This window comes from Eucalyptus grandis, chromosome 7 (assembly GCF_016545825.1).
Source record: "Eucalyptus grandis isolate ANBG69807.140 chromosome 7, ASM1654582v1, whole genome shotgun sequence".
Taxonomy (NCBI): domain Eukaryota; kingdom Viridiplantae; phylum Streptophyta; class Magnoliopsida; order Myrtales; family Myrtaceae; genus Eucalyptus; species Eucalyptus grandis.
The window spans coordinates 54,432,020-54,504,108 of record NC_052618.1 but is presented as its reverse complement, the minus strand read 5'-3'; the positions used below and the strand labels follow the sequence as shown (position 1 = coordinate 54,504,108).

The 72,089-nt window shown below is 39.8% G+C and overlaps 2 protein-coding genes and 1 long non-coding RNA gene across 3 annotated transcripts; 2 read left to right on the top strand and 1 right to left on the bottom strand.

Moving 5' to 3' along the window:
- Nucleotides 1-11,107: 11,107 nt before the first annotated feature.
- Nucleotides 11,108-13,312, top strand: LOC120296226 (mechanosensitive ion channel protein 5-like). Its single transcript, XM_039317942.1, is given in 6 exon segments — nucleotides 11,108-11,933; nucleotides 11,936-12,148; nucleotides 12,151-12,382; nucleotides 12,560-12,686; nucleotides 12,778-13,071; nucleotides 13,181-13,312. Coding segments are annotated over 6 exon segments (1,635 nt in total). The 5' UTR covers nucleotides 11,108-11,296.
- A 30,070-nt stretch (nucleotides 13,313-43,382) lies between these two features.
- LOC120296315 (beta-hexosaminidase 1-like) lies at nucleotides 43,383-50,630 on the bottom strand. The gene is made up of 15 exons (XM_039318145.1): nucleotides 50,086-50,630; nucleotides 49,873-49,956; nucleotides 49,630-49,665; nucleotides 48,940-49,051; nucleotides 48,768-48,838; nucleotides 48,496-48,626; nucleotides 48,351-48,367; nucleotides 48,036-48,084; nucleotides 47,824-47,924; nucleotides 47,242-47,301; nucleotides 46,533-46,566; nucleotides 45,766-45,864; nucleotides 44,953-45,012; nucleotides 44,640-44,890; nucleotides 43,383-43,740 (listed from the first exon to the last, which is right to left on the bottom strand). The coding sequence occupies exons 1-15, from the start codon at nucleotides 50,449-50,451 to the stop codon at nucleotides 43,565-43,567; spliced, it is 1,647 nt and encodes a 548-aa protein (XP_039174079.1). The 5' UTR covers nucleotides 50,452-50,630; the 3' UTR covers nucleotides 43,383-43,564.
- Nucleotides 50,631-56,111: 5,481 nt separating this feature from the next.
- LOC120296316 lies at nucleotides 56,112-64,630 on the top strand. The gene is made up of 3 exons (XR_005553235.1): nucleotides 56,112-56,277; nucleotides 56,835-56,890; nucleotides 64,462-64,630. It is a non-coding gene; the product is annotated as an uncharacterized LOC120296316 (long non-coding RNA).
- Nucleotides 64,631-72,089: the final 7,459 nt, after the last annotated feature.

Here is a 72,089-nt window from a genome sequence, read left to right as displayed (position 1 = left end):
CACCGGATAGCGAAAATGTTCCAAGGACAGGAGCTGGGGAAGGTGGTGTTGGAGTTCGTCGTTTCCATGATCATGGGGCTCCTCATATGCCAGCACCAAGGGTTGACCCACCTACAAGCTAGCGCGATTGTGCTCGCGCTTTTGATCGGGTTCGTCACCTTGTGGAACGGCATGCTACTGCACGATATCCACCCTAGGGTTGCAAACGCATTGGAGTATATCGGAGTGGGGACCATCTTGGTCGCCTACTTCGGGCTGGTGAGATCTTTTCTTCTCACCGGCCTCGTGTGGGCGGGTTGGCTATATTGTGGCTTATCATAACTGCCTTTCCTCCCGCGCCTTGTTCTTGGACGGCGTGGGAAAGCGAGCAGCACAGAATGGCTGCATCCAGGTACCGTTTAGCATGAACATCAACGGTTCAGTTGGATTTCTGGAGCAGGCACTCGATCTAAGGCATGAATGATCTAACCACTTGAGCTTTGTTAATGCATGCAGAGGATACTAGGCTCTCACATCTCGTGACCATTAACAGATTTGAATTCTTAGTCCAGTTTATTTGAAATAGCCACTTTTGGTTGGATCATTTCAATGCTTACTAAATCCGGTGAGAAGTTTACATACAAATAACCGATTATATGGATATTTTATATACACACATATAAGCTTCCTGAAGTTACCCATTATGCATGTAATTACAAACAAGATGAATAGGTTACTCACCACAAAAAAAATTGTTACAATTCTAAATTGAAATTTATTAATTACATGGCTATATTATCAACAGAAATGGTCAGACATGCTATTCTTATTTAGAAAATTGCCATTAATTGATAATTTGCTAATTGTAAATAAATAAAATACACTTCTCTTAATCAAAGTCATTATTATGAACGAAAATAACAAGTTATTGATAATTGTCACGACCTCTCTTTTTCCGTTCGGGGAAAAAGAAGAAAGGTTTAGGGGTATTTGCCTAAAGAGGCAAACCAATGGCCCTAGATTAGGCGCGGGCTCTCCCAAGCCCATACCTCGCGCGACGTTGGATTTGTTTTTTAGTTCTTAACAACTTATGCAATTCTACGAGTCACCACTAGCCTATTGGGGTCGGCTAAAAACCAATCAAGACACATGAATATTGTCTCAATTCCTACGCAACCAGAGATTTCTAGGAACGGGGACTTGTTTACGCCAATGTTTCTATTAACGCCCTTGCGGTACCACTAACTTGGAAGGTTGCTTATCTAAATGGCCACACAATCTTGATTACCAATTATAATCTTTATGAAACCACTAAGTGTCCATGCAAATGTTTTTGTAGTTTTTTTAATGTCTAGACTAATCCTAACATAATTTAGAAGAGAAATTTACACTCAAATTAATGAAACGCAGCGCGTAAGTAAACATCCAAGAAATTGAAATGACTTGAAAATAAACGCGGAAAAGGTAAACCTGATACAAGTTGGGCAAATAATATTACATGGCCTTGTTATCACGCCGCGGGACAAGACCCCCATGAGCAAAATGAGAATTCAAATATGCATGAAATTACTCTATATGCATGAAATTACTTTAAATAAATTTAATCTACGCAAAATGGATTATTTACAAAAATTGTTATAAAATACCAAAATAGCATTAAAGTAGGAAAATGACCTTTTAAAATTAAGAAAATTTCATATATGTAATTTCTATCTTAATTTGATGCTATCTAACATTTTTTGATATTTTTGAAATTTTCATATTTTTTTTAATTATTTATTTTTAAAAAAATTAATAATAATTCCTTAAACCGATCTTACACAGCACATGAATATCACAATAATCAAGCTCAAATCAACCATTTCAAGATTGAAACTTAGTTTAGGCATTTTGTCGAACACTTGGTGTGCATTAAACTAGCCCCAATAGCCTCCTCGGGCCATGTTTGCAGTCTTCAATCTCCACTCATAAGCAATCTCATGTGGAACTAAAATATTAAGGTTATACTACCACATGCAAAGAACAATATTAGATAGAGATCGTAGCTTAAAACACACTAGAACCAAGCTAACATCGTCATCAAATATGCGGGTTTGAGCTGATTTTGCAAATCTGGGTTTGAACCCAAGTCAAACAAATAGGTTGCATGTCCATATTCAAACCTCGACACTCATCACATGCAAGATCTACAAGACACATTACTTGATCCAAGTGAAAGTACGTAGCATGGGCTTTCAAATGCAACAAATATCATAGAGAATGATCAACTAAACATATCAAAACGACCTCTCCAAGAAGCATACATGCAAAACTCTTGAAGAGATTTCTTGTTCCGACAAGTACCCTGCGCGTTGATGGCCACGGAATAATTATCACAAGAGAGATGTAATTGGTAAGTCGGGGGCTTACTATTGGACTTCTTCGAATATTAAATACTCATAAGAAATCATTCAATTCAAATAGTTATTGAATTGAAAAAAAACCTACCCGGATATCACTATTTAAATAAAGTTTTCCTAAAGATTGTATTTATCATATTTTACGTATAGATACTTTTTATACTCTTTCTAGAAATTTTCCTCAGCTATAAAATAAAGGAATATAGTTCCTCTTTTACTAATCTAGGAAAACTTTATTCAAATTTTCCTCAGCTATAAATTTTCCTCGGTTTGTATAGTTCCTCTCGTGATAATTATTGAGTGGCCATCATCGTGCAAGGTACTTGTTCGAACGAGAAATGGCCTCCCACTGGACTTCGGACCCTCGTTCGAGCCTCAAGTCGTTCTTCCCAATCTTGCTTCCCGTATTCCATGGGTTGCATCATCATGCAACGACCAGAACCCAAACCGCACCACAGCTTCCGCTTTGCACAGTGGTGCTAGCCCAACATGCTGCCTAGTGGTGGACGATTCCGACTCCGCCATAGACATTGAGAATGGAGGCATACACGCGTCGAATGCGCATGGAATCGGAAGCACAACGACTGCCGAAAGCTCTCAGACTAGAACTTTCTATTCGTCCCAGTCTGGCCCAATTCGCCAGATAGCGGAAATGTTCTAAGGATAGGAGCTGGGGAAGGTGGTGCTGGAGTTCGCCGTTTCCGTGATCGTGGGGCTCCTCATAAGCCAGCACCAAGGGTTGACCCATCTGCAAGCCAGCACGATTGTGCTCTCGCTTCCATCGGGTTCATCACCTTGTGGAACAGCATGCTGCTGCACGATATCCACCTCGGGGTTGCAAGTGCGTTGGAGTATGTCAGAGTAGGGACCATCTTGGTCGCCTACTTCGGGCTAGTGAGCTCTTTTCTTCCCGCCGGTCTCGTGTGGCCGGGTTGGTTGTATTGTGGCTTACCGTGTCTGCCTTTCCTCCTGCGCCTTGTTCTTCGACGGCGTAGGAAAGCGGGCAGCACGGAAGGGCTGCATCCAGGTATCGTTTAGCATGAACAACAACAGTTCACTTGGATTTCTTGAGCAGGCACTCGATCGAAGGCATGAATGGTTGCAATCTTGCAACCATAGAGGTTAAGACTACTGCGAATGGCTGCCCACCCTCAGATGACCTCAAATCTATGGTCATCTCAGGTTGGCGACCACAGGTTGGCGACCACGGATGGAGAGAGAGAGAGAGAGGGGAGCGGGGGAGGCCTTGGGGTGGAGTGAATAATGGCGTTGCAAAGTGACCATGGGGCTACGGTGAAGCAACTCAATTTTTTCCTTATCTCCAGTTTCATGGAAAAAGCATGTGATTATCAATAACTTGTTATTTTCGTGCATAATAATAACTTTGATTAAGAGGAGTGTATTTTATTTATTTACAATTAGTAAATTATTAATTAATGGCAATTTTCTAAATAAGAATAGCATGTCTGACCATTTCTATTGATAATATAGCCATGTAATTAATAAATTTCAATTTAGAACTGTAACAATTTTTTTTGTGGCGAGTAACCTATTCATCTTGTTTGTAAATTACACACATAATGGGTAACTTTAGGAAGCTTATATGTGTGTATATATAATATCCATATAATCGATCATTTGTATGTAAATAACTTTTCACCGGATTTAGTAAGCATTGAAATGATCCAACCAAAATTGGCTATTTCAAATCAACTGGACTAAGAATTCAAATCTGTTAATGGTCACGAGATGTGAGAGCCTAGTATCCTCTGCATGCATTGACAAAGCTCAAGTGGTTAGATCATTCATGCCCTATACCTAGAGGTACAGATGTTTTGGTTACCTCAAAAGTGCGGCACAGACCATAATTAATATGTGCGCAAGCAAAGCCCGGAAAGGATATACTTTAAAATATCTTTGGAACTTATTTCCCGGTCAAAGTACATGGTAGCAGTTTACTTATCCAGACGAATGGCAGCATTCGAAGAATATTTGGGCATGGTAAGAACCATGACCGTTTGGCTGACTCTGTGCATATTGGTTCATGGCAAGAGCGGCTTGGACACCCTGCCCATTCAGGAGGCATCTGAAGTAATATAGTCATGGTAGTATTGTTTTGTTTACATTTCTAGTGGATAAGGCGTCTCTCCTACTCTGCAGTAGTTCTGCAAAATAGAAACAAGGGAATAAATACAGATCTATGTAAAAGATTACGACTACACTATAATTATCGATTTTCTAATCTGCATAAAGAAGGAATACGCAGCTTTTAGTACATGTGGGCTCATTGCATCGGTTCAATTTTTTCTTAGTGTCAAGCAGTCCGTCTATAACATTGCATTTTGATATTGCTAGTATGAGTACCTAGAGGGGGGTGAATAGGTGCCTAAACAATTTATCGATATACGGAAGCGATTCTTAACATATGATAGAAAGTAAATTCTCTCTTAATTAACAAAATGAAATACGATCGAGGTAGAGAGAGTGAGGAAAGAAAATTGAACACAGGATTTATAGTGGTTCGCTTATTCCAAGCCTACGTCCACTCTTCCGCACTGACAGCCCACCGGCTGGATTTCACTATGATCAAAAGAGAAGTTACAGCACAGCTTTGCCTTGATTCCATAGTGTAGATGTTTTACCACACCTCCTCAAGGTCTCTCACAAATATAGACTCTCTTTTGTATACAAGTATTCGCTCAAAGGATTTATCTAAACAAATAGGAGCTTCAGACTTTGGAATTCTTCTATCGCGCACTCCTCGAACAATTAAAAACGTCTTCCTTATATACTCCTTTATGCCATCATACCCGTTGGCACTTACCAAAGGAATTCCTCCAATCTACCCGTTGGACGGAATCAATTAGGAAGATTGTTCGAGCTATTAAAGGAACGTGTTGATAACCCATCAATCCTGTTCGCCCATACAATCAGGATCTCGGTTTCCATAAGTAGAACCTTCCAATAATATTTAGACAATCATCGAATCTTCAATCATTGAATCAATCTTGATCAATCAAAGGATTTTGTTACGTCTTCTCCAGCCACGAGATCTTCTTCAGATGATAAGGTTAAATCCAGAACAAAACATCAAGTTCTGGATAACATTTCTTCAACGGATTAGAGACTGTCAATGAGGATAGACTTTGAGTCTTGAGTCTCGGCTGTCCAGGAAGTCTTCAGACTTTAACTAACGAGTCTGCAGACCTTCAGACTAGACTGATGGAAACGTTTTGTTAACTTCAAAACACTTCACGAAGATTTCTCCAACACATTTTACATCTGTAACTAGTACTAAGCTCTCTTGGCCACGCGAAGAAGAACCTAATACAAGAAAAAAGTACCTAATCGTCTCTACCATGAGTTTTCAGGAGGATTTGCACATACGTGACTCATCAATGGAAAAGGAGAAGATGAGGCATGAACTGACAAATAGAAGTTTGGGGAGTTGGGGAAACACAATCAAAAGCCATGAGGAGTTCCTTACCCTAGACAGCCATTTCACAAGCCAAAAGTTGTTTTTATGAGCCATCTCCGTTTCGATCACTTATAAGACTGATTTCCAACAATATACATTACGTTCACCGGAAAAGAAAGGACCATGCGCCATTCATTGCCTGAGCACGAAACATAGTATTGAAAAGGCTTTAAGCGTATATGGTAAAACCCCCAGCTACTTTGTATGTCTTCAAAATCCATACAACCCCGATACTCGTACAGAACTGTTGGGTGATATCCAACTTGGCCCTTTTTTGTGAAATAAAATTTCATATAATAGAGAAACTGCACTACAGATTTTAAGACAAATGATAATAGGTAACAGGCCAGGACCCCGAAAAAAGAGATTAACATCGAGACCGGTCATGTGCAAAGGAATGTAGATATAACTTCATCGTCACTTAAAGGGTTCCCTTGCAATTTTTTTTATTTAAAAAAAGAAACTCTAAATGGACAAAGGACAAGAAACGAGAAGAAAAAGACTCAATGCCCAAAGACTGGCTTCCCTGCAGCAGCAGTGGCTCTAGGCTGTATCGTTTGCTCTTCATCACCAATCACAAGTTTTTGTTTGGAAGCATCGCTTATTCCTTCGAGGGCTCTGCAATGTAGACTTGATACCATGGCACATCTAAACGATCTAGACACCAAAAACCTTGATTGCTGAAAATGCATTTGAAGCCCTTTGCGACATCTAACCGACATCCACTAGGTCCCAGCCCCCAGTAACACACACCTTGATTGCTGAAAATGCATTTCGGTGTGTAATAGAATGGGATCGCTCCGTTGCTCCAAATTTATGGCTGAGCGCTCAGATTTATTCATCTTTTTGGGTTTTGATCGTTGTTTCGCGTGAAGGTGAGGATTCAATTGGGTCAGGGATCGGCTGTTCAGGTGACAATGAACATATACTTAAGGAAGAGGGCATTGCTGCTTTTTACAAGGTATCTGGCTCTACTGGTTTTGTTTGAGTGTATATAACTTTCCTTCCTGATTGCCTCCTGCCTAGCGTAGGAATCACTTCATATATTATTATGATTTAAGCATGATTGGTTCGTAAGTTAATAATAGTGAGAGATTCTTACCTTCATATTGTTAATATCGATTCCAATTCCTAAGACCATGTCATTTTACGATTTCAAACTTAATCATTATACAAATGGATCTCATACTAAAATCGGTTGTTGGCTAATAAAATCACTTGCCAAGGTCATAAAATCGGTGTAAGATTCATGGTGAAATTATTAAAGTTTGAGAGTTACTTTCTGCTTTTCAATCGAAAAGGAATAAATAAAAAAGTGTGAAAGGAAGATGTAAAGCGCATAATATTTGGCATAACCCTCCCATCAACCACATCCCAGTTTTAAAGCAAGAGTGATATTGAAAATGACATACGACAATTGATAGCCATTAAAAGTTGCAAAATGTTTGAATATCACAACTTGACTTGGACGATAGAAAAATAAAATGACTAATTTCACCTTCTCGTAAATCAACGTGGATCATTTTTTTTTTCTCTTTTGTAATATTTGTTGAGTTATCCACATCTCATCGTCATTTTCTTTTATGGATAAGCGCTTTATTTTTTTCAGGATTTTTTTTTTTGTAAGTTCAACTAGAACAATATTCAGAGAAATTGATGAGAAATAATTACCTTTTAAGGCTATATTTCTTTACGAGATTTCAAGATCTGATGACAAAGATCTACCATCAATATCACACGAAAGGACGATTTTTGCTTACCTTATCGCGGGATTAGTGCACTCGAATCCCTTTGCCGGAGCAGGAACATGTAAACGCCACGTGTGGAAAAGTAGAGAGAGATAGAAAAGGCAGGGTAATGACTTGTGGGAGACTCTGGAGCAAATGGAGGTGGAAGGCTTCAGTTCTGGGAAATTTCCTTGCGGCTCGTCCGCTTTGTCCTCCTCACAATTTTCTTAAAAGGTCCATTATGAGAAGGAAACTTCCTGGAAACATGCACCATTAATGTCCGGAGACATGATTACGCTAGATTAATGTATCGCCATTTCGGTATCTTTCTATTTTAATTTCAAAAATATTTTACAGGCAATATTGATTAATTTTAACCTAAGCTACTAACATGTAAAGGGTGGTCATGCGGGTGCACGATCAATAAAATAACATACCAATAAAATAACATTCAATAAACCGAAGTGATAGATTGTAATAATTTATGTACTACAACCAGGTCTACTCTCTAAAAAAGATTACAAAAATGCTAATAAAAATGCATGCCCTAAACATGATTTCTAAATGACATGACACCAATTTTTTTCTTTTTTTAAAATATTAATTATATGCAATCTTAATTTAAATTTAATATGCATGATTTTTAATCTAATGACATGTGAGGTACAATTCAAATAACATAACTTGAACCGTCACAAGATATGTGCAGTCTGATTTACGTGATCCTAAATATGCATGTGCTACATGATATGGAATAGATGACATGATAATTCTATATGCATTTTTTTTATGATTTTACTTTTCTGTTTTTTTATAACTTTTCTATTAGAATCATATTTAGTATATTATCATCTAAACTGAGGAATAACTAAATCTATCTTAACCACGAAATTTCCTATGTTCATATATTATGCTTAAAAAAAAAAAGGTTCTAACATGGAATGCAATCTAACCTATTATGTCATGCAATTTTTATAAAAATATTTATAAGAAAATTTACTAAAATTTAACACGAGAAATGTAATTAGCCACATAAAAGATAATTCACCCTAACTCAAGACGAAAAATCACAATAATCAAAAATCTAATCGACGTCTACTCGGGCTTAGTATTTCTTATCATTGTGATCCTCGATCGACAATCTTCTTAATAAGATAATGTCTAACAAAATCACAAATCACAATTAGAAATAAATAATTGTAAACTAAATAACAAAATATCAAAAGGACCAAATTAAATTCGGTTAAAAGGATTACCTAGCTCGGAAAAGTTATCTCCAAGAATGGAACCGGCAAGGAATGATGTAAGGACGAGGACGAGTTCACAGATCCATGGTCAACTCGACACAACTCAGCAATAGCAGCAGGCAACAAACAATATCGATCGTTGCGGGAACTCGGCAATTCCAATTCGATCCTACAAGGCCAGAAATTCCATGCACGCATGCAAGGGTAAGAGGATTGTCGGTGCTTGCTGAGTAGTGTCACCGGGTCAGTGGAGCGTTGGGCGTACTCCTCAAAATAAATCGCTAAGATCGCTTGTAAGGTGGCCGAGGATGATGACGAGATGCACTGATGATGTGATGAAGTGCTGCGTATTTTTTATGGCGTGGCCTCATGTGGGACTCCTTTTTGTGATGACTCCTCGAAAATTTGGACTAGATATAATGGATTATGCTCTCTGCTTGAACGAAACCTCGCCAGCGCTTCGCCGACTTCTCCCTTTTGTTATGCGAACAGGATTCTCTCTCTCTCTGCAATCGGTCTTTGACAAAACCGTGAGCCTTTCTCCGCTCCCTCCGGTATATCTCTCTCTCCAAGATTTTCCAAGATAATTGCATATATTCATTCAACCGCCGACGATCATCTTTCGAAAAGGGGAATATGCTCAACAAGAAAATGGCTCCAAAATCTAAAATCTTTTGTGAAGATTTTCTAAGATAATTTATCCAACTGCTGACAATCATCTTCTAAAACGAGGGGATACACTCAACAAGAAAAATACTCCATTATCCAAAATCTAAAATCTATCAAAATCTCCCTCCACAGCCAAATGTTTTATTTTATAAATTATTTCTTAACCTCTCTCTTTTTTTTTTTTTCTTTATATTTTTTTAGAACAATTTTTTTTAAAGATAAGTTAAATATTATTGTTACTTGAATGTAAATGTTATGAAATGCTTTATATGATGAACAAGTAAATAAAATAGTTAAAATTTAGGTGTCAACGTGTATTGGGAAAATCGGCTGGTTATGGTGAGGGAAGATGCGGATATGTATGAAAACAGCGTATGGTGGGGGTATAAGGTTTTGGTGAGGGATGGGTTAGGGTTTTTAAGGGATTCAGAAACCATCGCTACCCTTTACCCAAGGGTAGAGAGAAACTACCATCCGGTAGAGAATGGAGAGGCTAGGTCCAAGACTATTTGGCTGATGTGCATATTTGTTCGCGACAGGAGCAGCTTGGACCCCCCCTGCCCATTCGGGGGCACTTGAAGTAATGTAGACGTGGTAATGCCGTTTATTTACGGTTCCAGTGGATATGGCATCTCTCCTACTCCATAGTCCCTCTGCAAAATAGAAGCAAATGAATCAATATGGATCTATGTAAAAATCATGACTTCACTATACTTATCGATTTTCTAATCTGCATAAAGGACTACACAGCTTTTAGTACACCTGGGCTCATTGAGTTGGCTCAATTTTGTATTAGCATCGAGCAGCCTGTCTATAATAACATTGCATTTTACATCTGTAACTAGTACTAGGCACTCAAGCTCTCTAGGCCATGCCAAGAGGAGAAAGCTAAGACAAGAAAAAAAACTAGAGTCCCGGGGCTACTGAGTTTTCAGGAGGATTTGCTCATACGTGATACATCAATGGAAGAGGAGAAGATAAGGCATGAACTGGCAAATTGAGGTTTGGGGAGTCAGGGAAACACAATCAAAGGCCATGAGGAGTTCCTTAACCTAGAAAGCCATTTCACAATGCCAAAAGTTATTTATTATGTTACATCTCTCTTTCGATCACTTAAAAGACTGATATCGAACGGTTTGTTTTTAACTTTTGCAATTAATGATATCGAACCGCATGTTGTGTATGGGTAAGTTGTGTTAAAATATTTGATAAACATAATTTAAAATGACGACGCCTATGCATACATATCATTTTTGCACCGAATATTTCAATACCTTATTATTTTGCACACAGAATATATATATTTCCCTTTCGAAACTATCCTCCCATATTTCTTTCTCTTCTTCGATATCGCGTTTTGAACATCAAAACTTTGCAATTGCTACCGAATTTTCGGGAGAGTGGCAGTCGGTAATTTCCATCCTGTACGAAGGGCATTTGGGAAACCCTGGCCATGCAGACAATGGAACACGAAAGTGAATTTCGATTTCCAACGGCTGCTTCCTCTTTCGACCTTCGCTGCCTATTTTGGAACGGAGAACAGAACAGGAAAGCGAATTTCGATTCTCAACGGAATCCCAGAGCGCCCTGCTCTGTTTCCTCTTACGAGCTGCCTATTTCGGAACGTTTCCTGTTTCCTCCCTCCTCTCCCCATTTATATATCCTCTGCTTCGGCGGCCAGCTGCACTCTCTCTCTCACAACTCCATCTTCAAAGTGCAACCGCGTTTTCTCCACTGCACGCGCGCCTCTCACACACCTTCAAAGCTTGTTCTGTTTTTCTCTGTTTACACTGATCCATGGAATTACTGCGAAGATCGGGTCACATTCCGCGGTCTGGAATGTTGGGGAGGGCAGGGGATGAGGACGAGGACGACATCTTCTTGGAAGAAGACCTGCCAGAGGAGTTCAAGAAAACCCAGGTCGGTGCCATGGCTCTGTTACAGTTGGTGAGTTTGGTCTTGATCGTTGGTGCTTTAGTTTATACTCTTGCGATTCCTGCATTGAAGCATAAGGATTTGTGGAAGCTCAAACTGTGGAAGTGGGAGGTCATGGTCCTGGTCTTGATTTGTGGGAGGTTGGTCTCTGGGTGGATGATTCGATTAGTTGTGTTCTTCATCGAGAGGAACTTTCTGCTGCGAAAACGGGTTCTTTATTTCGTCTACGGCCTTCGAAAGGCAGTGCAGAACTGCCTGTGGTTGGGATTGGTCTTGATTGCTTGGCATGCTCTATTCGACAAGAAGGTCGAGAGGGAGACGAACAGTGACAGGTTGAGGTACGTCACCAAGGTGCTGGTGTGCTTTTTGGTGGGGACTCTACTGTGGTTGATCAAGACACTGATCATCAAGGTGCTGGCATGGTCGTTCCATGTGAGCACCTACTTTGAACGGATCCAGAAGTCTCTGTTCAATCAGTACGTGATCGAGACGTTGTCAGGTCCCCTGTGATTGAAATTTGGAGGAGACAGGAAGAGGAGGAGGAGATTGCATGTGATCTCCAGACTTTACAGAAAGCAGGCGTGACTGTGCCGCCAGATCTAAGGGCGGCAGCTTTTCCAACTGAAAGTGGGATGGTAGTTGGGAGCGGAGGAGGGCTTCAGAGAAGTCCCCGAGAGAAGAACACCAAGCTCTCTCCAGGGCTGTCGGGAAACAGCGAGGGGGAGGGATCACAATGGAGCACTTGCAAAAGATGAATCCCAAAAATGTGTCTGCCTGGAATATGAAAAGATTGATTAATGTCGTGCGGCATGGATTTCACTCGACGTTGGATGAGCAGATACAGGATTCTTCTCAAGAGGATGAGTCGGCAACAATGATCAGGAGTGAAAACGAAGCCAAAGCTGCAGCTAGGAAGATCTTTCGAAATGTGGCTAAGCCTAATTCAAAGTAAGATCATAGTTCTTCACCTCCTGTTTTGAGCTTTTGACATAATCCTTGAATGAGGCAATTGCTTCCCTGATTGGATCTCTTTCCAATTAACTGGCGCACTATGTGCAGTTGATATTATCTGGTTTTATGATGGAAAGTGTCCGAGTCAGTTATTTAATTTATTGATGTTGCTAGGTTTATCTACTTGGAAGATCTGAAGCGGTTCATGAAGGACCATGAAGCCTTGAATACGATGAGTCTCTTCGAAGGAGTTGATGAATGCAAGAATATAATCAGCAAGTCGTGCCTGGAGAACTGGCTGGTGAGTGGAATTCTGTTAAATTAGGTCCTTAGACATGCTTGTTCATACTTTTTGGTCTTCAATGCTAATCGAATTAACCAAATCGTTTTAGGTCAATGCTTTCAGGGGGAGGAGAGCACTTGCCTTGACCTTAAATGACACCAGGACTGCAGTCGACAAGCTGCATCACGTGGTCAACGTCATAGTCGGTATCATCATATTGATCATCTGGCTTCTCATCCTGGGAATAGCAACAAGCAAGTTCCTGTTCTTTCTCTATTCGCTGCTCGTCCTTGTCGCATTTATTTTCAGGAACACCAGCAAGACCATATTTGAGGCCATCGTCTTCTTGTTCGTGATGCGTCCGTATGATGTGGGCGACAGGTGCGAGATCGATGGAGTCCAGGTAAATACTGGTATCACGTGTCGACTGTATATTCACTGCTCTATTTGCTTTGGCTTGTACATGGTCTCTTCTGTTATTCATCGCCCATTCATATGCTGTATCCTTTTAGATGGTTGTGGAAGAGATAAACATCCTGACGACCGTGTTTCTGAGGTATGACAATCAAAAGATTATATATCCAAACAGCACTCTTGCAACGAAGGCCGTCGGCATCCAATACTGCCTTCACAATCAAGATTAGTTCCTCCAGCATGGGAAAACGCTGGCTGAGTTGCTCAGCTGGTTCGACAAAGAGCTGCATTCACCGACGGAAGATAGGCAGTTGGCATTCCACGTTAGCAGTGCTATGCGGACCGTGTGTCAGACTCCGGCAAACCACTACTTCTTTGGCTATGAGGTTTTCCTTTCTCATTGAACATATTCATCGCAGTTCAGTGAAAATTTGGTTTCTCCATCTATCCCGTCACGTTTAGGCTCTTTTCCTAACTTGATCTGAGGTATACTTGTAATTAGAGAATGGGTTATATAAATGATGCTTTGAAATTGAAGGGATACGACATTTTACTCAAGAGAGTTGTCAGAATGTAGATATTCATATATCTAGTGATGGTTGTCCCGTTACTTTTCAGCAATTCTAGTTTATCCGACATTTATCCTAAACTTCCTTTTAAGGAAACCTTCAAGCAAATGGCAACATAAAGACCCCGGAAAGCCATTTCACATGCCAAAAGTTGTTTTTATTTTCCATCTCTGTTTCAATCGCTTAAAAGACTGATTTCCAACAATATACGTCCGTTCACCCAAAAAAAAAAAAAAGGACTACACGCCATTCATTACCTCAGCACGAAATAGAGTATCAAAAAAGGCTTTAAGGATAAATGGCAAAACCCCCGGTCACCCCCCAAGTCTTCAAAATCCATACAACCCTGATACTCATACAGAACCATTAGGTGACATCCAACTTGGCCCTCTTTTGTGAAATAAAGTTTCATATAGTAGAGAAACAGCTTTACAGATTATAAGACAGATGATAATAGGTAACCAGCCAGAATCCCAAAAAAGGAGATTGTCATCGGGAGCAGTCATGTGGGAAGGGATGTAGATATAACTTCATCGTCACTAAAAGGGTTCCCTTGCGATTTTTTTTTTTATTTTTTTTATTTTTATAAAAGATATAAGAAACTCTAAATGGAAAAAAAGAAGGACAAGAGGCGAGAAGAAAAAAAAAGACTCAATGCCTCAGCATAGAACGATGGCCAAAGATGGCTTACCTCCAGCAGCAGCGGTAGATCTAGGCCATATCGTTTGCTGGACATTAGAAGTGTCGGCCATTCGTCCCCACATGCAAACTTCACCGCCAATCACAAGGTTTTTCAGAAGCATCGCTTATTCCTTCGAGGGGCTCTGCAGTGTAGACTTGATCCGATGGCACATCTAAATGATCTAAGATACCGAACACCTTGATTGCTGAAAATGCATTTAAGGCCCTTTGCCACAGCCTTTGGACATAGACCAGGTCCTAGGCTCCGGTGACATACACCTTGATTGCTGAAAAAGCATTTCGGTGTGTATTAGAATGGGATCGCTCCGTTGCTTCAGATCTATGGCTGAGCACTCGGATTTGCTCATCCTTCTGGGTTTTGATTGTTGTTTGGTGTGTAGGTGAGGATTCAATTGGGTCAGGGATCGGCTGTTTAGGTGACAAAAGACATGCTTAAGGAAGAGGGCATTGGTTCTTTTTACAAGGTATCTGGCTCTTCAGGTTTTGTTTTAGTCTGTAACTTTCCTGCTTGCCTGCCTGCCTGCCTGCCCGCCTAGTATAGGAACCACTTCGTATATTATAATGATTAAAGCATGATTGATTCATAAGTTAATAATAGTGAGAGATTCTTACCTTCATGTTGTTAAAATCGATTTTCAATTCCTAAGATCATGTCATTTTATGATTTCTAACTTAATGACTATACAATTGGATCTCGTATTAAAATTGGTTGGTAGAAGTGTAATAAAATCACTTGCCAAGGTCATAAAATTGGTGTAAGATTTATGGCCAAAAGTTGAAGTTTGAGATTTACATTTTGCTTTTCAATCTAAAAGCCAAAAAAGAAAAAAGAAAAAAGTGAAAGGAAGATGTTTTCTTCTTAACAAACGAAAGGAAGATGTGAAGCACATAATATTTAGCCTAACCTCCAATACATCCCAATTTTAAAGCAAATGTGACATTGAAAATGGCACAAAAGACAATTGAAAGTCATTTAAAGTTTCAAAATGTTCGAATATCATGACTTCGAGTTGGACGATAGAAAAATGAAATGATTTCACCTCACTGTAAATCATGAGAGATCAATTTAAAAAAATATATATTTTATGGGTTATTTATAACTCATTGCCATTTTCTTTTATGGATAAGTTCTTTATTTTTGGCCGATTTTTTTTTTTTAAAGTTCAACTAGAGCAATATTTAGAGATATTGATGAGAAATAATTACTTTTAAGGTTATATTTCTTTTCGAGATTTCAAGATCCGAAGACATGGATCTCCCAACAATATCACACGAAAGAACGATTTTTGCTTACCTTTATCGCGGGATTAGTGCACTCGAATCCCTTTGCTGAAGCAGGAATACGCAAACACCACGTGTCGCGAAAGTAGAGAGAGATAGAAACGGCAGGGTAATGACTTCCGGGAGACTTTGGAGCAAATGGCGGTGGAAGGCTTCAGTTAAGGGCAATTTCCTAGCAGCTCATCCGCATTTTGCTATTCACAATTTCTTAAAGGTCCATTATGACAAGGAAACTTCCCGGAAATCTACATCTTGACCCCTCCAAAAACGCCCGCAGGACTAATTAAAGACTTAACTTGGAAATAAGCAATCCTAGTCATTGTTTTTTGTATTTTTATTTTAATGTTTTACCAGTTCATGATTTTTGTGGTAGGCGAGCCTCTGTGATGAATGTGGATGGCAGGAGAATCAAGGGAATCCTCCAAAGAGCCACGAAGAGCTAAGACATCGGCTCTCTCTCTCTCTCTCTCTTTTCCATTGGTGGTTGAGGTGTATGACCTCAGATTTGAAGCGCACACAAATTTCTAAAGGTTGATATATTAAATTGAATGAACAATATTTTATATATATATATATTATAGCAAATCTTAACAACGGGACGGTGAATTAAATTTACAATATATAATACATACCATGACCTGTACCTTCTACTAGGGGCGAGCACGGGTAGCGGGTAGAACCGGGAACCGGAGAACCGGAACCGGAACCTCGTCCGGTTCCCGGTTTAAGGACCGGTTCCGGTTCCCGGTTCCATTTTCCGGGAACCGGAACCGGAACCGGCGCGGAACCGGAACCGGAACCGGCCGCGGAACCGGTTTCGGAACCGGTTAGGGTTCCAAAAGGAACCCCCCCGCTCGGCGCTCCAAGCCTCCAGCCTCCTGTCCTCTGTATCTTCCTCAGTCCTCCATTCAGCTGGACGCCGCTCGCCCTCAAGGCCACCGCCGCCGGACGCCGCTCGCCCTCAAGGCCACCGCCGTCGAACGCCACTGGTCTGGACTGGACGCCAGTCCCCGACGTCGCTCGACGCCCGCATTCGCGACACTTGAGTCGTCGTTGCCCTGAAGACCCTGACTGACGTCCCTGCTCACTCCTCAGCGCCGGCCACCGTCGCCGAACGCCGCTGGACGCCAGTCCCCGACGTCGCTCGAGCCTCGACGCCCGCATTCGCGAATCGCCAGAAGCTGACCGACCTTGACCGACGTCCCTGCTCGTGACCGGCCGTTGCCCCGAAGACCCTGACCGACGTCCCTGCTCGTGACCCACGCCGCTCGCGCCAGAAGCCCCGACGCCCCTGCTGCTGCAACGAACCAGAAGCCACTGCTTCGCCATTCCCGTTCGGCACCAGGTTCCCTCTCTCTCTCTCTCTCTCTCTCTCTCTCTCTCTCTCTCTCTCTCTCTCTCTGTGCAACTGAGCATGCGTTCGTGATTGCGCTTCAGTTCCGGCTCGCGCGCACTGCTTGGTGGGACCGATTGTTTCGTAATCGATTGCAAGTGGGTGTTTATCTGATTGCCGAAACGCTTGGTCTTGCGGAATTTCTGGGTTCTACCTCCGCGGGGCTGGGTTTGCGCTTTGTAATGGAACTTGTTGCATGACTCATTTTGGGCTTTTTCCTTATTGGAAGCTGAAACTCCGTTTTTGCGTTGTGGGTTCTTCTGGAAAAGAGAAATTGGTTTAGTTGGTGAAGTGTTGACGCTTTCTCTGTGAGAGTCTCGCGCGTCCGGGTTGACTGCTTGGTGGGACCGATTATTTTGTAATTGATTTCAACTGGGGTGTTTATCTGATTACTGAAACGCTTCGGATAGTTGCAGAAATTTCGAGGGTCTGCCTCCGCGGGGCTCGTTCGTGCTTCCCGTTCTGCGTGTAATGGAGCTTGTTGCATGACCCCTTTTGGGCTTTTTTCCTTACTTGAAGCTGAAACTTCGTTTTGGGTTGTGGGTTCTTCGGGAAAAAGAAATTGGTTTACTCGGTGAAGTGTTGAAGCTTTCTCTTTCTCTGCAAGAGTCGTGCGCTTCTGGGTTGAGATTAATGATGCTTCCCTTATTGAACTTTGAAATCCGAGTCTCGCATTCCATTGTTGTATTGTTTATCTGATTACCGAAATGCTTCAGGTACTTGCAGAAATTTGAGGGTCTGCCTCTGCCAGGCTGGTTTTGCGCTTCCTTTTCCGCATGTAATGGAACTTGCTGAATGACCCCTTTTGGGCTTTCCTTATTCGAAGCTGAAACTTTTTTGCTTTGTGGGTTCTTTGGGAAAAGAAAAGTTGGTTTGGTTGGTGGAGTGTTGACGCTTCCCAGTTGAGATTAGTGTTGTTTTCACTTATTGGACTTTGAAACCCGTGTCCTGCATTCTGTTGTCGTTGTCTTGTTTTTCTGTATCCTTTGTTGCGATTTGGATCTGAATTTCTTCCGATTGTAGTTTTTAAAACACATGCTGGGACAACTGTATGGCCACAAATAAGGGCATATTTGAATAAATCTTTTGCATTTGTATTGATAATATGATATAGTCCTAAAGTTGTGTATTGATTTGATTTTTAGCAATTGCTTGCATATTCTATAACTCAATTCACATTATGTTTTGAATTTTCTAATTATATTATATTATTGTTGTGTAGTGCGGAATTAATGTATCAAGATAACACGTCAATGGAGGTGGAGGGACGTGAGGAGATGACTCCGGGTATGGAATTTGAGTTTTCTGGCAATGAAATTGAAGAAGATGCACCCCCTACTTGCGCGTACGTTATATTTTTTTTTATAACGTGCGCGTACGTTATAATTTTTTTTGATAATGTGCGTATACGTTATATTTTTTTTTTGGTAACGTGCGCGTACGTTATAATTTTTTTTTTTTTGGGTAATGTGCACATACGTTATAGTTCAAATCTATAAATAAAAATAAAAACAAAAAAAGGAACGCGGAAGCACTGTTGGAAGCTGGGCGGCGGAACCTGTGACGGGGTAGGTTCAGGTTCTGCATTCTGACGGGTAGGTTCAGGGTTCCTCATTTTGAGGAACCTGTACCCGAGGTAGGTTCAAGTTAGGACGGAACCGAACCGGAACCTGGGAACCGCTCACCCCCTACCTCTACGGGTTTTATATATGTCTCTCTTTTTTTTTTTTCGGTATATGGCTAATCGAATATGAGAAGATGACTTCAAAAAATAACAATGACTCTATTCTTTCTTGCTATTGCATTCCTTCCATAGAACTGAATTCCAAAATCAAGTGAATTCATAGGGACAACTTCTGTCAAACACCTCAATTGTAATGTACTTCATGAATTCATTCTCTCAAAATAACATAACAGTGATAATTTGAATTAAAATGGAAGAATATCAGAAAAGGAAGTTTGGGGACAAACGTACAGTTTTATGGCAAAGTTGGGGGAGCAAAAATGAAATTAAATCCCATTATCTCCTCCACGCTGTCTCTGAGCAAAAGTGTGAGGAAGCTCTCAGCATGAAACATAGTGTCGGAAAGGCTTTAAGAACATAAATTTCCCAGCGATTTTTAAAAGAAAATGAAACTCTAAATAGACAAATGAGAGCCGAGAAGAAAAAAGACTCAATGCCCCAGCATAAAACGATGCCCAAAGACCGGCTTACCTGCAGCAGCAGCAGCAGCTCAGGCCATATCTAAATGATCTAACATACCAAACCCCTTGATCGCTGAAAATGGATTTAAAGCCCTTTGCCACAGCCTTTGGGCATACACCAGGTCCCAGCCTACAGTGACAAAAATTGAATTAGCTTGCAATCAACATGTCTTGAATACTGATCAAAACTTGCCAGTTATGTACTATCGTCCTCGGGTTAAGGCTCTGGGAAATGCATTAAACGTTTCCTCCCTGAAGCAATTGAAAAATCAATTTCACACTCTGCATACAAATGTGATGAAAAAAAAAGAAAAGAAAAGAAAGCAGAGCAAAGATTAGGACGGCTGAATACTGGTTGGAACAAACGTCGGTGCTATTAGCACACGGCTTCACTTTCTTCTAACTACCTACGAATCTTTCATGATGCTCTTTCACGCTGTTATGTTCCAACCTAAGCAAAGCTAACAACTGTGAGAATCCGCACATGAAAACAGGCACCGTAAGCCTCAACCGCAAAGAAACTAACTGTAATAAGCGATCAAAGAGATGAGAGACCACCACCAATCAACCAAGCGAAAAAGCATGCAGACAGAATTACGATGACTTCATGATATCATTTACGCATTGAAAGCAACAAATCAATTTGCCACCCCCAAGAACTCATACTTCCCCAAACTGTTTTCGCAAGTCCACCGAATACAAGGATCCGTCAACAAGCAAGCACAAAGATTCGATTCACGAGGAAACGAGCGAACAGAGACGAACAAACGATAAAAGATGCGAAAGAGACGGACCTGCATGTAAGTTTCGCTCAGTTCCAGTGTCCCTGGAGTTTCTCTGCGGAGAAGATAAAACCTTCCTTTATATAGCGCAGGTTGACATTTTTTACCTCATCGCTGGGCTTTTATATGGGCCGTAGTTCCCAAGCACAGGCCCAAACAATCCAGGCCACGATTTGTGTCGGCCCACAATGTGAAGAAGCACGTTCTCTTCTTGGCATATCGACGTGTGTTTAGGTCTCCTTCCTAAGTGAGTCTTTAATAGATGAGGATACGTCAAAACAATGTACCTTTCAATATATAAGTGATGGGCACCGATTTAAAAGTTTTTGCACCGCCAAATATGAATAGTTCGGGCTTAAGAAAAGAATTGCTTGTCCAAGCATGCCCATTTTTGCCTTTAATTTGTGTAAGTCTAGTTGGGCATAGTAGGTTGCTAGACCTATGATCACCTCTAAAAGAGATTAAGAACTTATCAAGTGCGTGCTGTTTAATACATACTTTTCATTGTGGTCAAATTATATTTTCCATGGAAAAAGAATGTAAATTACAACAACTCGTGAGTAGTGATACCTTTGAATTAGGATAAATGATTATTTATGTGAATGACTTTTTACTTGATACATTAAGCATTTTAATGATATAACAAAAATCAGCTATTCGGAATAAACCGGGCTAAGAATTTGAATTCGTTTATGAGCACAAGATGCACAAGCCTAGAATCACCCTGCAAGCATTCACAAAGCTCACGTGGTCAGATCATCCATGTTCTATACCCAAAGTCATGCACACTTCTAAATTTGTTATGACTATCACAAAAGTGTAGTGCAGACAGTGGTTAGGATACATAAGCAAAGTCTAGAAAAGTTAAACTTTCGAGAATCTTAGGAACTTATTTCCCGACCAAAGCGTAAGGTAGCATTTTACAAATTAAAATGAACAATATCGTTTAAAGAATCATTGGTCATAGCATCAATTGAGACCATTTATCTGATTCTATGCATATTGGTTGTGACAAGATCAGCTTAGACCGTGCCTATTCAAGAGGTGTCTGAAGTAATTTAGTCGCAGTAATGCTGTTTTATTTAAATTAATGTAATGGATATAGCATCTCTACTGCTCCATGATCGCTTTACAAACTATACATAAGTGAATATATACAAATCAATATAGAAAATTATCATTACAATATCATTATTAATATTCTAATGTCTCATAAAGAAAGAATGCACAGCTTCTACTACACCTAGGCTACATTATGTATTAGCATTGAGCGGTCTATCTAGACATTTTACATACGTAACCAGTACCCAGCACCCTAACTCCACTAATCATGCCAAAAGAGAAGGTTAAAGACGAGACAAAACTAAGCGAGATTTTTACCGTCAAATTCAAAAGATATGGGGGCTACAGTGATTATTGAGAAGTATTTGCACATTCATGCCCTTCAAAGCGACGGAATCTCTCCCTCTCTCCCGAACCTAGCCCCAAGCCCGTCCTTGATGTGCTTGATGTGGAATCTCTCTCTCTCTCTCTCTTCAAAAACTGATTTCCAACAATACATACGTTTTCTTCGCCGAGAAAGAAAGGAGAGAGGACTATACATTATCCCCAGAGAGAATATAGATTTCCTCCACGCAGTCTCTGACCTAATGAACCCTCTAGCGTTCAAAAGGCTAAGAGGATAACTGGTGAACTAGGAAATATGCTTGAGAGGCAGGAGCTCTTGACTTTATAGCAAAGGCACAAGCAAATTGCTATTTGATTTCTTCAACTCATGGCTTTTAACATATGCATCTCTTCAACCCAAGAAAACTCGCGAATATCATCCAAACCAAAGTCTTTCCTCCAGACTCGTAATTTGCAAAGTGTATATTAATCAACATTTCGATGAAAACTACGATGTGGGTCTTAATTGTTTTTTTTTCATGAACACGCTCAACTTTGCTCACATGTGTCTCAAACTATTTCGGCAACTTCAATTATCACCATTGCTGTGACGAGTCCACGTGAGATCCCACTACTAGAAGACAAATAGTTATTCGAGAAGGTGTGGGCGCCAACCATCCCAGGCTCTAATCTTAGAAGAATGAGAAAAGTGTTAAAAAAATTCTAAACCTTTTGCATTTGTGTCAATTTAGTTCTAAGCTCTTTTTTTTTTTGTGCCAATTAAGTCCTAAACATTTTTACGTTGTGTCAATTCAGGCTAATTTTGGCCAGATTTTAATGACTAGATGCCGGCTGGCTAACGTGGCCCGATCGCATTTGATGTAGACAAATTTTAATAATATTTTAATATTTTTATTTTTGATTTTTGATTTTGATTTTGATTTTTGATTTTGATTTTTTTTTTTTTCTTTTTTTATTTATTTTTTCCTTCTCCTCCATCTTCCTCCAGCTAGTCATCAAACCTCGGGGATCGGCCAAGAGGCGATGGTCGGCAAGGTCGAGGTCAAGCATTGCCGGCCATGGGCGAGGCTCGATCCTCGCCGGCTATGGCGAGGCTCGACCCTCGCCGCCCAGCACGAGGTCACCCTCGTGGCCCCGGCAAGGTGGCCGGCGAGGTCAAGGTTGACCTCGCCGGCTGGAGGAAGATGGAGGAGAAGGAATAAATAAAATTAAAAAATTAAAAATTAAAATAAAAAAAAAAAAAATTATTGAAATATTATTAAAAGTTGTTCACGTCGGCGTCGATCAGACCCGTCAACCGACCCGGCGTCGTCGGCAAAATCCGACCAAAATTGATCGAAAAGACTGAATTGGCACAATGTAAAAATGTTTAGGACTTAATTAGTACCAAAAAAGGTTTAGGACTAAATTGGCACAAATCAAAAGGTTTATGAATTTTTTAACACTTTCCCCACTTTCCCCCCATAAATTTCCGACCGGAAGCACGTTAAGTTATAGCAACGTTCGGCAACATCGCTTTTCTCCTGTTCCCAACCGAAAGCACGTTAAGTTAAACTTAACGTCGAAATCTCTCCAAAGTGCGATTTATCCTCTAATACCGAAACCGCCGGGAAACGAGTTTTTGAGGGTGACGACTGAGCGGAAGAAGGAAGAGGATATCATTGGGATACCCAACAGCTTTATGAATCTTACTATAAATACGGAACGCTTTGCCACTTTCTTGGTCATCTGAACATTCCCCCCCCTTCTCTCTCTGATCTCTCTCTGTTTCTCTCTCATTATTATCGGGGCCATCATTGTGTAGAGGTAGGGCCTGCATGGGAGCGTTTTTATTTCTCCCGATTTTTTTTCTTTTGTTCCCCGGAACAAAAAAAGAACAGAAATCTGTTTGGTAATGCCAACTTATTTTTCTATTTCTCATAATAGAAAAATGGCTAGAATAGATTTGGAACAGGGAAAAAAAAAGTAGTTTCTTGTTCTCGGGAACAATTTATAGAAATAAGTTTTTTTTTTCTTTTGTTCTTCTTCATTGTTGCGGCCATTGCTGACCACCTGCCAACCATCGGCCACTTCTTGCTACCCGTGGCCACCGTTGGCAGCCGACTGCCAGTGACTGCCGGCGACGGTTGCCGCCGCCCGTAGCCCACCGGCCGTTGCCCACAGCCCATCGATTGATGACAACCATCATCTGCCGACAGCCTGCTATCGCCGATCATCGCACGATCATCGCTTGCTGCTGCACGACTGTTGACCGTCGTTGTAGATTGCCACCGCAAGACCGCCGTCCACAACTCATTGGCCACTGCCCCCTCCTACGACTGGTGGGCTGTGGGTGGCAATCCTGCGGTGGTAGTCAGTGGCGATAATCGGCGGTCGTGCGACGATCGTGCAACAATCGTAGGTTGTGCGGGGGTTGTGTGACGGTCGTGCCGCGGTCGTGCCGGTGATCGTGCGGTGGTTGTGCCGCAGTTGTGTCGCGGTCGTGCCGCGGTCGTGCGACGGTCGTGTTGCAGTCATGCCGTGGTCGTGCAGCGATCGTGCGATGGTCGTGCTGCGGTGGTGCGGCGATCATGCGACGGTCATGCTGTGGTCGTGCCACGGTCGTGCAGCGATCGTGCGACAATCGTACGGCGAGCGTCGGCGGTCCGTGAGTAATTAGGAAAAACAAATAAATACAAAAATTAATAAATTTTTACTAAACGCATTTATATTATTTTTCTATTCCAAAAATATAAATTTTGTATAATTACCAAACGCCTTATTTTACTTAGAAATTGTTCATGGAGTAGAAATTAAAAAAAAAAACTATTTCTAAAAAGAAATAGTTCCTCGGAATAGAAACGTTGCCATGCACATTCGTACTTGTCCAAACAAGAAATTGTCGCTCACCCTCCTTCCCAAATTTTATCGCCTGCATCATCACCCAATAACTAGATCATGAGCCCCACCACAGCTTCGCTGAGCCCCATGGCGCTAGCAAAGTGGTGGGCAATTCCGACTCCGTTGTATTAGACATCACCGATGGAGCCACATGCACTTTGAATGCACACGGAACAGAAGCACAACGACTATTAGAAGCTCTCGGGATGGACGTTTGACTCGTCCCGGTGCCGCGTCACGGAACTATTCGAGACGGGAGCTGGGAAGGTGTTCTCGGAGTTCGCCATTTCCATGACCACGGGCTCCTCATAAGCCAGCACGGGTTGAGCCACCTGCAAGCTAGCGCGATTGTGCTTGCGCTCTGTGTCGAGTCCGTCACCTTGTGGAACGGCAAGATGCTGGATGGGATTTGCCCTCAGGTTGAAAGGGCGTTGAAGTATATCGGAGTAGGGATCATCTTGGTCGCCTTGTTCGGGTTGGTGAGCTCCTTTTTTCCGTCCAGCCTCGTGTGGGCGTGTTGGTTTTGTTGTGGCTTGTCGGGCTTTCCTTTTCTTCTGCCTCTTGTTCTTCCACCAACGGTTAAGGAAGAGAGTAGCACGGTACCGCAGGTTCATGGTGTTGTTTAGCATGAACACGCATGCCGTTCTCCGAAGCAGATGACGGTATCGTCACCGTGGAAGTGACAAACCCTTGGTGGACTGATAAAATATTGGGTTCACACGTGCTAACTCAACATATTACGGATACGTGTCCCTCGCAGGTCACCATTAGATTTCTCTACATGTCTCTCCCCTCTCGCCTCTCGCAGACACGCGTTGTTCCTCTTTCTTCTTTGTCATTTCTTCCTTTTTTTTTCTTTTTTAATCTTCCTTTCCCTTTGGCCTGTGGCCATCGATTTCGTCGGATTCGGCAAGGGCTTGACCCTCTTGGCCAGGGTCCGGTGTGGGCCAAAAGCTAAGTTGGGAGGCGACGACTTCAGAGCCGCAAGGGACATCGAGGATGCAGGAGACAAGGGAAGGCTCAGGTTCACGAACGACGGGGCGCTTGGGCTTGTTCTTGAACTTGGGGTGGCGAACGACCTGTGGAGGGACGGTCGCTTCCATCAGATTCAGCTAGGGCTCCACCCTCGTTCGAATGAGTGGATTCATAATTTGCTGAGTTGGCATGTTTCCAATATTTCCTCAAACTAGGCATTTTACCGAATATCAAATTAATAAAATTAATTACCAAAAATGTCCCTGCTGTAAAATTGCAAAAACTCACAGCTTTTGTTTTTGTTTTGTTTTTATTTTTATTTTGGGAGGATAACTTTTAAGGGAAAAAAAGAAGAAGAACTTTTGTGGTTGTACAATTTTACCCCCATTGGAGCCACTAAAAAAAGGAAAATGTTACAAATGGTCCATGAACTTTCATTTAATGTTCAATTTCATTTTGAGCTTTCGATTTGCTCAATTTGGTCACCTGAACTTTCATCTAATGTTCTATCTAGTCCATAACTATTTGAAAATTGACCAATTTCCCTTTTTTTTAATACCAAACTGGTTTTTTTTAATTGAAAAAATACCACATTTATGCAAAGTAATAAATGGAAAAAGAGACAGTAATAATAAACAAAGGAGAATCTTGCATTTTGATTTCTTTTTGTATATGCAAATTACTTGAATAATGTAAAAAAACCAATCAATCGATTTTCCTTGAACAATATAATCCCGAGTCGATTAAGTCTTCATTCTTTCGTTTAATCCGGAACTTGTTAGAGTGGGCGGACTTACGATGTAAGATAGACTTCGACACGAAGTACGGTATTCTTTAGAATAGAACTTAGATAAGTTTTGTCAGCTTAGGAGTTTTCTCCAACATTTTCTTCTCGCCGGCCTCGTGTGGGCAGGTTGGCTGTGTTATGGCTTATCATGCCTGCCTTTCCTCCTGCGCCTTGTTCTTCGACGGCGAAGGAAAGCGAGCAGGGAATGGCTGCATCTAGGTACCGTTTAACATGAACAACAATAGTTCACTTGGATTTCTAGAGTAGGCACTCGATCCTAGTTGATGTAGAACAACAATGATTCAGTTGGTGGTCGGCGCGGCGGCCAGTGGCGGCAAACGGCGGTCGCGAGGCAGTGAGGCGGCGGTCGTGCATTGGTCGTGCAACGGTCGTGCGTTGGTCGTGCGGTGGTCGTGCGATGGTCGTGCGGCAGTCGTGCGGTGGAACGTCATAAGAACAGGCGGTCCCACAAATGAAAGAGGATTGCATGATCCATTTGATTTACACGTTTTCCTTGATTTCCGAGATGTCACGGATTTCAGACGCGTTTTGCTAATTTTCTAGTTGTGTTTTGATAACTTTCCCTTTTATCAATATCTTTTCCTTAATTTTATTATTCGATTTCAATTATTGGGTTATTTTCTAGATGGCGACCTCTCTATAAATAGGTGCTTAAGATATTGTAATCTACACTTCATTATTCAAAATAAATGCTATCTTTTGGAATCCTTTCCAAGCATAACTTCCTCTACGTCACTAGTAGAGCCTCTCGCCTCGTCCATGTCTAGTCGGTTTAATAATCCGGTCGTCGAAGGTGTGTGTTTGTGTGCCGGGTTAAGGTTTGAGGTCTCTGTGGCTCTGTGGTTAGTTCTAGTACCACTATCCTGTAAGCATTCCCCTTCTTGCTACGCGTTTTTTTTTAGGTGAGTATCTCACTGTGTCAACAAACGCGTATTTTCTAAATAAATCATTTCTAATGTTTTGTTCCCAGTTTGATCAAGTGGGAAATACTAAAAATATAATGTTAAGACTGATTTATAAAATTAAGTTATTAAGTGATGTGGCAGATTCTAATTAAGTTTTGAATATGGTCCACTAATTTAATGGCTCACTTACACTTTTAGCATAGTCAACACACCAATAATCATTATTATGAAATCATATAATTGAGGATTTTTGGTACTTGTCACCCGTTATTTCATAATGAGAAAAATCTTGCGGTAGCTGGCTGACTCAGAGAGAGAGAGAGAGAGCGCTTTACCTCCCTACGATAAATTTGTCTTTTATATAGAAAAAGCAAGTGCTTATGAATAACCAATTATTTTTGTGAGTAATAATAACTTCGAATTAGGAGAAATACCTTTTTTTCACATATCTATCGTTAGTAAGTTCTCGTTTATAGCAATTTTCAACATAAAAATGGTATACGTAACCATTTCTACTAGTAATATCCCTTATAATTAGTATTTCTTAATTTAGAACAATAAATCTGTTGTGGTGAGTAATTCATTCATCTTGCTAGTAATTTCTACACAACCGATAACTTTAAGTAACTTTTATATATGCCAAAGTGACTTTTGATAGGACTAGTTATTTGTGTGTAAATAACTTTTCACCTGATTTCATAAGCATCCCGATGATCCAATTAAAATAAGCTATTTTTAAGTAAACTGGGCTAAGAATTAGAACGCGTTTATGGGCATGAGATGCGAGAGCCTTGTATCCCCTTACACACATTTACAAAGCTCCATGTGATTAGATTATCCATACTTTATATATAGAGACGCATGCTTTTAATTTTGTTTTGATTACCTCAAAGTGCAGCAACACGATCAAAGTATGGAAAGGATGCACTTCTAAATCCCGGGCCAAAGTACAAAGCAACAATTCACGGATTGAAACGTATGAGTTCTAAGAATCTGACATTATATCTTTGTTCACCAAAAAAGAAAGGACCACATATTTTCTCAGAGAGAGAGAGAGAGAATCCACACGAAGGAGAGCACACATTTCCTCCACGCAGTCTCTAAGGCAGTGACCTCACTTTCGGTGGAGGTAGGAAGAAGCCCTCAGCATGAAACATAGCGTCCAAAAGGCTTGAAGGATAACTGGTGAATTAGGAAGCATCCTTTCCATACTTTGCTAGCAAGCACTCTCGACATTTTCCAACTTCAATTATACTTAATATCTCTTACAGTAATTAACTCTCACAATTTCTTGCAAAGTAATATCTAAATCTCACAAAATTCGCTACTCTCACTGCAAGATTTATTGGTTTAAGCACAAGAAGCTCTTCCCGGATCCTCTTCATGGATAAGACCCAATTCTTATATAAAAAAGATTTGGAAATCACTCAAACTGCGCTCCTCATGGAAAGCCACTCAAATTAGAAAAAGATGTTCTATAGAGGCTTGAATTCAAAACGTATTTTCCACAGTTTCTGTGGCTTGAGATGCAGGAAGCTGTTGATTTTTATAGCATGGGATCTTGCTAATTGTCAGGGCAACAAGCAAATTGCTATTGTATTGCTCCAACTTCTGACTTTTAACATCTACATCTCTTCAACCCAAGAAAACTAGTAAAAGTAAACTCGTGAATAGTCTTATCCGGGTCTCATCCAGACCTAAATCTTTCTTCTAGAGACGCACTTTGCTAGATGGGATCTGCCCTTGAGTTGAAAGGGCGTTGAAGTATATCGGAGTAGGGATCATCTTGGTCGCCTTGTTCGGGTTAGTGAGCTCCTTTTTTCCGTCCAGCCTCGTGTGGGCGTGTTGGTTTTGTTGTGGCTTGTCAGGCCTTCCTTTTCTCCTGCCTCTTGTTCTTCCACCAGTAGTTAAGGAAGAGAGCAGCACGGTACCGCAGGTTCATGGTGTTGTTTAGCATGAACATGCATGTCGTTCTCGAAGCGAGATGATGGTATCGTCACAGAAGTGACAAAGCCCTGGTGGACTGATAAAATATTGGGTTCACGTGCTAACTCAACATATTACGGATACGTGTCCCTTGCGGGTCATCATTATATCTCTCTCCCTTTCTCTCCTCTCTCACTTCTCGTAGACATGCGTTGTTTCTCTTTCTTCTTTGCCATTTCTCTTGAAGAATATAATCCTAAGTCTGATTAAGTCTTCATTCTTTCGTTATCTTACATCAGAAGTCTGGCATTCTTTAGAATAGAACTTAAATAACTCTTGTCAGCTTCAAAACGTCATAGGAGTTTTCTCCAACATTTTCTTCCCGCCGGCCTAGTGTGGGCGGGTTGGCTGTGTTGTGGCTTATCGGCCTGCCTTTCCTCCTGCGCCTTGTTCTTTGACAGCGTAAGCGAGTACCTGAGAATGTCTGCATCTAGGTACCGTTTAGCATGAACAACAACAGTTCACTTGGATTTGCAGGTAGGCACTCGATCCTAGTTGATGTAGAACAACAACAGTTCACTTGGTGGTTGGCGGTCGGCAACCAGTGGCGGCAAGCGGCGGTTGTGCAGCAGTCGGGTGATGGTCGTGCGGCGGTCGTGCAGTGGTCGTGCAGTGGTTGTGTGGCGGTCATGTGGTGGAACGTCATAAGAGCAGGTGGTCCCACAAATCAAAGAGGATTGCATGATCTTCGAGATTACAAATGGACTACAAAATTTGATTTACGCTTTTTCCTTTATTTTCAAGATGTCACGGATTTCAGACACGGTCATGCGGTGGAACGTCATAAGAGCGGCGGTCCCACAAATCAAGAGGATTGCATGATATTCGAGATTACAAATGGGCTACAAAATTTGATTTACACGTTTTCCTTGATTTTCGAGATGTCACGGATTTCAGACACGTTTTATGATTTTCTAGTTGTGTTTTGATAACTTTCCATTTTATCAATATCTTTTCCTTAATTTTATTATTCGATTTTAGTTATTTGGTTATTTTCTAGATTGCGACTCTCTCTATAAATAGGCGCCTAAGATATTGTAATCTACACTTCATTATTCAAAATAAATGCTATTTTTGGAATCCTTTCCAAGCATAGCTTCTAGTAGAGCCTCTTGTCTCGTCCACGTCTAGTGTGTGTCGGGTTAAGGTTTGAGGTCTTTGTGGCTTTGTGGTTAGTTCTAGTACTATTGTCCTATAAGCATTCCCCTTCTTGCTACGCGTTTTTAAGGTAAGTATCTCACTACGTCAACAAACATGCATTCTCTAAATAAATCATTTCTAATGTTTTGTTCCTAGTTTGATCAAGTGGGAAATATTAAAAATATAATGTTAAGACTGATTTATGAAATTAAGTTACTAAGTGATATGACAGATTCTAATTAAGTTTTGAATATGGTCCACTAATTTAATGGCTCACTTACACTTTTAGCATAGTTAACACACCAATTTTATAAACCAATCTTTATATAAATAGTATCATTGCTAAATCGATCAAAATAGCTCCTATGCGTGTTAGGTTGCTTGTAAGGTATTATTATGAAATCATATAATTGAGGATTTTTGGTACTTGTCACCCGTTATTTCATAATAAGAAAAATCTTTGTATTTTTTCATAGGACATGAGAATCTTGGGGTAGCTGGTTGACTCAGAGAGAGAGAGAATGTTTTACCTACCTACGATTAATTTGTCTTTTATATAGAAAAAAAGTGCTTATGAATAACCAATTATTTTTGTGAGTAATAATAACTTCGAATTAGGAGAAATACCTTTTTCACATATCTATTGTTAGTAAGTTCTCAGTTTATAGCAATTTTCAACATAAAAATGGTATGCGTAACCATTTCTACTAGTAATATCCTTATAATTAATATTTCTTAATTTAGAATAATAAATCTGTTGTGGTGAGTAATTCATTCATCTTGCTAGTAATTTATACGCAACCGATAACTTTAAGTAACTTTTATATATGCCAAAGTGACTTTTGATAGGACTAGTTATTTGTGTGTAAATAACTTTTCACCTGATTTCATAAGCATCCCGATGATCCAATTAAAATAAGCTATTTTAAGTAAACTGGGCTAAGAATTAGAACACGTTTATGGGCATGAATGAGAGAGCCTTGTATCCCCTTACACACATTTACAAAGCTCCATGTGATTAGATTATCCATACTTTATATATAGAGACGCATGCTTTTAATTTTGTTTTGATTACCTCAAAAGTGCAGCAACACGATCAAAGTATGGAAAGGATGCACTTCTAAATCCCGGGCCAAAGTACAAAGCAACAATTCACGGATTGAAACGTATAGTGGAGTTCTAAGAATCTGACATTATATCTTTGTTCACCAAAAAAGAAAGGACCACACATTTTCTCAGAGAGAGAGAATCCCACACGAAGGAGAGCACACACACTTCCTCCACGCAGTCTCTAAGGCAGTGAAGTCACTTTCGGTGGAGGTGGGAAGAAGCCCTCAGCATGAAACATAGCGTCCAAAGGCTTGAATGACAACTGGTGAAGTAGGAAGCATCCTTTCCATACTTTGCTATCAAGCACTCTCGACATTTTTCCAACTTCAATTATACTTAATATCTCTTACAGTAATTAACTCTCACAATTTCTTGCAAAGTAATATCTAAATCTCACAAAAATTCGCTACTCTTACTACAAGATTTATTGGTTTGAGCACAAAGCTCTTCCCAGATCCTCTTCATGGATAAGACCCATTTCTTCTATAAAAAGAAGATTTAGAAATCACTCGAACTGCGCTCCCAATGGAAAGCTACTCAAATTAGAAAAGATGTTCTATAGAGGCTTGAATTCAAAACGTATTTTCCACAGTTTCTGTGGCTTGAGATGCAGGAAGCTGTTGATTTTATAGCATGGGATCTTGCTAATTGTCAACAAGCAAATTGCTATCTGTATTGCTCCAGCTTATGACTTTTAACATCTACATCTCTTCAACCCAAGAAAACTCGTAAAAGTAAACTCGTGAATAGTCTTATCCGGGTCTCATCCGGACCTAAGTCTTTCTTCTAGAGACGCACTTTGCAAGGTGTATATTAATGAACATCCTGATTAAGAAACTACGATGTGGGTCTTGACTTTATTTCATGAGCATGTTCGAACTTTTGCTTCCGAGAGTCTTAAACTGAACCCGCAATTTTCATATCACTGTTGCAGCAGCGCGTCCTCAAGCGAGATCCCTTTACCGAACCGACATCCTGTGACCATCGCGGGGATTAATCTTTAGGAGAATAGAGGGTTTGATGAATCCCAATAAAGGGCCTTCATTTTTACTTTTTTAGGGAAAATAATAGCAAAACTTTTAACATGCGAAATATTTATGATTAATAACATCAAAAATCTAAATTGATATATTTGAAGCACAATTATTTCAAACTAATTTTCAAATTGTAAAATATATCAAACAGGTACACCCATGCTACATTTGCAAAGAACTAATTTTAACGTACCTTTCCATACTTTGCTATCAAGCACTCTCGACATTTTTCCAACTTCAATTATACTTAATATCTCTTACAGTAATTAACTCTCACAATTTCTTGCAAAGTAATATCTAAATCTCACAAAAATTCGCTACTCTTACTACAAGATTTATTGGTTTGAGCACAAGAAGCTCTTCCCAGATCCTCTTCATGGATAAGACCCATTTCTTCTATAAAGAAGATTTAGAAATCACTCGAACTGCGCTCCCAATGGAAAGCTACTCAAATTAGAAAAAGATGTTCTATAGAGGCTTGAATTCAAAACGTATTTTCCACAGTTTCTGTGGCTTGAGATGCAGGAAGCTGTTGATTTTATAGCATGGGATCTTGCTAATTGTCAACAAGCAAATTGCTATCTGTATTGCTCCAGCTTATGACTTTTAACATCTACATCTCTTCAACCCAAGAAAACTCGTAAAAGTAAACTCGTGAATAGTCTTATCCGGGTCTCATCCGGACCTAAGTCTTTCTTCTAGAGACGCACTTTGCAAGGTGTATATTAATGAACATCCTGATTAAGAAACTACGATGTGGGTCTTGACTTTATTTCATGAGCATGTTCGAACTTTTGCTTCCGAGAGTCTTAAACTGAACCCGCAATTTTCATATCACTGTTGCAGCAGCGTCCTCAAGCGAGATCCCTTTACCGAACCGACATCCTGTGACCATCGCGGGATTAATCTTTAGGAGAATAGAGGGTTTGATGAATCCCAATAAAGGGCCTTCATTTTTACTTTTTAGGGAAAATAATAGCAAAACTTTTAACATGCGAAATATTTATGATTAATAACATCAAAAATCTAAATTGATATATTTGAAGCACAATTATTTCAAACTAATTTTCAAATTGTAAAATATATCAAACAGGTACACCCATGCTACATTTGCAAAGAACTAATTTTAACGTAGAAACAAACCAAAACCGATACACCCATAATAAGTCTACCATCCATCCGTTTCCATCTGATATTCCCATCAAATTAATAATGTGCAACACAAGTGGCAAGCAAGTCAGACAATAGGCACATGACGGATGAAATTTAACATAAATAGATTTCCAGCACGACTTCATTTCGGGGAAACCGTATTTTAAAAAAATTGAAAGGAGATTTGAAAATATGTCAAAATCTACTAATTATGTCCTAATAACTCCCTCACGTTTTGAAAACTGTTAAAATCTTTAGTGTTCATCAATTTCACAGCAAGATTTTGATAGATGGGACACGTATGTACTAGTTTGAGATTTTTTTATGATGTGTAAATTAATTTAAAGTAAATATAGCCCGTGTGTACCGGTATGAAATTTTCAATAACATGGAAATTAATTTGGGATAAATATGATATGGGGCATCATTATATGATTTTTTGATGTTATTAACTCTAATTCTTTTTAAAAGAAAATCCTAATGAATAGGAACTCCCCCAGACAGCATTTTCGACTTGGCAAAAGTCCTGACCCCCAAAAGGCTGAAATTTTCAAACGAATGCTGTCCTATTTGGGTGACGATTGCCTTAATAGGCCAGATGGACTAAACTTGCACAATTGTAAAATGTTTAAGACTAAATTAGCTAAAAAAAAAGTTTATAACTGAATTGGCACAATTGCAATAGGTTTAAGACTTTTTTGGTAATTCTCCCGTCATTTTCAATGTCACTTTTGCTTTAAAACCGGGATGTGGTTGATGGGAGGGTAAGGCCAAATATTATGCGCTTTACATCTTCCTTTCACACTTTTTTATTTATTCCTTTTCGATTGAAAAGCGGAAAGTAACTCTCAAACTTTAATAATTTCACCATGAATCTTACACTGATTTTATGACCTTGGCAAGTGATTTTATTAGCCAACAACCGACTTTAGTACGAGATCCATTTGTATAGTGATTAAGTTTGAAATCGTAAAATGACATGATCTTAGGAATTGGAAATCAATATTAACAATATAAAGGTAAGAATCTCTCACTATTATTAACTTATGAGTCAATCATGCTTAAATCATAATAATATACGAAGTGATTCCTACGCTAGGCAGGAGGCAGTCAGGAAGGAAAATTATACACTCAAACAAAACCAGAAGAGCCAGATACCTTGTAAAAAGCGGCAATGCCCTCTTCCTTAAGCATATGTTCATTGTCACCTGAACAGCCGATCCCTGACCCAATTGAATCCTCACCTTCACGCGAAACAACGATCAAAACCCAAAAAGATGAATAAATCTGAGCGCTCAGCCATAAATTTGGAGCAACGGAGCGATCCCATTCTATTACACACTGAAATGCATTTTCAGCAATCAAGGTTTTTGGTATCTAGATCGTTTAGATGTGCCATGGTATCAAGTCTACATTGCAGAGCCCCTCGAAGGAATAAGCGATGCTTCCAAACAAAAACTTGTGATTGGTGATGAAGAGCAAACGATATAGCCTAGAGCCACTGCTGCTGCGGGGAAGCCAGTCTTTGGGCATTTGTCCTTTGTCCATTTAAAGTTTCTTTTTTTTTAAATAAAAAAAAATTGCAAGGGAACCCTTTAAGTGACGATGAAGTTTTATCTAAATTCGCTCCGTTCCAAGTGTCCCTGGAGTTTCTCTGCGAAGAAGACAAAACTTTCCCTTATATAGCCCAAATTGATATTTTTGACCTCACCGCTGGGCTTTATATGGGCCGTGGTTTTCTATCACTTAGGCCCAAATAATCCACAGGCCACAATTTGTGTCGGCCCAAGATGTGAAGAAGGACGTTCTCTTCTTGGAATATCGACGTGTTTAGGTCTCCTTCCTAAGTTTCGACTTTCGAACACTCATAATGCTCTATGCATTTGCAAAAAAGAGAGAGATGCAAAGACAGAGAGAGAATAAGTGATCTCATAATAAAGGAGTAAGTCTTTAATAGATGAGGATGCGTCAAAACATTGTACTTTTCAATATATAAGTGATTGGCACCGATTTAAAAGTTTTTGCGTAGTTCGGGCTTAAGGAGGGAATTGCTTTTCCAAGCATGCCCATTTCAGCCTTTAAGTTGTGTAAGTCTAGTCGGGCATAGTAGACTATCAAACCCATAATCACCTCCAAAAGAGATTACGTACTTTTCAAGTGCGTGCTATTTAATACATACTTTTCATTGTGGTCAAATTATTTTTTCCATGGAAAAAGCATGTAAATTCCAACAACTCGTTAGTAGTGATACCTTTGAATTAGAATAAATATTCTCTTACCTATCTAGAGTTAGTGAATTCTCATTTGTTCGGCATAAAAATAGCATGCATGACCATTTATCTTTGGTAATATCCCCATCTAATTAATAACTTTCAATTCATAATTGCAACAATTTTTTGTGGTGAGTAAATTATTTGTCTTGCTATTAATTTCATACATTAATTAACTTAGTATATAAAATATATTTTGAAGTGACTTTCGATACAAATGATTATTTATATGTAAATGACTTTTTACCCGTAAGCATTTTCATGATATAACAAAAATCAGCTATTTACAATAAACCAGGCTAAGAATTTTGAATCCAGCTCACGTACCGCTCTAATGGGCGAACGGCCAACCTTTGGAAAGAGCAAGGGCTGACTCCTCAATTCTCAATTCCTAGAAAGACCAGTCAGGCACTTAAGCTATGATAAAATGCCCTTTTTGTTTTCAAGGAATGGGGAATATATGGTTTGACTTGACTGACTCAGATAGCTAGGGAAAGAAAGGGAAGCTGCATGAGGGTCTTGCTGTTGTGCTATGGGAAACACACCGGACTTGCCTCACTATAGCGTGGCCCGCTTCAATACCCTACAAGCATTCACAAAACTCATGTGGTCGGATCATCCATGTTCTATACCAAAGTCATGCACACTTCTAAATTTGTTCTCACTATCACAAAAGTGTAGCATAGACAGTGGTTAGTATACATATGCAAAATCTAGAAAAGCTAAACTTTCGAGTATCTCAAGAACTTATTTCCCAACCAAAGCATAAGGTAACATTTTACGAATTAAAACATATTGTTGTTTAAAGAATCATTGGTCATAGCATCGTTGAGACCATTTAGCCGATTCCGTGCATATTAGTTTGTGACAAGATCAACTTGGACCCCTGGCCATTTAAGAGACACCAAGTAATTTAGTCACAATAATGCCATTTTATTTAAATTTATGCGGTGGACATTGCCTCTATGCTGCTCGACGATCGCTCTACAAATTATACGTAAGTGAATATATACAAATAAATATAGAAAATTATCATTACACTATCATTATCAATATTCTTATTTGTCATAAAGAAGGAATGCACAGCTTCTACTACACCTAAGATGCATTACGTATTAGCATTGAGCGGTCTATCTAGACGTTTTACATATGTCACGAGTACCGAACACCCTAGCTCCGCAAATCACGCTAGAGAGAAATCTAAAGACGAGACAAAACTAAGCGAGCTTCTTACCATCAAATTCAAAGATGTGGGGGCTACAGTAATTATTGAGAAGTATTTGCACATACATGATACCTCATCTGAAAAGGAGAAGAAATGGCATGAACCGCAAAGTGAGGTTTCCGAATTAGGGAAAAGCACAGTCCAATCAAGCCCGTCCTTGATGTCCTTGACGTGGAATCTTTCTCCTTCTCTCTCTCTCTCTCTCTCTTCAAAAACTGATTTCCAACGATACACACGTTTCCTTCACCGAAAGAGAAAGGAGAGAGGACCAAAGTCTTTCTTCTAGACTCGCCATTTGCAATTTGTATCGTTCCAACTCATGGCTTTTAATATCTCCTTCTCTAGAACCAAAGAAAACTCATACCCTTTACCAAAAAAAAAAAAAAAGAAAACTCATATCCGAGTATCGTCTAAACCAAAGTCTTTCTTCTAGACTCGCCATTTGCAAAGTGTATTTTAATCAACATCACGATGAAAATTACGACGTGGGGTCTTAACTATATTTCAGGAACATGTTCAATTTTTGCTTGCCGGTGTCTTAAACTAAATCCACAATTTTAATTATCACTAATATTGAGATGCATCCTCTCGTATGATCTCTATACCAAACTAACATAAAGTGCTTCGAGAAGGTGCGGGCGCCATGTCCTGTGACCATCCCGGGCTTTAATCTTATAGGAATGGAGGGTTGGATGAATCGCAAACTAGGGCCTTGAATTTATTTTTAGGGAAAATAGTAGCAAAATTTTTACCATGCGAAGTATTTATCATTAGAAACTTCAAATTGATACATTCCTAACACATTTATTTCAAACTAATTTTTTTGTAATAAAAAAATTCAAACAAATACACCATGTCACATTTATTGCAAACTGACTTTCTAGTCACAAAAATTATAAATTAATACACATATGACAAATCTATCATCATTTAACTTCCATCCAAGAGAATATCCCTTTAAATTGCCGACGCGGAACATATGTGGCAAAGAACTCGGCTAATTAGCACGTGGCATGGAAATTCGACATAAATTGATCCAATAAACGATGTTGTTTTTGAGAAATCAGATCTACAAAAATGAACCAAGATCAGAAAATGTGCCCAAATCTACTAGTTTTGTCCTGGAAACTCCTCACGACTTGAAAATTGCTTAAATCCTTAATATTCCCCAATTTTGCCATAAGATTTTGGTAGACTTGTCGTGGAAACATCAATTTGACATTAATGCGGCATATATATATTAGTATGAGATTTTTTTATCGCTTGAAATTGATTTAGCATAAATGTAATATGAGCGTCAGTTTATAAATTTTTTTTTAGTATTAATCATAATTTTTTATAGGATCACAAGTTAATGGCACTTTTTCTTCCCCACAAAATGAAACTCCTCCGGGCAAAAGTCCTGACCATAAAAAGGGAAGATTGTTGACCGGACGTCTCGGTCTAAAGTCCAAAATGAGCTCTGACGATATTGCTTCAATAAATCGTCCTATTCTCTCCTTTGATGGGACGTCACTATCCTGATCGGGAAAAGTGTTAAATTTAGTTATAGATTTTTATATATAAAAAAAGTCTTAAACTTTTTTATTTTGCATCAATTCAATCTTTTTTGGTCAATTTTGGTCCAATTTTATTGATTGGGCACTAACCGCTAACGTGGCCTAATCAAAGACTAACGTTGACAACTTTTAATAATAATTTTAATTTTTTTAAATTTTTCTTTTCCTTTTTCTTTTTTCTTCTCTCCTCTTTCCTCCAGGACGATCATCGGACCTTGACGACCGACCAAAGGTGACGATCGGTGAGCCTCACCGGCCATGGGCGAGGCCCGATCCTCGCCAAATCCGGCGAGGTGAGCCTTGTCGCCCAATGCGAGGCCACCCTCGCGGCCACTAGCAAGGTGACCGGTGAGGTCATCCTCGACCTCACCAACTGTCGCCAAGGTCCAGCAATCGATCGGAGGATAAAGGAAGGAAGAGAAAGAAAAATAAAATAAAATAAAATAAAAATATTAAAATATTAAAATATTATTAAAAGTTTGATCAAGTCATGACAATCGGTCTGCAACCAGTCAACAAAATCCAATTAAAATTGGCTGAAAATGACTTAATTGACACAAAATAAAAAAATTTAAGATTAAATTAAAACAAAAAAAAGATTTAAGACTAAATTGACATAAATACAAAAAGTGTGGCACAAATACAAAAGCTATGACTTTTTCAACATTCCTCCCCCAGGTCGACAATAATCTATACGCAAGCTGCAAACATTATCTCCTCTGCCTACAAATGCCACCAGGTTTCACAACTCTCGAGTCTTAAATAATGAACATCTTCTGAACATCCCCCTCTCTCTCTCTCTCTCTCTCTCTCTCTCTCTCACTGATCTCTGTGTGTCTCTCTCTCATTCTCGTGGCGCGTCTCAAAAGGTCGGGCCTTGAGAGGGTCCCGCTCTTCCCAACCAAAACCTCCCACATTTCGGGAACACCGTCTCTGATCGATTAAACAATTGCACCTCTATTGAAATTATTCCATTGTCATCATCGTGCAGAGGTACTTGTCCGAGCGAGAAATGGCCAGTCACTGGGCTTTGGCGAGTCTTTCATGGCTCATCTCATTCTTCCTCAAACTCATTTCCCATATTCCATGGCTTGCATCATCATGCAACAACCAGATCTCGAACCCCACCACTGCTTCCGCTTCACACAGTGGCGCTAGCCAAACACGCTGCCTGGCGGTGGACGATTCCATGTCCATCATAGTAGACGCCTCATTGCCAACCGATGATGGAGCCACATGCCCGTCGAATGCGTGCGGAACCGGAAGCGCAACGACTGCCGGAAGCTCTCAGGCCAGAACGTTCGACTTGTACCGTCCCAGCTTGGTCCACCCGATGGCGAAACTATTCCAGAGACAGAAGCTGGGGAAGACGGTGCTGGAGTTCACCGTTTCCATGACCACTGGGCTCCTTATAAGCCAGCTACAGGGGTTGACCCACCTGCAAGCCAGTGCGATTGTGCTCGCGCTCTCCCTCGGGTTCACCACCTTGTGGAACGGCATGCTGCTGCATGGGATCTACCCTCGGGTTGCAAGCATGTTGGAGTATATCGGAGTGGGGATCATCTTGGTCGCCTTCTTCGGGCTCGTAAGCCTGTCTCTTCCGCCCACCCTCGTGTGGGGCATGTTGGTTGTGTTGTGGCTTGTCGGGCCTGCCATTCTTCCTGCGTCTTGTTCTTCCGAGGGCGGATGAGGTAGCGAGCTGCGCGGAACGGCTGGATCAAGGTATTGTTTAGCATGAACACCTATGTCGGATTCAACAGTTCCCGTGGATATCCGGAGCAGGCACTCGGTCTACCTTGCATAGCTGCAGCGTACGATAACTCTCCCTCCCAGTTGAGCCTCTTGTCTCGTCGACGTTTTAGAGAGCAAATTAGAGAAATAATGTCCGTGTTGAAGCAAAGATTGCGGTTTACCGTAATTTCTATGGTGACAATTTCTTGAAATGTGTTTATTACGTAGACTACTTCCCGACGTCATCATATCTGTGTTGTTTAAGTAATTTATTTTGAAATAGTAAAATTATAATAGGACTCTGCTAGCCTGACCGTCCCTTGCAGAACGACAGTAGGATAGTCAAAGGCTAGCCACAAGATACTTTGGAGGAAATCGATACACCTACTCAGCTGGTTTCAATTTTGACTTAATGTTTTTTTTTTTTTTAAATTATAAATTTCTATGTTTCCTTATTGCAATATCAAATTGAAAGACCAAAAATCATTTGAGGACCCGTACAATTAATTTTATTGAATATGAACAAAGAAAAATAAATTTAATACCGAAATATAAATAATTACAACATCACTTATTAAAAATATTAATGTCATTACATAAATCTATTAAATTTAAAATATGAAAAAACACTTCAAACATTAGCTTTACAATTAATAATGAAATCATTGTGTAATGAAATGGCTTCTAATTCCTTTCGCTCAAATTAAATTGCTCTAGAAGAACTTTCTAATGATCTAAAATTAAGACCAGTGATATCGATTATACATAAAACCAATGAAGTAAAGAGAAAATCAAGGTAAGAATAATGAATTAGAAGAGAAAAAACATTACTTTGCTAATCCAAATCTCATAGATGAAGATGTGCAGGGACCGAAAACATTACAAAATTAATCTTAAGATCACATGATTCAAAGCTAAAGTTTTTTTTAAAAAAAAAAAAATCTATTCTCCGTTGATTTTCTTTGGCTGGAGAATAATGTAAACTATTTTAAAAGTTGCAATTGGGCTCTTCATATATTTCTTATTATTTGAATATTATCACTTTGATTCGTTTCTTTAAATAAGACAAGAAAATCATTTTTATATGGAAAATGCATTTCCATATGATAAAAACAAAAAACCTGTTAACTAAGTCTCCCACCTTGAAGATAGAAAACGCTTGGCTGATGTTTGACAGTCTTTTTTCTTGGCTGACGGTACCGTCAACCAAGCATTTTCCATTATAATATTAAGATTGATTTATGAAACCGATATATTAAATAATGTGGTAAATTATAATTAGGTGTTGTGTATGATTCACTTATTTAACGGCCTCACTTAGAATGTCTCAAAATAATCAGCATGCTAATTTTTTACATCAATCTTGACATATATAGCATATAGCAATATTATTTAAAAAAAAAAGCGTATGCCATTATATGACCGCTTGATCATCACTTTAGTTTGTTTGTGAGGTGATATCAGTTTGCTTGTGACGTGGTATTATGAATGACATAATTGAGGACCTTCTGTTATCTTAAAATGAGCAAAATGCCTCATTTTTTTTCGGCATAATTTACACAAAAACATAGTTGCACCATGCATATATATCTCCCCATGAAGCACAGAGGGAGCTTATGGACCTCTATGGCCACTGCAAACGGCTGTCTCAGGTCATCTGACCATAGGGCTAGAGAGAAGCCAGTCGATTTTTCTCCTATCTACACTAATCTTTTACATAGAAAAATCATGTGATTGTCAATAATGCAATAATAACTCTGATTAAGAGAAATGAATTTTACCTATTTATTGTTAGTAAATTCTCAATTGATAGAAATTGTTAAAATAAGAATGCGTATGTGACCATTTTCAATGATAACATCACCACGTAATTAATAAATTTCAATTCAAAACTGTAACATTCTTCTTTTTGTGGTTACTTATACATCTTGTAATTTCATATAGAATCGGTAATTTTAAGTAACTTATATATAAATTTCCATATAACCGATTATTTATATGTATATAATTTTTCCCCTGATTTGAGTAAGCATTCTAATAATCCAGCTAAAATCAGCTACTACGAATAACCTGAGCTAAGAATTCGGATCTGTTTATGGGCACGAGATGCGAGAGCCAAATATGCCCCGCATGCATTTACAAAGCTCATGTGGTCAGATCATCCATGCCCTACATCCAAAGACATACACTTTCAGATCTGTTTTGGTTAACTAAAAAGTGCAGCACACACACTGATTTATATGTACGCAAGCAAAGTCTAGAAAGGATATACTTCTAGGGGTACGTTTGGTTCAACATTCTCAAAAAAAAATTAGTCTCTAAAGCTCCTTAGGGAAATACTGAACCATTTAGCACTTATTTTAAAGGGGCTTTCATTTCAAAGTCTACCTTGGGAAGGCTGAAAGCCCAATACTAATTGAGACTAACTTTGAGCTTTCAGTATTTACTAAATGCTAAAACTCATTTTTTTTTCTTCCAAAACCATCATTATCAATTTTTCAAAATTTCAATTTCGTCCTTCATTAATATTATTTTTTTTTTTTCTAATTCAAAAGGGACCAAACCCTTAGCCGGACCGGCTAAGGGCTATGGCCGTCGACGAGCCAGATTTGGTGTCGACAACCGCTAGTCCGACAAGGGTCGCCCAACCCAACCAAGGGTTACCGAAGGTTGCACGACCTTGGGCGACCCTTGGTGAGGGTCATGCGACCCAAGCGACATGCATCCCAAGTGACCACTGCCTAGTCTCACGTCCTCAAGCGACCCTCCCTGGGTGTCGCGAGGGTCACGCGATGGCGACCTGAGGCGGCGGTCGCCTAGGTTGCGCGACCCAAGGGGCATGCGACCTAGGCGACCGCTACTTGGGTCTTGTGACCTCACACTGGCCCTCACTTGGGCGTAGTGAGGGTTGCGCGACCGGCCATCGGTTGTGTGACCCTCGCGACACCCAAGCAACGATCACTTGGGTTGTGTGACCCTAGCCAAGGGTCGCCCGAGGTCAGCCAGGTCGCGTGACCCTTGTCGGAGGTCGCCGGACATCGGGCGACCTTGACCAACGCGCCAAATTTGGCTCGTCGACTGCTGTAACCCTTTCACAATCCTGGCAAACGGTTTGGTCATTTTTTAGAAATATATATATTTGCCAAATACACATTCAACTCAAATCAAAGTCCATTTGCAAAGAGATTTTAACAAACACAATTTGCATTTCCTCAAATAACTTTAAATTTTAGTATTTGTATTACACCCAAAGCCTATTTAATTTACAAAGCTGAACCAAACGCACCCAAATATCTCAATAACTTATTTCCCAGCCAAAGTACATAACAGCAGTTTACAAATTGAAAAGAATGGCAGCATTCCAAGAATCACTGGGCATAGCATGAAGCGGGACCATTTGGCTGACTCCGTGCATATTGGTTCGTGACAGGAGCAGCTGCGACCCCCCGCCCATTCAGGAGGCATCTGAAGTAATGTAGTCGTGGTAATGCCGTTTTATTTATATTTCCGGACGATATGGCATCTCTCCTACTCCACAGTCGCTCTGCAAAATAGAAACAAACGAATAAATATGGATCTATGTAAAAATTACGACTACACTATTCTGCATGAAGGACTATGCAGCTTTTAGTACAGCTGAGCTCATTGCGTTGGTTCAATTTTGTATCAGCATCAAGCAGCCCGTCTATAACATCGTATTTTACATTTGTAACTAGTGCTAAGCACTCAAGCTTTCCTGGCCAGGCCAAGAAGAGAAAGCTAAGACGAGAAAACTACTGTTCTGGGGCTACTGTGAGTTTTGAGGAGGATTTGCACATACGTGATACATCAATGGAAAAGGAGAAGATAAGGCATGAACTGGCAAATAGAAGTTTAGGGAGTTGGGGAAACACAATCAAAAGCCATGAGGAGGCCCTCACCCTAGAAAGCCATTTCACATGCCAAAAGTTGTTTTTATGTTCCCATCTCTGTTTCAATCACTTGAAAGGCTGATTTCCAACAGTATACATTCGTTCACCGAAAAGAAAGGACTATACACCATTCATTGCCTCAGCACGAAACATAGTACCAAAAAGCTTTGAGGATAAATGGTGAAACCCCTAGCTACCCCCCCTATGTCTTCAAAATCCTTACAACCCTAAAACTCAAACAGAACCATTGGGTAATATCGAACTTGGCTATTTTTATGTGAAATAAAATTTTATATAGTAGAGAAACTGCTTTGCAGATTATAAGACGGTGATAATAGGTAACCAACCAGGACCCCAAAAAAGGAGATCACCATTGGAACCAATCATGTGGGAACGGATGAAGATATAACTCCATCGTCACTAAAAGGATTCCCTTGCAATTTTAAAAAAAAAAAAAACTCTAAATGGACAAAGGATGAGAGGCGAGAAGAAAAAAGACTCAATGCCTTGGCATGCCCAAAGACTGGCTTACCTGCAGCAGCGGCAGCTCTAGGCCATATCGTTTGCTGGACATTGGAAGTGTCCGTTATCTCTCCCCACATGCAAACTTCACCACCAATCACAAGTTTTTGTTTGGAAGCATCACTTATTCCTTCGAGGGGCTCTGCAGTATACACTTGATCCCATGGCACATCTAAATGATCTAGATACCAAAAACCTTGATTGCTGAAAATGCATTTAAAGCCCTTTGCGACAGCCTTTGGACATACACCAGCTCCCAGCCTACAGTGACAAAAATAAATTAGCTTGCAATCAACTTGTCTTGAATATTGATCAAAACTTACCAGTTATGTACTATCGTCCTTGGATTAAGGCTTTCGGGAAATGCATTAAATGTTTCCTCCCTGAAGCAATTGAAAATCAACATCATACTCTACATACAAATGTTATGAAAAAAAGAAAGCTGAACAACAGTTAGGATGTCTGAATACCATGTGCAACAAACATCAGTGCTATTAGAACATGGTTTCGTTTTCTAATTACCCATGACTCTTTCATTTGTGCTCTTTCACATTGTTATATTCTAAAAACATTCTCTACCTCTGGAACCAAGGGCCACAAGCCTGAGATAACCACTTACTATCTAGAAAATTAAAGCAGGTAGAAGTTAGTAAACTGGATCTCCAGGCAATGACCCATTAAATTTAATCTAGTTCACACATCATTTTAGCAGTGAATCCACCAAACATCTTTCAAAATATGGGCCCAAATATAGGGATGTGTTCACAAAGTGCTCTTTTATAAGTAAACACGATGACATTAATGACTACTAGTTTGAGTATTATTTTCATTTTTCTATAGACATGCTACAGAAGTCTGAAATGCTCTCTTGCATGCAAAAGTGATAGTCCTTTAACACTCAACAACATGTCATCTCACAAGACTGCAATTCCATTGAAATATCTTTCTCAAAATGATGCAGAAACCAGTGTTGAGATGCGCCTCTTAAACAAATGTTCTGTCATATTGGTGTGGAGACTCGATGTCAACTAGGAAAATTGGCAAAGAGAAGGAGAATAACATGTTCAATTATTGCTAAATCAAAAACGATGTGCAGAACCAACTGTCTCCAGGAGGTGTTAGTAACATGTGCATACCAGTTGACAGGGGTCCAATTTTTTGAAATGGCAATTTCTTGAGCTTTGAGGACAAAATACTCGTATGCCTGTTTACTGGTCATGTTATGATTTTGGAGCCTGCATTTAAAGCAACCATCATTTTAGCATCTGACATGAGTTGCTAGAAGCAAGTATTGAAGACTGCATTAAGAGAAACGGGGGCATACAGGGAAAGGTATCCCCACAGAGAAACAAGTTGATGCTAAATCCACACAATTTTCAACGAAAAACCCTTATAGAAAAATTGCATTTTTGAAAATAAATAGTTTGATTCGATACCAAAAAAGAAAAAAAAAAGAACAATGAAAATTGCTTCCAGACAGTAGCAGTGATCTCAAGAGATCTAATTAAAAGTGTCAGGTTACGGCCCAGTTACGTCCTCTATTCTTGAGGATCCTAATAATGGAAAGACTTGTTAACTCCATCCAAATTTTCTAGAATAAAATTTCTAATTAACTGGGAGATATTTTAGTCATGGTAGTAACACAGTCTCACAATATTTCAAGATCGAATAGGTTGCATGCTCATTCACAGCAATGAAAAACCAAAAGGCATTCCTGTAATTGTAACTTAACAAAATAAAGTCTGTTGCAACAGTTTTGAAATAAGAACTAAGACCATAAAACAATAATGAGTTGGTTGAAAAGACAGCTTAGTATATGATAAAAATAGAGAATAATTTCAATGTCCCAGGCCAAACTTCCGGAAGTAGAACAAATCTCAAGTAAATTAGTTGATTAATATACCACTGCTTCACATGAGGGGTGGATGTCCAACAATCTGCAAAAGAAATATTAGATAATAATAATCACTTATATAGTTTGTGATCATAAAACTTAAATCCAGAGAAATGTCTCAAATTGCAGAATGCTGTCATTTCACAAGTAGATTGTCCTAGCCCATTAGATATCATTTGACATTACAAGTGTTTACGTGCTGCCCCTGATCTCACTAGAAAATTAGGTGGCATTTTTCAATAATATTAATAAATTCTTTATGTTAGATAATCCCATGTCCATCACATATATGCAACTCCAAAAATGTCTACATGATCCTTTAACAGCATACAGAGGATGACCAGTAGGTGAAATTCAGATTTCCAGTTCTTTTAAGTAAGGGACCAAGCATAAACTAAGTAGCAGATATATTCCTTTTTAAAGCCTTCCATTTTCTTTATTTTGTTCCTCTTGTGCTAACACCAATGACATGGGATGGAAATGAGGATATTTGTGACGGTTTACCCAGAATAAGTTAGCATTCTGAAGAAACTAAAGGATAGCCCATATTCACATATTAGAGACAGTGACAGAAACAAGAGCCCCTGTTACATTCCTAATCACATACTGCAAAGTACTTCTAAAATTGTGAGGTAGAAAAGGTCTACTGATCATTCAGTAGATAAAGAACGAATGAATGCCAAAGAAAAACAGAGATGCCAAGGTCACCTGCACTAACCTGTGTTAACCTCATCACCACCCAAATGAAATAGCTCAAAGGGGAAAATTTTTCTCATATCTGCAAGATAGGATTTGGGTTAGATCTAAGTGGCGCATAGATCATCAGGAGATTACCAAAGCAATAGGGAGGATACACTCTTACTTCATGCATTTTAGCTCTCAGAGTAAAGCATGAACTTTCATAATTTGATATTTGAAATATTAAGAACAAGCCAATGGGTACTTAAGTCATCAGATATCAAAGACTCATCAAACAAGCCCCTTCCCAACCAAAATGAAGGAGAAGAATGAAGTTTCAGCAGACACCCTAACATCTCAGGCGTTTACTAAGTGACAACAACTCCTTCCCTACTAAAGTAGTGCCTTGTCCACGCAGAGATTTATTTAAGAGCAAAGCTTTATGCTACAAAAGTTTCACACATGTTATTACTCAAGTTGACACGGCTTTCTTCCTTCAGGAACTCATGAAACATAAACAGCTATGTTATAATCGATGTATAGATAATTCATACATCAAAGCAGCAACAAGAACGCGCAATGGAAGATTTAGCACGGTAGATAAAGATACTGGATGCCTAACCTGATAATAGGCCAGAAACTAAGTCAAAAGTAGTACTTTTGGAAACATCAAGTGGCTCTCTACAGGATGTAGAAGGCCATAATTCAGGATACCCTTTTCCCCTGTATCAAAGAACATCAGAAATTTATGGTAGCTTATTTAAGATATACGACCTAAAAACGTCCGCATAGTCTCATCCAGGCTGAAAAATCTACAAAAAGGAAATGGCTTACCATGATTCTGCATGACCAGGGACATCTACTTCAGGCATCACATGGATTCCTAAAATCAATTAAGAAAGATGCTCAGCAATTACTACAATTGTACTAGCAGTGATAATAAAAGTAACTCAGTCATAATTATAAAATACACTCATATAGTAAAGCAGCAGTTCTAAGGTCTACTAGATTTATTTGAGTTTTTTGTAGCAGTTGACACAAGCAAACAAGTTCAACAGACATATCAAATTTATAAAACTACAATTGCAATGAAATACGTGTGAATGCATTCATCAAAACCTCAACAAAGAAATGAAGGTGAGAACATACCTCTACTTTTGGCAAAGCTTCATATGGTAAAAGCCAGCAAGAAACAAAAGGACAAAGTTAGTACATCACCGGGTGTCAAATCCAGGAAGTCAATCACAAAAGGAGAAGAATTTGCTTATCATGGGACAAGCAATGGATATCTTACTTCACTATTTCATATGCATCCTCAACTGTATATCGCTCCCATCTTGTATACGCCCCTTGCCACAACTTAGGATAGGTAGGCACTTCTAGAGGAAATGACTCTTCGTCTATGATGTGCCAATGAAGGACATTCTACGGAATGTAATTCCCATGGGAGGAACACATTCATGGGAATTGAACGAGCAAAACATAGAATAGTGATCAGTGGAGTGTTACAGGAAAAGTGCACTGAGAATAAGAGCAAGAAGGGATTGCGAGTTTGTCATATCTTACAAGTTTAGCATATGACATGGAATCCAGTATGTGCTTAATCACATCGATAGGATAGTAGTGCCTCGATGTATCTGTTATGAAAAATGCCATGCCGCCAATAAAATAAACATCACATAATGTTGGAGGATGTTCACCATTCAACATGTTCAATTAATAGGATCATTGTTCTTACCAAGTAGTAGTCCGCGATATGCAAACCTTGGCTCATCTCGGATATACCACGGAGCCTTGTGCACGAGTACCAACTTTGTACTATAATCAAAGGTACATAATTGGCTGAATGTCTGAAACGATGTGAAAGAATGTTTGATAAAGATGCCTCGCATATCCAAGAAACTGTCGCTTGAGGATCCACCAAATACAGAGATTACACCTTGGAAATATGACCAAAATACTACTGAACAATACATACAAAGAAGATATATTCTTACAATGCCTCTGACACAGAAATGGGTGATGGTGGATGAGAACTGTGAGTTTGCAGCATAGAATGTAGTACCCAACACAAGCTTACATTTGGCTTGAAGAGTACCTTCTGTTTTTGTAAACCATAAACTTCTGCCAAACAGAAGATTCCATGTTCTATAGATGAGGTAGCATTAGGATGCCGCCCATCACAAAATCTATGCTTGTAACTGTTTGACAATTCTAAGATCACATGCAAAAATAATTTTCTCAGTATTACAACCACTATCACAATGCACAAATCTAGGTCAAGAAAGGAAAGGGGAAAAGAAAAGGAAAAATTCCTCTAGCATCTTACCACCACTAGCAAACCAACAATCAACTATCATGGCAATGCAATACCACATTCAAAATATATCAATACATGAAGAGCGAGTTTAAAAACATTTGTGCATACCTCCAACCCTCGTAATGCACCATAAACAGTGTTTGCCTGCAGCAAAGGGAAACACCTCTATTACCACATGAATATCTCATGCTCTCGTGCAAATGCAGGTCAGTGTGCTCATGCCCGTATGTTAAAGGCATACTAGACTTTGTCTAGGGATGGAATTGGACACGTGAAGATGATTTGGCTGAAACCTCTGTCTCTTTTCAATTCAGCAAACTCCACAATTGACCGTCGAAGTTGGTCATTTACCTCAATTGTGGCCTCTCCGGTGATCGACTTGCCATCGCTCTTCGTCACGAGTAAAGTATAGCTCTCATCCACCCCAAGTTGAAGCTGCAAAGAGAAACACGCACGCTCACCAACGACTCAAATTTCACATCGCGCAAGCGCGCCAATTTCCGCCCACTCAATCAAGCAAGCAATTAAACAAGTACATATATCCGCATCGCGAACCGGACGAACCTCCTCATTCGCGGAGCGAACCACGATCCTCAGCCTCCCGATGTCGTACCCGGACGCCTTCTTCCTGAAGGTGTTGAAGATGGAGAAGACGCCGCTGTGCTGGAAGATGATGCTCTTGTACCGGTCGAACGCGTCCTTCACGATCCTGGAGCCGCCGCCGTTGCCGCCGACGACGAGCGCGAGGGCGGGATCGACGGAGAGGGTGTCGGCGCCGGTGGTGAACTCCGCCGGGAGCGGCCAGAGGTACGCGAGCTCCTCGCCGCCGCCCGCCGAGAGGCTGGGCGGCGGGAGGAGGAGGAGGAGGAGGAGAGCGAGGACGGCGAGGCCGGGGAGGACCGGCCGTAGAGGCGAATCGGGCGGGGGCATGGCTCCGATCGGCGGATGGATCGAAGGAGGAGGAGGAGGAGAGTTTAGTTGGAGTTGGAGTTGGAGTTGGAGTTGGATATGGAGATCACGTGTGAGGGGTTGAAAATAAGCAGAGGATAGCGTTTGGAATCTCTCTCTCTCTGTGCAGACGGACGGAAGGAGGAGACGAAGACGAGACGAACGACAGAGTGTAGTGTCTGAATCGAAGCAGTAGGGGGGGCTGGACCTGCCCGTCCACCTACGTCTCCCACTAATTCTTTCCTTTTCTTTTTTTTTGGAGTTATTGTCTGCTAGTTTCTGGCTTTTTTTTCCATTTGTTGTATAAGGGAAGAATGGAATCTCAGGGTGGTGATCACGCCAACGGCAAGTCATCTTTGCTGATTTGTGAATCTATATACAATCTATCCATTTCTTTTTATTATTCAAAGAATATTCTCATGCAATCAACTCAAATCTGTCAAAATGGATCGTAAATACATTTCTTAACTTGTATTTGATAGACTGAATTGTTATATGAGTTAATTATGTTCAGTAAATAAGTCATAAATAAATTTCAAGCCGTAAAATCTAAAATAATATGAGTGTTAAATGAATTCGCAATTGACTTAGACCCAACTAACTTATATAACTCTCTCTTTATTTTTTCTGCACTCTGCCCTTTCACCTTGATTTGAGTATAAATTTCCTAAATTGAATTAAATATGGAAGTATTCTATTAATATAAGTTGGATTGGATATGGGTATGGGTATGAATACGAGTGACTCAATTTGTATTGCATTGAATTAGATCAAAACGGATTAAATAGGTTAATTTGAGCCAGACCATTTTCAATCAAACTTAAATCGACTTGATTCACTCATTTGATATGTGTAAATTAATTTCAGCGCATTACAAATGAAGGATTGCAACCAATTCATGAATTATGTTTTATTCCTTCTATACCGACTTGTTTCGTCAAAGATTAAAAAAAAAAAAAAAAAAAAAAAAAAAAAAAAAAAGCAACGGATCGATTTTTGTTCGAGTGCACTTCCAATTCCAAATTCACGCTTTCTCCGAAGGACTTGTGTCCATCACTTTTTGGCTTCATCGTATCGCCTACTGTACGTCTTTGCAACTTTGCGTCTAACCGCGCGCTTTGCTTCTTCCTAGATTTTACCACTATTCCTTTGCGTGAGAGCAACACGCGGCATGTGCATCTTATTCTGTTGTAGTACATATCAATCTGATCTATGTTTCCAATGCTTTAGCGACCCACAAAAGGTTTTCCCAAACTACTGTAATCGGAAAAGCTAGATCACCTTTTGTTTTTTGTCAGTTTGAAAATAAAACCTTTATCCGAGTCTCAGACTCGTATCATTCGTACATTTTGAATGAATTGCTTTGTGTTTCTACACAAATATTACCCGAGTCGTGAGATGTAAAAAGTAAAAAGAAATATGTATTTTTCTTCTTCATAATGAGCCTCAACAAAAAGATAATGTCAACATTAGCATGAAATCTGAAAGGTAAAAAGTAAAATGAAATTTGTATTTATCTTCTTCATAATGAGCCTCAATAAAAAGATAGTGTCAACGTTAGTAACAAATTTACGGATTAGTACTATCAAAAAATCTCAACTTGGTATAATCATATCATATTTATAATAAATTAATTTTCGTGTTATAAAAAAATACGCCAGCGCCATATTCATCCAAGACTGATTCTGTGGCTCAAAAAATTAGTCCATTAATTTTGTGCTACTGAATTGAAAAATATTTTGTTCTTCTTTTCTAAAAACCAACGGCACTAATTACAAAGTTGCAATTACATAGGGAATGGAGCATTCGGTTTCTTTAATTTTGCGGAGTCCTACGAGGTTGCACTCGTGGGAAGCAGGGTTACTCCCACGAGAAAGGACAAAGATTTATTCAAGTAGGATTAAATAAAAAGGAAGATAGTCTTGAGCAGGACTTTAAAAGGCTCCCGCCATCAGACAGGTTGCCCCCCCTCCAGGGGGGGGGGGAGTGGGTCCCTGTACGGGGCTTTTATCTTCAGGGTTTCCCCCCACAAGAAACCCAAGGAACAAGCCCGGGGAGGGCAATGAAGACAACCCCAAGGGAACCGAAGCCCTTGAGGGGTGGGCCGAGCTTCCCCCCAAGCCCAAGTTAGACCCGAGCATGTCCTTAAACCGCTTCACCCCGAATCGGGCATCTCGGGTGCCCAATTAGCCCCCATTTACGGGGTTTAACTGGGATTACGGAATAAAGTCCCCATTGGGCCCCGCCAACCCCTCCAAAGGAGGGAGCTACCTCGAGATCCCCGTGAAGCCATTCTCCCAAGCATCTTAGGGTGGGTTCAGAGAAATGAAGAGGCCTGGCCAACCCCCCACCGTGAGCGGGTTGGCCAAGGTGGCGCTAAACATCGCCTCGGCTTAAAAGCCGCATTAAAAAAGATTTAATAAAGAAGTAGTGGAGGCAAAAATAAAAATTAAAAAATAAGCATGTCCAGCTCTTTAGATGATACCTTGGGGACCTTTTGGGCTGTTTGGTAACACTTCTTTTTTTTTGTTTATGAACAATTTTTCTATTTTTTTGTTCCAGGGAACAAAAAAAGAACAGAAAGGCGTTTGTTTGTGTTTGTGTTCCAAATTTATTTTTTTGTTCTCAGGAACATATTTAGAACAGAATCGATTTCTTGTTTCTCGAACAATTTTTAAAAATAAAATTTCTCTCTCCTCTCTTTTTCTTCTTTTCTTTTTCTTTTTTTCTTTGGCCGGTCGCCGCCTCGGCCATGGCCGGCGGTTGGCCGACGGGCCGCAGCCTCACCCCGGCCCACCGCCCGGGCTCGCTCGCCCGACGAGGCCAAGCCTCGCCATGGTTGGGCGAGGCTCGGCCTCGCCGGGGCCGGCGAGCCTCGCCATGGTGGGTGAGGCCGCGGCCCTCGTCGGCCGACCGTTGGCCATGGCCGAGGCCAGGCCGGCGACCGGCCAAAAGAAGAAAAAAATAAAAAATAGAAAAATAGAAAAATAAAATAAAAATATTAAAAAATTAAAAGAAACAAAAAAAGAATATAAATTTACCAAACGTGTTTCTATTTATTTTTATTCCCGAAACAAGTTTACCAAACGCCTTTTTTGTTCGAAAATTGTTCCGGAGCATAAATTGTTTTTTTATTTCTATTAAGAACAATTTTGAACGTAAATGTTACCAAACGCGCCATTTTTGTCTCCGTGACGGCGTCTTTCCCCTCCCCTTCTTGCTTATTTTCCCATTTCATTTCGCAAAAATTATAATACTTTCGAAAAAAAAAATTAGAAATCATTTTTGAGAAAATAATAATATTTTTTAATATTCATCGAAACTTGGGAATGAAGTAAAAAATATTTTCCGACGTTCAATATCTAATTTGACTTTCCTCCATGCACTTCTTTTGATCATTTTTTTTGTTTTAATTTTAATTTTAATTTTTGTTCTTTTTTATTTTTAAAAAACAATTTTTATTTTTATTTTTAAAAATCGAATTTTAAATTATTTTTATTGTTTTTTTCTTTCCTTTCCTTTTCTTTTTTATTTTCTTTACTTTTCTTTTCTTAGCCAGTTTCGGGCGACAAATGGAGAGCAACGCCTCAAGCCTCATCGCCGATTCACAAGGGCCAAGCCTTGCCACCTTTTGGCGATGCTAAGCATCGCCAATCTTGTGAAGCCTAAGCCTCGCAACCTCTGGCACACTCTAGTCACCAGTGGCTAGTCATCAATCTTCACCGGGGTCGGCGACCAACCAAAGAAGAAGGAAAAGAAAAAAGAGAAAATGAGAAAAAAAAAAAAAAAAATAAAAATAACTAAAATCGATTTTTAAAAATAAAAAAATAAAGTAGTAAAATGAAAAGGTTTGGTGAAAAAAGCAAGATGAAAGAAGATATAAAAATTAAAAAACATTTTCTCCTCTTTTAGAGAACTTTTTTTCCTTAGTGAGAAATGTTTTTCATGACTAGTTCCTTTTTCATGAAACGAATTCGGAAAATCCGAAAATGTATTCCTTGAATTTATTTTTAGTGAAATGAATGAAACTTAAATATCAGAAATTGCACAAAACTTCATATGACTAAACTCTAGGTTCAGCCTAACCTCTTTTTCCTCTTCTTTCCTTTTGGGTGGCTTCACTAAAACAATAGTCAAAACTAATTGGAGATGGAGATGGAGATGGAGATGGAGATGGAGATCACATGTGAGGTGTTGAAAATAAGCAGACGATAGCGTTTGAGATCTCTCTCTCTCTCTCTCTGTACTAGGGGCGATGAAGACGGAGGAGACGAAGACGGACGCGCGCGTCTGAATTGAAACAGTTGGGGGCGCTAGACCTGCCCGTCCAGCCCACCTACGTTTCCCGCTATTTCTTTCTTTGCTTTTTATCATTTAATTTTTCGGAGCTTTTTCGTATGTTAGATTCTGGCGATATTTCCATTTGTTGTGGAAGGAAAGAATGGAATCTGAAGGAGGTGATCCCGCCGACGGCAAGTCATCGTTGCTGATTTGTGAATCTATGCACAATTTATCCGTTCCTTTTTATCATTCAAAGAATATCCTCATACAATTAACTTAGACCTATCAAAATGGTTCATAAACTCATCTCGTCCCGTATTTAATAAGTTAGATTATTATATGGATTAATTATGTTCAGTAAATGAGTCACAAATAAGTTTTGAACGGTAAAATCTAAAATAATATGGATATTAAATGAGTTCGCAACCTACTTAGATCCATCCCATCTGTATAATTATCTTGGTCACCCTATGCTCTCACCTCAGTTTGAGTGTGAGCTTTCCTAAACTGAATTAAATATGGAAGTGTTTTATCAATACGAGTCAGATTAGATATGAGCATGAGTCACTAGATTTGTATTGCATTGGAATTTGTCAAAACGGTTTAAATAGTTCGATTTGGGTTAGATCACTTTCGACCTAACTCGATCCAACGGTTTGACAAGTTCAAATTAATTTCATGTCGATGCATTATCATATTCTGATGATTGGAAACTCCATTTTCTAATATGTATAAAAAATATCCTATCCATATCAAAATTCGAGTAGACGGCTCAAACATGAAATTTTTTTACAAATGAAAGATGGCGACTAATACATGAATTATGTTTTATTCCCTCGCTCCTAACTTGTTTCGTCGAAGTTGAAAAGATCGTCGGATCTATTTTTGTTCGAGCGCACTTCCAAATTCATGCTTTCTCCCGAGATCGAAGGTTCATTGCTTGATTTTTGCTCCTTCCTAGAGTTTGCCACTACTCTTTTGCGGTTCCGGAAAAGGGCCAAAAAAACCACGCGCGTACCGTAACGCATGCGTGAGAGCCACGCGTGGCATGTGCATCTTACTCTACTGGAGTATAAAGAAACCATATCAAACTGACCTATGTTTTTTTTTTTTTTTAAACTGACCCATGTTTGCAATGCTTCAGCTTTCAACAAAAAGTTCCCCAACTACTATAATCGGAAAAGCTAGATCGCCTTGTTATCAAGTCGGGCAAATAATATTACATGGCTTTGTTATTGTAATATATGGGTTTTAAAACAAGAAAAGAAAAGAAAAGAAAAGAAAAGAAAGGTTTGAAAAGTCAAAAAAGGGAGGCTGAAGAGAACCGTGGAACCTTCGGCTGGGCTTTAAAAAGAGAGAAAGAGGGAGGGAAAGAGAAGAGCAGCGAGCAGAAACAGAAACAGGGGAAGACGCGAAACAGGGGAGAAGAGAAAGAAGAGAAAGGAAAAAGGGAAAAAGGGAAAAATTTTGGCGCGCTCGTGACCCGGACGCCTCCTCAAGCCGACTCAAGTGTGTTTTGCAAGGCCGGTAAGAAATTGAAGCCTTTAATCACTTGCTTGAAGCAATTGCCGCAATTAGGGCTCGAAATTCGGATTTCTTGGGTATTTGTGTGGCGAAGCCCAATTTTTGAGTCGTTAAGCTGTAAATTTTTTTAGAAATGGTACTTTGGGATGTTGTGAAGCTATAGCATCTTTCGGATCGTGATTTGAGCTTGCGGTTTGTTCGGAACTGAATTTTGAAGTTGGAGGCGCAATCTGGTACTGTAGCGAACAGTGGCTTCGAGTCTCTTTTTTTGTTATATCCGGTGCTGTTTTGGGGCGGCTGAGTTGGGGTTGTTGTTGTACATTAAGAGAGCTTTCTAAAGACTATAAGACGGCTTGAAACGGAATTTTGTGGAGGAAGTTATGGCATGACGAAGTTGGCGCATGGGCTGTGCCTAGCTGAAAATGATGGGTTTATGGTAAATTGTGAGCTTTTGGGGCGCGTAGGTGTCGTTTATCGACTAATAGGCCTAGTATAGACGAGTCGTTATAAGAATATCATTTTTTACTCGGCTTTTTGATATTTTTCCCGTTAATTGTTAGGAATCCGAATGCGTCGGTTCGTGTGAGCGTCGTATTTGATTTTTGGCTTTCCCCAGGTGAGTGACACTATTTCTTCTTTGTATTTTAAACTCATGTTTTGAGAAACGTGGTGGATTATATATTCCATGAGTTGATAAAAAGCATATTTTGTTGCATTAAACATGATCGAGCTATTACTGACATTTTTGTTATTCGAAGGGAGTTATATTCCGACTTCGATTTGAATAGTTGTTTGAAAAAGGATTTGTGAAATTCTTTGTGAAAGATCTTGAAATGTTTTGGAGAATGCTTTGATATTTATATATCAAATTTCAAGTTGTGATATGATTTTCTTTCTAATGTTGAATTACTGGATATTGTGATATGATTCTCTTTCGAGTTGTTATTGTGCTCAATGTCTCTATGGACCCTGAGGGGTGTGGGTATGCGCATACTATTCTAGGATATCCTTATGGGCCGAGCCACCGGCTAATAATATGTGGAGACCTTGCCAGGGGGGAATCTTGGTCGTCTTGTCACGGGCGTTACGCGTGACCATGGCTATACATTTGAGCATGAATTGGTCAATGGAGTGAACCATTGACGTATGATTTGAGTTTGGTCGGTGGATTGGACCATCGATATGAGTTGATGAGATTAATCAATGGAATAGACCATTGATGCATGTTTTACGAGATTGACTAATGGACTCGACCATTGGTGCTTTCAATATTTGAATTATGATTTGGTATTATGATAAAGTGAGTTATGTTTGTGTTTTAAAATGTGCATAGTGATTTCTCGATCTGCTTAGAAGAAATGTGTTACTCACTGAGCCGTGGTAGCTCACTCCTCTCATCTACTTGTTTTTCAGGTTCTTGCGAGTCGCGAGTAGGCGTGAGCGTTCGCTCGGGGAGGACTTTTTGTTGTGGAACTTTTTGGTATGGCTTATGCATAGTTCATAAGTTTATAAGTTAGTTTTTGTAGAAGGTTTATGTTTTGATGATTGTGGAACATAGATATACTCTGATATTGTAACCAATTGCCCATTTTTGTCAAATATATATATGTTGATATCGGGTTGAAATTTTGGTTACATTGAGGCTGCGTCCTTTGGAAAAAGGACGGCCGTGTCATGCCCTTCTTCTTGAGAATCGGGGTGTGACATTTGTTGGTATCAGAGCTTAGGTTTTGATTTGTTTGGGTAGATATGGGATGATGTGAGATTGTGTGATAGATTTTTTTTTAATGCGTTAGCCTTTTAGATATTGAGTTGTAGCTCCGTTATTGGATTCAGGTGATCATGCGTGACTCGGAGACACTTGCTTCACTTCGTAGAAATAGTAAAGGCAAGCAAGTTGTAGCCCCTGATGCTAGAGACACGCCTCAAGCTTCTCAAGGTGCATCTCTAAGGAGGAGACGGGAGGATCGGCGTGAAGAAAGTCCTGACTTGCATGAAGTTAGGGAAGTTGACCAACGGTCGTTTCCCCCGAGTGACTTTGAGCAAGCCATGATTCATTGGTATCGTCAGGCAAAGGAATTAAGTGGAGATGGAGCAACTGGCTCATACACCTTTGCGCAATTCAGAAAGGCGAAACCACCCACTTATGATGGGAAAGCTGATCCTCTTGCAGCTGAGTAGTGGACTAGAAAGATTGAAGGGATCTTTGAAGCTGAAGGTGTTCCCGAAGATAAGAAGGTTAGTTTTGCTTCTCGATACTTAGAAGGCGAGGCAGAGCATTGGTGGGAGGGAATGAGGCCAGCTCTTGGAGATAGAGGTGGTGTTATAGCTTGGGAGGACTTTAAGCAAGCTTTCAACGCACAATTCTTCCCAGTGTCATTTCAGACAAAAATGAAGAGTGATTTTATACACATATCTCAAGGCAACTCCACGGTTTTGGAGTATGCAGCCCGCTTTAATCAGATGAGTAGATTTGCTTAGCAATATGTGTCTAATGAGCAAGATAAAGCCGATCACTTGCGAGAGGGGGCTCCAAGTATGAAATTGGTTCGGCACTCACACCTCTAGCATTGACATCTTATAAAGACGCTTTGGAACGAGCGATCGAGTAGAACAAAAGATTACGGAGCGAGATGTGCAAGGCGTACCTCAAAGATAAGAAGTTGAGATTCACTGACTATCAGGATAGCGGCGTCGGTGGCAGCGGAAAGAGGAAAGCTTTTAATCAGCCAGGAAAGCCCAAAATTCAGAATAATCTAGGCCCTTGTACTACATGTGGGAAACGACATAGCGGTCCTTGTTACCGCAAGAGAGGAGCATGTTTCACTTGTGGAAAAATGGGACATATGGCACGTGATTGTCCAACACAGAAGAATGCCCCTGGAGATAGTAGAGTATGTTTTGTATGTGGACAACCTGGACATCGAGCTTATACTTGTTCTATGAGGAAGACCGCACCTCCAGTTGATAAGCCACAAGAAGGCCAGCAAAGGCAAAGGATGACTGGGAAAGTTTTTACGATGACAGGAGAGGATGCGGCGGCTTCTAATACAGTTGTTGCAGGTAATATTTCTATTGCCTCACAACTTGCTTATGCATTGTTTGATCCCGGTGCCACGCATTCCTTTACTTCCATTGACTTTGCAAGGAAACTTGATATGTTGCCTGAGCTTTTAAATTATGAATTGTGTATCGATACTCCCACTGGTGATTTCTTGATTGCTAATCGTGTGTTCAAGAATTGTTTGTTGCGAATTGATGATGTACCATTGCTTGTGGATTTGGTGGAGTTAGATATACGAGATTTTGATGTTATTCTAGGGATGGATTGGTTATCAAAATATCATGCCACTGTCGATTGTTATTCAAAGAAAGTTATTTTCGACCTCCAAATCAACCGGAATTTTCTTTCTTGGGGATTTATAAAGGCACTTTTCCAAGGTTAATTTCAGCTATGCGAGCAAGAAAGCTTTTGAGAAATGGCTGTTACGGTTATTTGGCTTGTGTAAAAGATACAAGTAAGGAGCCGGTAAAGCTAGAAAATGTTCATGTTGTCGAGAATTTCCTGATGTATTTCTGAAGATTTGGCTTGCCTCCCGATAGAGATATAGAGTTTTGCATTGATTTAATGCGGTACAACACCCATCTCTAAGACCCCATATCGGATGGCACCTTCTGAATTGAGTGAATTGAAGACTCAATTGCAAGAGCTTTTGGATAAGGGTTTTATTAGGCCTAGTGTATCGCCTTGGGGAGCTCCTGTTTTATTTGTGAAGAAGAAAGACGGTAGTATGCGACTTTGCATAGATTATCGAGAACTTAACAAGGTGACGATCAAAAATAAATATCCTTTACCTCGGATAGATGATTTATTTGATCAACTTCAAGGGGCTCAAGTATTTTCTAAGATCGACCTCCGTTCTGGGTATCATCGATTGAAGATAAAAGTTGATGATGTGCCAAAGACCGCTTTTAACAAGGTATGGGCATTATGAATTCCTTGTCATGCATTTTGGGTTAACGAATGCACCTGCGGCTTTCATGGATTTGATGAACAAGGTATTCAGGCAATTTCTTGACAGATTTATTGTGGTATTCATCGATGATATTTTGGTGTATTCGAGGAGTTTGGGAGAACATGAACAACACTTGAGAGTTGTTTTACAAACTTTGCGTGAAAATAAGTTATATGCTAAATTTAGTAAATACGCTTTTTGGCTTGATGATATAGAATTCTTGGGTCATGTAATATCAAAGGATGGTATCTCAGTTGATCCAAAGAAAGTTGAAGCAGTTGTTCAATGGAATCGCCCTACCAATGTCACGGAGGTAAGAAGTTTTCTTGGGCTAGCAGGTTATTACAGGAGATTTATAGAAGGGTTTTCTAAAATTGCCAGTCCACTTACTCGCTTAACTCAGAAGGGAGTTAAATTTGTATGGTCAGATCAATGTGAGCGTAGTTTCCAAGAGTTGAAGAGGCGATTGGTGTCAGCTCCTATATTAACTTTGCCTTCAAGAACTTGTGGCTTTACAATTTATTGCGATGCATCTAAGGAATGTTTAGGTTGTGTTCTTATGCAAGATGGTAAAGTTGTGGCATATGCCTCTAGACAGTTGAAGGCTCATGAGAAGAACTATCCTACTCACGATCTAGAGTTGGCGGCGGTTGTGTTTGCATTAAAAATATGGCAGCACTACTTGTATGGTGAAAAATGTGAAGTCTTTACCGATCACAAGAGTTTGAAATATATTTTTACTCAAAAAGAACTTAACATGAGGCGAGAGGAGATGGCTAGAACTTCGAAGGATTATGATTTATCCATCAATTACCATCCGAGGGTAAAGCTAACGTGGTAGCCGATGCCTTGAGTCGCAAATCCTTTGGAAATATGGCAGCATTGCTCACTTCTCAAAGCCTATTCTTGAAGATATGAGAAAGCTAGACCTGGAGGTTTTGGTCCATCGGCTTGGTGTTCAATTAGCTAATCTTCGAGTACAACCGACATTGATTGATAGAATCAAGGCTAAACAAAATGAAGATCCTCAATTAGAGAAGATTAAAGAAGGTGTAGAAGCTGGGAAACAAGATGACTTTAGTATCCATGTAGATGGGTCATTGAGATTTCGTGGTCGATTATGTGTTCCCAATGATTCAGAATTGAAAAAGGAGATACTACAAGAAGCTCATAGCACTAGATTCTCGATTCATCCAGGAAGCACCAAGATGTACAGGGATTTGAGAGGAAATTTTTGGTGGATCAATATGAAGAAAGATATTGTGAAGTTTGTCGACCAATGTCTAATTTGCCAGCAAGTGAAAGTTGAGCATTAGAAACCAGGTGGCCAGCTACACCCACTTGAAGTACCTAAATGGAAGTGGGAGCATATTACCATGGATTTCATCGTCGGCTTACCGAGGACGCCTAGTTGTAAGAATGCCATATGGGTGATTGTTGATCGATTGACTAAATCTGCACACTTTTTGTCTTATCGATTCGGTCTTTCACTTGAAGACATGGCGAAGCGATACGTCAATGAGATAGTGAGACTTCATGGAGTTCCAGTGAGTATTGTTTCCGATAGAGATCCCAGGTTTGTGTCCAACTTTTGGAAGAGTTTACAAGGGGCGTTAGGTACTCAACTCAACTTTAGCACAGCTTTTCATCCACAAACGGATGGCCAGTCAGAAAGAACTATTCAGACATTAGAGGATATGTTACGATCTTGCGTTATTGACTTTGGTGGTTCGTGGGATGAACATTTACACTTGGCAGAGTTTTCATATAATAACAGCTATCATTCTAGTATTAAAATGGCTCCTTTTGAAGCTTTATATGGGCGTAAATGTAGGACTCCTGTTTGCTGGGATGATGTTGGTGAGAAAAGATTAACCGCCCGAATTCATACAAGCAATCGAAGAGAAAATCAGACTCATTCGAGAGCGTTTGAAAACAGCTCAAAGCCGTCAGAAAAGTTATGCAGACCTTAAGAGGCGTAAAGTAGAATTTAATGTAGGAGATCATGTGTTCTTGAAGGTTTCTCCTATGAAGGGCGTCATGAGATTTGGCACGCGTAGTAAATTAAGCCCAAGGTACGTGGGACCATTTTTGATATTAGAAAAGATTGGTGAAGTTGCTTATAAGCTAGCTTTACCTCCAGCATTATCCGGAGTCCATAATGTGTTCCATGTATCCTTATTACGGAAATATGTGCCAAATCCTGATCACGTATTGGATTTTACACCATTGAAGTTGAGAGAAAACTTAACGTACGAAGAGCAGCCCATTCGTATTATTGATAAGAAGGATCAGGTATTGCGACGACGCACTATTCCTTATGTGAAGATCCAATGGCAGAATCACACAGAGAGAGAGGCCACTTGGGAACTCGAGGAAGAGGCAAGGCGCAAATACCCTCGCTTGTTTCATGATTAAGGTGCCTGTAAATTTCGAGGAAGAAATTTTTTTTTAAGGAGGGGAGAATGTAATATATGGGTTTTAAAACAAGAAAAGAAAAGAAAAGAAAAGAAAAGAAAAGAAAAGAAAGGTTTGAAAATTCAAAAAAGGGAGGCTGAAGAGAACCGTGGAACCTTCGGCTGGGCTTTAAAAAAGAGAGGAAGAGGGAGAGAAAGAGAAGAGCAGCGAGCAGAAACAGAAACAGGGGAAGACGCGAAACAGGAGAAGAGAAAGAAGAGAAAGGAAAAGGGAAAAAGGGAAAAATTTTGGCGCGCTCGTGACCCGGACGCCTCCTCAAGCCGACTCAAGTGTGTTTTGCAAGGCCGGTAAGAAATTGAAGCCTTTAATCACTTGCTTGAAGCAATTGCCGCAATTAGGGCTCGAAATTCGGATTTCTTGGGTATTTGTGTGGCGAAGCCCAATTTTGAGTCGTTAAGCTGTAAATTTTTTTAGAAATGGTACTTTGGGATGTTGTGAAGCTATAGCATCTTTCGGATCGTGATTTGAGCTTGCGGTTTGTTCGGAACTGAATTTTGAAGTTGGAGGCGCAATCTGGTACTGTAGCGAACAGTGGCTTCGAGTCTCTTTTTTTTGTTATATCCGGTGCTGTTTTGGGACGGCTGAGTTGGGGTTGTTGTTGTACATTAAGAGAGCTTTCTAAAGACTATAAGACGGCTTGAAACGGAATTTTGTGGAGGAAGTTATGGCATGACGAAGTTGGCGCATGGGCCGTGCCTAGCTGAAAATGATGGGTTTATGGTAAATTGTGAGCTTTTGGGCGCGTAGGTGTCGTTTATCGACTAATAGGCCTAGTATAGACGAGTCGTTATAAGAATATCATTTTTACTCGGCTTTTGATATTTTTCCCGTTAATTGTTAGGAATCCGAATGCGTCGGTTCGTGTGAGCGTCGTATTTGATTTTGGCTTTCCCAGGTGAGTGACACTATTTCTTCTTTGTATTTTAAACTCATGTTTTGAGAAACGTGGTGGATTATATATTCCATGAGTTGATAAAAAGCATATTTTGTTGCATTAAACAGAATCGAGCTATTACTGACATTTTTGTTATTCGAAGGGAGTTATATTCCGACTTCGATTTGAATAGTTGTTTGAAAAAGGATTTGTGAAATTCTTTGTGAAAGATCTTGAAATGTTTTGGAGAATGCTTTGATATTTATATATCAAATTTCGAGTTGTGATATGATTTTCTTTCTAATGTTGGATTACTGAATATTGTGATATGATTCTCTTTCGAGTTGTTATTGTGCTCAATGTCTCTATGGACCCTGAGGGGTGTGGGTATGCGCATACTATTCTAGGATATCCTTGTGGGCCGAGCCACCGGCTAATAATATGTGGAGACCTTGCCACGGGGAGAATCTTGGTCGTCTTGTCACGGGCGTTACGCGTGACCATGGCTATACATTTGAGCATGAATTGGTCAATGGAGTGAACCATTGACGTATGATTTGAGTTTGGTCGGTGGATTGGACCATCGATATGAGTTGATGAGATTAATCAATGGAATAGACCATTGATGCATGTTTTACGAGATTGACTAATGGACTCGACCATTGGTGCTTTCAATATTTGAATTATGATTTGGTATTATGATAAAGTGAGTTATGTTTGTGTTTTAAAATGTGCATAGTGATTTCTCGATCCGCTTAGAAGAAATGTGTTACTCACTGAGCCGTGGTAGCTCACTCCTCTCATCTACTTGTTTTTCAGGTTCTTCAGCGAGTCGCGAGTAGGCGTGAGCGTTCGCTCGGGGAGGACTTTTGTTGTGGAACTTTTTGGTATGGCTTATGCATAGTTCATAAGTTTATAAGTTAGTTTTTGTAGAAGGTTTATGTTTTGATGATTGTGGAACATAGATATACTCTGATATTGTAACCAATTGCCCATTTTTGTCAAATATATATATATATATATATATATGTGGATGTATATATGTTGATATCGGGTTGAAATTTTGGTTACATTGAGGCTGCGTCCTTTGGAAAAAGGACGGCCGTGTCATGCCCTTCTTCTTGAGAATCGGGGTGTGACAGTTATCACGCCCCGGGACAGGACCCCCGTGAGCGAAATGGAAATTTAAATATGCATGAAATTTCTCTAGATACATGAAATTACTCCAGATAATTTTAATCTATGCAAAATGGATTATTTGTAAAAATGATCATAAAATACCAAAATAGCATTAAATTATGAAAATGACCTTTTAAAAATAGGAAAATTTCATAGATGCCATTTTTGCCTTAATTTGATACATCTATCACTTTTTATTTTTTTTGAAATTTTTGGATTTTTGGATTTTTTTATTTTTATTTAAATAAAAATAATAATTTCCTAAACCGATATATGCTAACATTGAACAACACAGCACATGAATATCACAATAACCGGGCTCAAATCGACCGTTTCAAGATCGAAACTTGGTTTGCGCATTTCGTTAAACACTTGCCGTGCATCAAATCACCCCAAACCAACTTCCTCGGGCCATGTTTGCAGCCTTCAATCTCAACACATGAGCAATATTATGTGGAACTAAAACATCAAGGTTAAACTACCACATGCAAAGAGTAAGATTAGATAGAAATCACAGCTTAAAACACACGAAAACCAAGCTGGAATCGTCATCAAATATGCGGGTTTGATCTGATTTTGCAAATCTGGGTTTGAACCCAGGTCAAGCAAACAGGTTGAATGCCAATATTCAAGCCCCGACACCCATCACATACGAGATCTAAGGGAAACATTACTTGATCCGAATGAAAGTAGGTAACATGAGCTTTCAAATGCAACAAACATCATAGAAAATGACCAACCGAACACATCAAAACAACCTCTTCAAAAAGCACACATGCAAAACTCTTGAAGAGATTTCAACACTCAAAAAAATTCCAGCCTCAAAATCAGTTTCTTGGACTAGTTTTCCTCTTAATTTTTCACTATTAAAACATGTTCAAACTCGAACAAAAATACATCTAGGATACTTACCTTGCTTCATAGTATCTTTTTCAAGTGATTCTTGGCCAAGGAAACCGAGAAATTGTCCTCTGGAAGCACGTGGAAGTTGGCTTCTTCAATTGGAAATGAGATCTGCAGAAAAGAAGAACTGACAACGAAGGTTTTCGTTGACCTCTAAAATTAGACTTCAAGACGTCTTTTGTTGGAAAAATTGACACCAAGCCAAACTATATTTATTATAGTTTGGGGTAAAGTCAATATTTTCCTCATTTGTCTCTCAAATTTCTCAAAAAACACTGGATTTCCCTCACTCGTGACCAATCGGGCTCAACACTTCGAAAAATTTCCAGTGTTTCTTGGTCCGCCAGGAGGGTGTACTTTCGGGGGGCTTTAGGAGGCCTTCCCGATCTCCATTTTGGACGTGCAACCTATGGATGGAAAGATATTTGAGTGACGTTTCACTCTCTAGTTTAAGGTTTTGGTTAATTTTGGCTGCAAGTTTGCAAAAATTTCCCTTTTCTCTCTGGAGGTTGATCTGGAATTTCTGGGTTTGCTCTTTTTCTGGAGTTGCTTCTGAAGGTGTCTTTGGGGAACGATTCCGAGCTCTCCCCTCTCTCTCTCGTCCCCTCTCTCTCCTCCCTCGAAAGACCTTGCTTCCGTTATCTTATCCCCCGGATTAGAGGATTTTTGGTCAGCCTTTTGTCTACCTACCAGGCCTGTCAACAGGGCTACTTCACCCACTCTCTGACTTAGCCAATTTTTTCAATTCTGCAGCTGTTGAGTGTGCAGGTTTTGCTGCGATTTTCCGGTGTTTTCAGCAGCTTATCCCTGGCGATTTTTCGTCCACTTTCAGTACCAATGATGGTCTTCCATCACGTGCAGAGATCGGGCTGGTTGGGCAGGTGAGGAGGATATGGTGGGGCCACCAATATGCCTACTTAGCAGCTCCGAATTAAGACCTAATCGTGGGTTGGGTTTTGGTAACTAGTTTGAGTGCTTTAATCCATTAATTTGGCTGCTATTTTTGATCAATTAGCAAGTAAATGTATAGTAGTTTAAGATCACAACCATATTTTGCAGTTGTGCCCACCCAATTTTACAAGAAAGTCCCTCAAACTTAGCCATTTTCTTATCCAAAAATACCCAATTCAAGGCAAATTTGGTCTTTTTGGCTCGATTTGATTGATTCGAGTTGGCCCAAATTCAATTTCAACTTAATTTGTGACCAAGATGATGATTTACGGGCTCGGGCGCAAATTTTGCAAAATTTGCGAATTGGTCCTTCAACTTTTGAAAATTGCATTTTGGCCCCAACTTACCATTTGAATTCCAATCTGACCTCCTAGGCTTGGCTAGTCACATTTAGATCATTGGCCCCAACTTTTTTTATTTTCTTTTTTTCAATCTTCTTTTTCTTTTTTTATATTTTCAATTTTTTTTTAAAGTAAAAACATCTTCCATTTTAAACACTATATTAAATGCCTAAATAATCTATACGCAAGAATTTAACATGAAATATTTTTGGGCAAAAATTTAGGTGTCAACATAGAACAATTTTTTTTTTTTTAAAGATAAGTTAGATATTATTGTTACTTGAATGTAAATGTTATGAAATGCTTTATATGATGAACAAGTAAATAAAATAGTTAAAATTTAGGTGTCAACATTGGGAAAATCGGCTGGTTATGGTGAGGGAAGATGTGGATACGTATGAAAACAGCTTATGGTGGGGGTATAAAGTTTTGGTAAGGGATGGGTTAGGGTTTTAAGGGATTCGAAACCATCGCTACCCTTTACCCAAGGGTAGAGAGAAACTACCATCCGGTAGAGAATGGAGAGGCTAGGTCCAAGACTATTTGGCTGATGTGCATATTTGTTCGCGACAGGAGCAGCTTGGACCCCTGCCCATTCAGGGGGCACTTGAAGTAATGTAGACGTGGTAATGCCGTTTTATTTACAGTTCCAGTGGATATGGCATCTCTCTTACTCCATAGTCCCTCTGCAAAATAGAAACAAATGAATCAATATGGATCTATGTTAAAAATCATGACTTCACTATACTTATCGATTTTCTAATCTGCATAAAGGACTACACAGCTTTTAGTACACCTGGGCTCATTGAGTTGGCTCAATTTTGTATTAGCATTGAGCAGCCTGTCTATAATAACATTGCATTTTACATCTGTAACTAGTACTAGGCACTCAAGCTCTCTAGGCCATGCCAAGAGGAGAAAGCTAAGACCAGAAAAAAAAACTAAAGTCCCGGGGCTACTGAGTTTTCAGGAGGGTTTGCTCATACGTGATACATCAATGGAAGAGGAGAAGATAAGGCATGAACTGGCAAATTGAGGTTTGGGGAGTCAGGGAAACACAATCAAAGGCCATGAGGAGTTCCTTAACCTAGAAAGCCATTTCACAATGCCAAAAGTTATTTTTTATGTTACATCTCTCTTTCGATAACTTAAAAGATTGATATCGAACGGTTTGTTTTTAACTTTTGCAATTAATGATATCGAGCCGCATATTGTGTATGGGTAAGTTGTGGTAAAATATTTGATAAACATAATTCTAAATGACGACGCCTATGCATACATATGATTTTTGCACCGAATATTTCAATACCTTATTATTTTGCACACATAATATATATATTTCCCTTTCGAAACTATCCTCCCATATTTCTTTCTCTTCTTCGATATCGCGTTTTGAACATCAAAACTTTGCAATTGCTACCGAATTTTTCGGGAGAGTGGCAGTCCGGTAATTTCCATCCTGTACGAAGGGCATTTGGGAAACCCTGGCCATGCAGACAATGGAACACGAAAGTGAATTTCGATTTCCAACGGAATCCCGGGGCGCTCTGCTCTGTTCTGCTTCCTCTTCCTCTTTCGACCTTAGCTGCCTATTTTGGAACGGAGAACAGAACAGGAAAGCGAATTTCGATTCTCAACGGAATCCCAGAGCGCCCTGCTCTGTTTCCTCTTACGAGCTGCCTATTTCCTATAGAAAGCTACTCCAATTAGAAAAAGATGTTCTATAGAGGCTCGAATCCAAAAAGTATTTTCAACAGTTTTTGTGGCTTGAGATGCGGGGAGCTCTTGATTTTATAGCATGGGATCTTACTAATGGTAAGGGCAACAAGCAAATTGCTATCTGTATTGCTCCAGCTTTTGGCTTTAAACATCTAAATCTTTGCAACCCAAGAAAACTCGTACAAGTAAACTCGTGAATAGTCTTATTTGGGTCTCATCCAGACCTATGTCTTTCCTCTAGAGACGCACTTTGCAAAGTGTATATTAATCAACATCCTGATTAAAAAACCACGATGTGGGTCTTGGCTTTATTTCATGAGCATGTTCGAGCTTTTGCTTCCGACAGTCTTAAATCGAACCCGCAAATTTCATATCACTGTTGCAGCAGCGCGTCCTCAGGCAAGATCCCTTTACTGGACCGACATCCTGCGATCATCACGGGGACAAATCTTTAGAAGAATAGAGGGTTGGATGAATCCCAATACAGGGCCTTTATTTCATTTTTTTAAGGAAAATAATAGCAAAACTTTTAACATGCAAAATATTTACGATTAATAACATAAAAAATCTAAATTGAGGCATTCGGAGCACATTTATCTTAAACTAATTTGCAAGTCATAAAAAGTCTCGAATAGATATACTGATGCTACATTTGTAGCGAACTAATTTTTACATCGCAAAAAACCAAAACCGGTACACCCGTAATAAGTCTACCATCTGCTAGCTTCCATCCGATATTCCTGTCAAATTACTAAGGTGCAACACGAGTGGCAAGCAACTTAGACAATTGGTGTGTGACATGGAAATTTAACTTAAATAGATTTTTAGTACAACGTTGTTTTGGGGAAACCATATCTTAAAAAAATGAATGGAGATTTGAATATATGTCCTACTAGTTATGTCCTAATAACTCCCTCACGTTTTGAAAACTTAAAATCCTTAGTGTTCTCCAATTTTGCTCTAAGATTTTGATAGATGGGACATGTATGTACTAATTTGAAATTTTTTATGATACATAAATAAATTTAAGGTAAATATAGCCTGTCATACCGATATGAGATTTTTAATGACATGAAAATTAATTTGGGATAAATATGATATGAGTACATCAGGATATGATTTTTGATATATTAACTCTAATTCTTTTCAAAGGATCATCCTAATCATGAATAGGAACTACCCCCGGACAGCACTTTCGACTTGGCAAAGTTCTGACCGCCAAAAGGCTGTAATTTTCGGGCGAATACTGTCCTATTCGGGCGACGAAAAATTTTGGCCCGAATAGGACAGCATTCGACGTAAACATTACCTTTTGTAGCTTGAGAAGATCTCTCTTGTGCAACACCTTCTTCCCAACGAAAACCTCCAACATTTGTGCAACACCATCTCTGATCTATTAAACATTTACATATCCTCTCTTGTGAATTCATTCCGTGGTCATCATCGTGCAGAGGTAATTCTCCGAACGAGAAATGGCCTCTCACTGGACTTCGGCGACTCGTTCACGCCTCATGTCATTCTTCCACAGCCTCACTTGCCATATTCCATCGCTTGCATCATCATGCAACAACCACACGGCTTCCTCTTCACATGGTGGCGCTAACCCAACACGCTGCCCTGTGTTGGACGATCCCATCTCCATCGTAATATACGTCCCTCTGCCAATCGATGATGGAGCCATACACACGTTGAATGCGCAAGGAACCGGAAGCACAATGCCTGCCGTAAGCTCCCAGTCCGCTCTGGTTCTCCCGATAGCAAAGCTGCTCCAGAGACGAGCTGGGGAAGACGGTGTTGGAGTTGGCCATGCCCATGATCACGGGGTTCCTCTTAAACCAGTACCAGGGGTTGACCCACCTGCGAGTCAGCGCGGTCGCACTCGCGCTCTCCATCAGCTTCACCACTACATGGAACGGCATGTTGCCGCGTGGGATGTGCCCTCGTTTTGCGAGCGCATTGGAGTGTTTAGGAGTGGCGCCCGTCTTGGTCACCTTCTTCGGGCTGGTGAGCTCTTTCCTTCCGCCTAGCCTGGTGTGGGCGTGTTGGCTGTGTTGTGGCTAGTCGTGCTTGCCCTTCCTCTTGTGCCTTGTTCCTCGGACGGCCGCTGAGGAAGAAAGCAGCGTGGAACGGCCGGATCAGGGTATTGTTTAGCGTGAACAAGCATGCCTTGTTCAACAGTTCACATGGATATCTGGAGCAGGCGCTCGATCCCAGTAGAGCCTCTCGTCTCGTCCACGTTATAGAGAGCTTGAGAAATGACCGAATGAAGTCGTGCGTGCGTGCATCTTCATGTCCGTGTTGAACCAAAGATCGCGGTTTATCGTTATTTCCATTTTGACATTTTCTTGAGATATGTTTACTAAGGAGACTACTTCCCATCGTCAGCAAATTAGTATTGCTTAAGTAACATATTTTTGTATGTTCTGTTCTTAGTTTGATCAAGTGGAGAAATCGTAAAATTATAATCTTGAGATTAATTTATGAAATTGATATATTACATGATGTGGCAAATTATAGTTAGGTGTAGTATATGATCCACTTTTTTAACAGCCCCATTTCCGGTCTCACAAAATAGTTGGCATGCCGATTTTGCACATTAATCTCGATTTGTATAGTATTATTACTATAAAAGTGTATGTCATACCACTTGATCATCGCTTCAGTTTGCTGAGGCCCTTCTGTTATCTTAGAAGGAGCAAAATAACTCGACTTTTTGGCAAAATTTACCCAATATCCTACTTGCACCATACATATACATCTCCCCATGAAGCACGTGGCGAGCTTGTGGTGGTCGCAATCTTGCAACCATACAGGTTGTAACCGTTACAAATGGCTGTCCAACTTCAGCCTTTAGGTCATATGACCAAGGGGCTAGAGAGAATCCAGTCGATTTTTTTTTACCTCTTTACAGTTAATTTATCTGTTACATAGAAAAAGCACGTGATTATCAATAATAGTTATTTTCATTAGTTGTAATTGCTCTGATTAAGAGAAATATATATTTTACCTATCTTAAGTTAATAAATTCTCAGTTGATAGAAATTTTCAACATAAGAATATCATGTCTGACCATTTTTACTAATAATATCACCATGTAATTGGCACGTTTAGGCTCTTTTCCTAACTAGGTCTGAGGTATACTTGTAATTAGAGAATGGGTTACATAAGTGATGCTTTGAAATTGAAAGGATACAACATTTTACTCAAGAGAGTTGTCAGAATGTGGATGTTCATATATCTAGCGATGGTGGTCCTATTACTTTTAAGTAATTCTAGTTTATCCGACGTTTATCCTAAACTTCCTTATAAGGAAACCTTCAAGCAAATGGCAACATAAAGGTTTCGAGTGCATGT

Coding starts and splice junctions, on each gene's coding strand:
- LOC120296315 (XM_039318145.1), bottom strand. CDS start 50,451: ATGCCCCCGCCCGATTCGCCTCTACGGCCGGTCCTCCCCGGCCTCGCC. Junction 48,627..48,767: donor CCATGTCATATGCTAAACTT/GTAAGATATGAC, acceptor TACATTCCGTAG/AATGTCCTTCATTGGCACAT. Junction 45,013..45,765: donor AATTGGACCCCTGTCAACTG/GTATGCACATGT, acceptor CAATTGCTTCAG/GGAGGAAACATTTAATGCAT.